The sequence below is a fragment of the Phaenicophaeus curvirostris genome, chromosome 4, assembly GCF_032191515.1.
Source record: "Phaenicophaeus curvirostris isolate KB17595 chromosome 4, BPBGC_Pcur_1.0, whole genome shotgun sequence".
NCBI lineage: Eukaryota > Metazoa > Chordata > Aves > Cuculiformes > Cuculidae > Phaenicophaeus > Phaenicophaeus curvirostris.
The window spans coordinates 61,926,197-61,998,285 of NC_091395.1; the positions used below are offsets into that span (position 1 = coordinate 61,926,197).

At 39.0% G+C, this 72,089-nt stretch overlaps 1 protein-coding gene across 1 annotated transcript; it reads left to right on the forward strand.

Moving 5' to 3' along the window:
* The first annotated feature begins 5,010 nt into the window (after positions 1–5,010).
* Positions 5,011–46,005, forward strand: TAPT1 (transmembrane anterior posterior transformation 1). The gene is made up of 14 exons (XM_069856288.1): positions 5,011–5,305; positions 9,913–10,043; positions 14,141–14,259; positions 25,310–25,472; positions 29,148–29,283; positions 30,136–30,233; positions 30,384–30,453; positions 31,781–31,861; positions 32,643–32,752; positions 34,331–34,390; positions 35,770–35,838; positions 37,308–37,384; positions 41,208–41,368; positions 43,900–46,005. The coding sequence occupies exons 1-14, from the start codon at positions 5,011–5,013 to the stop codon at positions 44,127–44,129; spliced, it is 1,800 nt and encodes a 599-aa protein (XP_069712389.1). The 3' UTR covers positions 44,130–46,005.
* Positions 46,006–72,089: the final 26,084 nt, after the last annotated feature.

A 72,089-nucleotide genomic window follows, 5' to 3' on the forward strand; every position in this document is an offset into this window, starting at 1 on the left:
TGCATTTTGAATTCATCAACAGTTTTGTTGACTTGCCTCCCCAAAGAAGGTATACTCAGTAATGACATTCTTAAAAATGAAGAATGATTGAAAATCACATTGAAGACTATAACTCAATATAATTCTTGCAGGAGATTCAAGAAATTAAACCAATAAACCATAACACTTTATTGTCTAGGCTTTTTTTAATAATACTGCAAAGTCTAAAGAAGTTTGAGCCTCACTGACAAAAAGCTTAGAATGGTAGATACCAGATGTTTTAATATAGCTGTGAGCATTGCAGTTACTCATAACTGTTTCATACAGCTATGAGTATTGCATTATTGCCATCATTTTAACCCTGCCTCTTCCTTATTGCCAGTTAATGCATTCTCCAGTTTCACTTATCTCTGCTTAGTTTCCACACTTCTCTCTATTCTTCTTTCATATTTCTTAAGTCATGTCCATAATGTACTCCTCATATAAGATACAATTTTTTTTGGACAGATTTTTTCCCACGTTTGTATCACTCTTTAAAAAGATCTTACTTGACTTCTTTTTAGCACACTCCGCAATAGACCATCTATGTTAAGAGGGGATACCTGAGTTGGTGGGTATAAATGACATAGATGCTGAGGTCTGTAAAGACAATAAAGTTCTGCCAGCAAAAAGCACTACAAAAAATGATTACCCATTTTCTGAATCGTCTTACTTGTGTTTTATTAGTTCTTGTGGGAGACAAAAAGTACATTATAAAAAAGAAGGAGTTTTAGACCATGTAAAAATGTTCTTTACAAAAAGACCATCCTCACTAGGAGACAGAATAGTAGCAGCAATAAGTACTCGGGGATTGAAGCACAACTTAACTGGATGCTATAAAAGTTTTAACACTTGACGGTGCCAGGATAAATTTTCCTGATATCAAATTGGCAAAAAAAACCCCTCTGTGATGATTATGTAGAAGATACATTATAGGCAGATAAACATTACTTTAGTATACATATGGAAAATTTAACACAAAAAAATGAAGTAGCTTGTGCAAAGCTCCAAATATCAGCAGTGATGACATTTCTAATAAAATTCAAGTAATTCTTAATTCCCAGTCTGTATTCACTGCACTACTATTCTAATGGTTTTTGCCATTGCATGAATGAAGCAGCTTTTTCTCCTCAGAGACAGTCATTACTTTGAAACAACCGTCCTTTTCTCCTGACCCCTCTCTTGGGGCAAAAAAGTGAAACTCCAGCTATAGGAACATAGACAAGGCTGTGTCTTGTTCTGAGAAAATCGCTTCAGGAAAAAGATTGGCAAACGGTTATGAAACTGCAAAGTGGCTTCTGACCCACTGCAGAGTCACTCTGTAGCATGTCTCATAGCAGATAAGCTATGGAAAGCAACAAAATACAGCTTCTCATGCCCAAACAGCAGATGGTCCCAGATAACTCCCAACAGCAGATATCGTAATGAACCACTAGTTACTACATCAATATTGCTAACATTTTTTTCTCTAAATAACTTTTCTCCTCTTACTTGACTAGTTCAAGGACTTAAATATTTTAAAACTGGATTTTGCCTAAGTTGGGTTGACCTTCTGGAAGTGGTCAGCATGACAAAAAACCCACATATAATAGCTGAAATACACCCATCTTCTCATGTGGAAAAGAACACATTAAAATTCTGGTCAATGATGACTTACAAACTGGATGCAAAGCACAGAAAAAACATACAGAAAGATCCATAGGTAAAAAAAATTGAGAGTAGCTGCTCAATATTTTTGAGCTTTTAAGGCACCAAAAATGTGACTGAATTCTTAAGTGAATCATATTGCAACCATACTATTATAGTGCCTTCAGCTGAACTAATTCAAGCAGAAAACTGGAAGATCTTATAAATGAAGCAAGGTTATCTTGAGTCTATCCTGGAATATAAAATGTATGTGCTGTCACAACTGGTGCTGGTAATTCATTAGGCAGCTTCTCAGTTGGCTTGAAGGAAGAAGAACATATCTGGCTGTTAAGACGATGCTTGATGCTGTAAATGGCTTTGTTTAGACTGGCAGCAAGGCTGTGGTGATTTTTTTGTCCTCAAAGATCATATAGTGCATCTTATGGATGGACATAGCTTTTATACAGAGCTGGAAGCAGAGAGGCAGAATATCTCTCAAGGTGTTGCATGAACTGCAACAGTAGTCCAGATGAGGGATTTTTTTCAGCTTTTTTGGGAGCTATTTGTTCTGCATCCTATTTTTCCAACTACTTTTTACACCCTTTGAGTAAAGACAGGAGAAGAAAGCCTAAACTGACAATGTGTAGTAGCTATCCCTGTTAGTATAAGAGTATCATAGTTTATGTACGATACTCTTATAACACAGTTTGAGTATCTGCAAAAGCACTCCACTGCCTGAAAATATCAATACTTGGATTAATCCTACTGGATTTTAGGCATTTAGAACCACTATTGGCAAGGGAAATGGGCATCTATAGTCTACCCAAAATTTGAAATGTTCTTTTGAGACAGCTGTGCAATTAACTTGAGAGTTATAGAGGAAGACTGCTATGACCTTCCAAAGAAAGAATAAAGCACTCTTTGTTTTCTCAGGACAAGTGGCTAAATATTAAGCTAACCGAACCTGGCATCTGAATGCATGATAAGAACATGAGAACTGAATGTAAAGGAGATCTTGTACTTTAAATTCAGGCCAGGTATTTTCTCCTTGTGCCCAGGTGAGTTCCCCCTGAAAACAAGTGCTTCACTGTTACCTTGAGCTCCCTGCTTCTTATGTTCATGCTTACTCTTGTATAAATTATAAGCACGTTCAGACAGGAACAATTATTTTTCATTAGTACAGTCTCTGACAAGCCTGATTACTTTCAGTATCACGCTGCCAGTAACTAACAGCATTTCCAGCCTCAGTACTTCATGAAGCATAAGATTTCAGATCCTGGCCTGGCTTGCTGACCTTGGCAGGCTCCTTGAGCATCAGAGCCTGTCCTTCCATTCCATGCAGATTTTGGAGCTCTATGCGAGCCAGGTGGCTACAACAGCACCCATTCCATCAGGTGCAGTGGAGGGCTACGAATATGAACAGAGGAATGAGACACCTGTGCTGTGAGGACAGTCTGAGAGAGTTGGGGCTGTTGAGCCTGGAGAAGACTCCAGGGAGACCTTACAGCACCCTTCAAGGACCTGAAGGGAGTGTACAAGAAAGCTGGGGAGGGACTTTTTACAAGGGCATGTAGTGATAGGACTAGGGGCAATGGGTATAAATTACACAGGGGAAGATTTAGATTAGACATTAGGAAGACATTTTTCACAATGAGCGTGGTGAGGCAGTGGAACAGGTTGCTCAGGGAAGCTGCGGCTGCCCCATCCCTGGAGGTGTTCAAGGCCAGGTTGGATGGGGCCCTGAGCAGCCTGCTCTGGTGGCTGGTGTCCCTGCCCATGGCAGGGGGGTTGGAACTGGATGATCTTTAAGGTCCCTTCCAACACAAACCATTCTATGATTCTATTAATCTATGATCTTATGATTCTATGTTCTGTTCTTGCTCACAGCAAGAACTTTAACCAACATTTTCCATCTTCTTGGTAAGTTTATGATTAAAGGTCCCTTCCTACCCAAATCATTCCATGATTCTATGATCCTATCCTTCGCGCAGGTGGGCTCAGCACCAGTGACTCCTTCCAGTGTCCTCTTGCAGGACGAGCTAGGTAAACCCAGGGAGCGCAGGTCTGTGCCCTGAGGTGCCTGGTCTGGTCCAACACGTGCCCTGCAGTTCACTGAAATGCTGTTGGCTTTAGAGTTAATAATTCACCTCTCGCTTTCCATTGCCCAACAAAGTCTTTATCTGCACAGCGCAGGGTAGATTAATCACCTCCTATGCCACTGTTTTGAGCTGGTGGCCCCCAGCCCGTGTGGCAGGTGAAACCATGACCATTATACATGCTTCCTATGACAAGAGTTGAGGACCCACTAGATCTCACTGTGCCAAGTAGTGTCTATAATGCCAGAGTAAGATCATAGAATCAAAGAATAGTTTTGGTTGGAAGGGACCTTAAAGATCATCTAGTTCCAACCCCCCTGCCATGGTCAGGGACAGGTCCCACTAGACCAGGCTGCTCAAGGCCCCATCCAACCTGGCCTTGAACATCCCAAGAGATGGGGCAGCCACAACTTCCCTGGGCAACCTGTGCCAGTGCCTCAGCACCCTCATCATGAAGAAATTCCTCTCATTATGTCTCCTCTAAATCTGCCCCTCTCTAGTTTATAGCCATTCCCCCTGATCCTATCACTACAGGCCTTTGTATATTACAAAGTCTCTCTCCAGCTTTCTTGTAGCCCCTTCAGGTACTGGAAGACACCTATAAGATCTCTGAGCCTTCTCTCCTCCAGGCTGAACAACCCCAACTCTCTCAGCCTGTCCTCATACAGGAGGTGCTCCAGCCCTCTGGTCATCTTTGTAGCCCTCCTCTGGACCTGTTCCACAGCAACATAGCGTTATGTTGGGGATTCCAGAACTGGACACAGTACTCCATCCAGATGAGGTCTCACAAGAGAGGAACAGAGGGGCAGAATCACTTCCCTCGACCTGCTGGCCACGCTTCTTTTGATGCAGCCCAGGACACACTTGGCCCTCTGGGCTGCGAGTTGCAGACTGCCGGCTCATGTTGAGCTTCTCATCGCCCAGCATCCCCAAGTCCTTCTCTGCAGGGCAGCTCTCCGTCTCTTCATCTCCCATCACGTACTGAAATCGGGGATCGCCTCGACCCAGGTGCAGGACCTCGCACTCGGCCTTGCTGAACCTCATGAGGCTCCCACAGCCCCGCTTCTCCAGCCTGCCCAGGTCCCTCTGGATGACACCCCGTCCCCGCGGTGCGCCCTGAGCCTCGCTGTCTCTATCATCGATGACGCTGTTGCACAGCACGGGCCGGCGCCGCAGGGGTTAACGCCGTGGGCCGGCCCCGCCCCGGCCCCGCCCCCCCCGGCGGGCGCTGCGGGCGCGGGCGCGCGGGCGGCCCCAGTGTCGCGCGGTGATGAGTCACCGGCAGGGGCGCGGCGCGGCGCGCGGCGCGGAGCGGGCGGCGAACATGGCGGAGGCCGCCGCCAGGGACGGGCAGCGCGGCGGCGGCGGCGGCGGCGGCGGCGGCGGCGGCGGCGGCGCGGAGCAGCAGGACGGCGGCGGCGGCGGCGGCCGCGCCGAGCCGAAAACTCTGTGGGGGAACAGCGAGCCCTGGCCGCCCGCTGCCGCCGCCTCGGGGCAGCCCTCAACGGAGACGCTGGGCTTCTACGAGAGCGACCGGAGCGGGAGGAAGGAGCGGAGCCTCTCGGGTGAGGGGCTGCGCCGGGGACTCTGAGCCGGGGCCGACGCTGCTCTCCCCTCCCGGACCGGGCCCCGCTTTGCGCTCAGGAAGGGGCTGTCGCGTCCCGGTGGCGCTCCGTGCCGCCTCGGGCCGGGGCCGGGGCCGGGGCTGCTGGGCTCGGTGCCTGCCCAGGAGAGACCGTGGGGCTGCGGCAGCGCCCGTCCCGGGGGGCCGGAGGGGGCCGCGGGGGTGATCGGGGCAGTGGAGCTGGGAGCACAGGCCGGGAGAGCTCACGCTGGAGAAGAGAAGGCTCCAGGGGACCCTGCAGCGGCCTCCCAGCACCTGAAGGGTCCTGCGGGAAAACTGGGGAGGGAAAGCTGTGGAGGGATCGCTTACAAGGGCGTGTAGCGATAGGACGTGGGGGAATGGCTTTAAATTGGAAGGGGGAAGTTCTACGTTAGACATTAGGAAGAAATTCTTTATGATGAGGGCGATGAGGCACTGGCGCAAGTTGCCTAGGGAAGCTGTGGGTGCCCCGTCCATGGAGGTGTTCAGGGCCAGGTTGGAGGGACTGACAGGAGTTGAGTGGTTTGGAGCCGCCCCGTGTCCCTGAGCCCCCCGGCCGGGAGGGCTGTGGGCTCGCCTTGCCTTCTTGCGAGAAAGGCTTCATCGTCTTAACGTGGCCTATTTTATATGTATACCTATGGGTTCAATAGTCTTTGCCTCTACCACTGAAAACAACGGTGCTGTTATGGCCTTGAAGTTGTATGCAGAGTATCAGAAATCTTTTAAACTAAATAAAAGTTATTGAGGATTTTTTAGGGAAAAGTAAGGAAAAATGTCATGGCCTTTGCTACCAACCTGCAGCTGTGTTTACAGTTAGAATTGAGCTGGTTATTTCGGGCATCTGCAGAGTAATCTTTGAAAACAGCAGTCCCTTCTTTTGTAAAATTTGCCTGCTTCGCATGTTAGGGTTGATTTAATGTTGGTAAGGTTATAAAGAACTTCACTAACACCATGTTCTTAGTTGAGCTTGTTGAAAATCTGGAAGGCACTCGAAGTGATGTTCACATTTCCAGGCTTTCTGCCTCAGAGTTGGCTGGAATGTGATACTGCAGGTCTTAATGAATCAAAAAAAAACCCAATAAAATAACCAGGAATTAGGATTTAACTTAAATAATCTGCCAGCCATTCTGTGCCTTTCTTCTGAATTTGACAGGTGCTGTGTCTCATAGGACATGTAGCATCACTGACTGCAGTTCTGTACTATTGATGAAACTGATGTAATTCACATAGTTGTAAAGAATCAGCTTGATTGTAGTATTGTGAATTGTTTTCTGGTGGAAAAAAAATATAGACCAAATACATACTGATGTCCCTGAAAGACAGCTGAACAAATAGCTTTATAAAAAATATGGAATTTTTTCTCAGGGGTGGGTGGGCCAGAATTCCTAACTCTTCCAGCAACTGATTTTAAATTTCAAAACAGTTAAAAATTGTCAGTGATCTCTGATCCTTCAGCACAAGGAAACATTAGGTTGTTGGTAGAGAAACTAAAAATTCTAACTCCTCTAGCAGTACTTGTATGTTGTGTAGTACATAGATGTGGGGTTTTTTTCAAGATGGTAAAGCAGGACCAATACCGTACAAAGATCTTTGGAAGAGAAGCAAATAATTTTAAAAAGTACTGTACTGTTTTAGTCTTGATAGATTTATTTGAGCGTTTATGCAAGAGGTGTTTATTTAGGATTGATGAGAGTCGAGTGAGTGCCTGGAATTGTGGCATTTAGGATTAAAGTTATGGTTATATAACAGTAGAAACTCATTGAGGCACAGCACGCTTCACTTTTGCATGAATGTTTCCTCTGTTTCTGGTTAATGGTTATCCTTTGTGTATCTATGTGTTGAAATATAACGTAGGCAATCATCTTTTTGTCTTCAAAGACTTAGAGACTTTTTATATTTTGAAGATGCTTGTGCTTTTCTGTCCTGAGGTGTGGAGAGAGATGAGAGTACTTGGAGCATTAAGACTATGCTGTCTGAACAGTTCAAACTTAGACCACTGTCTAAAATTTTCTGATTACAAAGGAGGGAAATTTGAAATAAGGAAAGTTTGAAGTAGGAATTAGGTGTCTACTTATTTTTAAAAGAAAATGGTTCTTTGATAGCAGGATTAAGTTGTTTTTCAGGTGATTTATTGCTTTGTCCTCCCTTGGTGTCTCATCCTGTTCTTTTGCTTACTGTGTTTTTCCTGCAGGGTGAGCCACTGATCTGTTTCACAACTGGCACAGAAATAAGGTGGCAGTAAGTGATCAGAAAGGAGGTGGCTGAGTGACTGCATGCTTCAACGCATCCCCTGTCACTGGAGAGATTGTTTTGCAGTCATGGTCTGGAGCTTGTGTATTGATCGGCTTTGGTCATGGGTACTGATTGTCTCTTAGTGTCTGGGGCGTAAAAGTGTAGCCAGGTGGAGGCAACTTAAAATAATTTATTTTTCAACAGTAGGCCCTGAAGCAGTTTGTGTGAGGTAAGGAGGAGTGGGAACAAATAGCTCTTTAGTTAGAATCATAGAATATCTTAAGTTAGAAGGGGCCTCTAAGGGGTCCCTATCTAACTCCGTGATGGTTGCCCATATGCATGTGTTTACTTAGCAGGAAACTCAATTTTTTTTAAGATACTTTAAGCTTGAAAGGTCTGTTGTCTGAGGCGGAAGAAAATACACCCAGGCAGTTAACAGAGTAGTTAATTTTTGTGTTTATATGTAAGTTTATCTCTTTTCACTTGTAACTTTTTAAGCCAGAAAGAATAGGGGAAAAAACATAAAAGTTATAAGCGGTAGAGTTACTCCAAAACACAGGTTCGTAAGAGATCTGAGCAATGATTTAGTGGCATGAACTTCTGCCTTAGTTCACTGGAATGAACTTTGATTGAAACTTTACATGTCAATATTGATTTTTTACAGCTCATTAAATTGCATGTTCTTTTTGTTTGTTTTGAAATAAATACCTTTAAGGCTTACAGTAACATTGGCCTACTTACTAGAAGTGGATCAAAAATGTATAAATCATCAAAATAGGTCTCCAAACAAGCTTGTACAGGGAAAAATTGTTCACTTCAAATAGATTAAAACACATCATGATTTAAATTACTTATTAACAATAACAATGACCATCAGTCAGTGGATTATAGCTGTGATTGGTATCAGCTACATAAATCACAATACTACACATACACAGAATGTTAATACACAACTACAAACTTCAAAATGCCTGTTTGTAATCCCCACGAGTTCTGTGCCCCTGCCCCCACACAAGGCAGTGTAGGTCATATGCACACCCTGCTTCTTCTATGCTTCTGTTTGAGCTGATTCCTTATTTGCTTTAAAACTCTTATGATTTTCTGGCTACACTTCCAGCTAATGGTTGTCATCATCTTCAATATGATAAATATTAATAAGCCACTATCTCAGCCAGTTTTTGGTGAAGGCCTCACACAGCATCTATACTTGCACTCCTCTCTTAACACCTGTTATCTAGGCTGTTTTACGAAGAGTGTTGTGCGGCCTCTTCCTCCCTTCAAAAATGTGAACATTGTACCGTGCAAGGTGCACACACCAACCACTGCCCCACCCCCCGCCGGCCCCAGCCCAGTAGCCACTAAGACTTTGTCTAAAATCTGAATTTATTGTTTGTGAGCGTGTTCTTGTGTCATGATAGGTGCACTGTAGCTTTTCAGCTATGTCTTGATAACTAATTTCTGGGGTTTGGGTGTTAGCTGAACGCTGAGATTTCCTGTTTTTAATTGCTGATAATAACCAGATGTGTTGAACTGTGTTCTGTCAGTTCTGAAGTGTTACCACGCAGTGGTAATGTCAAACCTTGTCAGTGAGTTTCAAAGCTTAAGCTCAACTTCCTCATGCTGACAGCCTGAATTTTCATAATTATAGTTTCACATTTTATTTCCTTTTGCAAGACTACCCTGTACAAAGTCTGGTTTTAGGAGCCATAAGTTCACTAAACGTAGGTCAGCCAGCCTTCGGCTTATTTACCTATATTCATTAAAATACAAGAGACTTGATGGCTTTTTGAGCCTGAAAGACCTCAGTCTGATCATCACATAAATGATCAGCATGCTTTTACTGTTTGTACATTGAATCACTTGGGATCATGTATCCATGAACATTTTGATATTACAGAAAGTTCTTTAAAATAAAGAACAAGTTGCCAGTGTTGCTGAGAGAAAACAGCCTTTAAGTCTAAAATAGAGCTTAGTAAACTTGTTTAGGATGACTGTCAGTACTTAAAGGGTTAGATCTGCTCAGCATATTGCATTCAGTGTAACTGCTTTGAGTAGTAATGTTTTTGGGAAGGGGGGTGTCTGATGAAAATGATTGACTGGGAAAAGTAGCTTGTTGAGTTCGTTGGGAGGCAGCAGCAGAAGGGGAGAGCATAGGACTTGCTTCTCAGGCAGCTCCTTCCATACCAAGTAATTTGACTTTCTGGTTACAATCAGCAGAAACTTTCTGGGTTAGATGTGATATAAAAGATATAGCAAGTAACGAAAGAATAGTAGCCTTCTACATCTTTAAAGGTCATGTCTGAAGTGTCTTCTGTTGTTCTGTGTTCCTTAATGTAGATCTTTCGTTGCTGAGGTTCATCAGTGCTGAGCTAACAAGAGGTTACTTCCTTGAACACAATGAAGCAAAATACACAGAGCGGAGAGAGAGAGTATACACGTGCATGCGGATACCAAAAGAACTGGAAAAGGTAAAGTGCTCTTTAGGATTTGTTTTAATTTAGAGATTAAATCTGTTGCACTAAAATGTTTAAAAGAATATTTATTTTTTCAAACATTTTTGCTACTAAAAAAGATTTAAACATCAATAGTAATTTTCTGTGTTAGGAACTTAAACATTTCTGTTTCAGGTTATTTTTGGTTCTGTTTGCTGGCAACTTGTGTCCGCTTGTTGATGTCAGTAACAGAGAGGGACATGGTTAACTTTCTAGTCCAGATGATGACAAATTAATTCAAATACAGAGATGTCTCTGCTCTTTAAAGGAATAGTCAAGCAAAAGAAAACTTTTTAGAGCAAAATGTGAATTTAAATTTTTTAAAAAATATCTTCCCACTCTAAACTGTTTTGAGCGTGGGAAGATTTCAGTCCTTTAAAAATACTGTCATGGATGAGTTTCTGTCTAAGGTTTTTGACTTAGTTTTCATGGTCTTTGGTTTTGCTTCTTGCTACTGATTACCACATCTTCCTTCTCTCTCCAAGTGCTATGGTCCCTCCAGAGGTGTTCCTGCCACCTTCTTTATGTCAGTGTAGATATAATTCTGGCCCTGCTGCCAGTGTAATAACATTAAAAGTAATATTACAAACATTCTTGAAACCTAGGGATGTAACTTCTTGAAATCTAGGGATGAAGTTACGTGATAGGGCTAAATCAGTTTAACTCTGACTTATAATTAAAGAAGGGTCTTCTGTCACTGCACCTCACACTTCAGTTCCTGCCTTATACATGCTGCCTGTTTTGCATGAGCTGTGGTGTTTTTTGGACCATTCTGAGAGTTAAATTGGTTCATAATTTGGCAGTGAACGCTTCACTTTTTTTGCTCTTTGTTATTTTTCTAGGATGGTGAGCTGAATTGCTCAGCCAGTGCTCATGAATCCAGAGCCTATGCAAAGGGCAGAAGGGCCTATGTGCTTGAAGTAAGGGTGGAAAGATGAAAGAGCAGTGGAGGAGAAAGGGGAAAGTAGGATTCCCTTTGTCAGGAACAGTCAGGTTGCCCCTCCAATATCATTAAATTCATCCTTGGACCATGATGAGATCTGGTTTAAAAAAAAAAATACGAATTCCTAATCAGTTTCTGCAGAAAATCAAAGAATGAATGAGATGGGGATGGGCCTCTGGGGATGATGTAGTCCAAGGCCTTGCTTAAAGCTGTATCGCTTGCGACAGGTTGCTGAGGACAACATCCACTTAGGCTTTGAATATCTCCTTTACATACTCACTGTTTACCTGTTCCAGTTTACGGTAGAATATTCCAGTTATGGTAGGGGCTTAGTTGAACAATATAGCAGTTCCATTATACACTATATTTGAACATTATAATTGTGTAGACTATTATGTGCCATCTCCAGGCCACAGAAATTGTTCTGAAGGACTATCAGCATAGATTTCCAATAAAACCTTCAGTATGTTAACAACAACTAAAGGCCAACAGTCTTTTATAAATAAGATTCATGCTGTGAAGTGGTGAAATTGATACTTTTTGCATGATAAATCAAACTTCAGTCTATATTTTGAATATGAAAGAATATGAAACTGAGTCATAAGCAAGTAGGTTTAAAAGTGATAGTTATCTTTTTGCAGAGAGATTATGAAATAAATGTGTTAGTTCTTTGCTTGGTCTTAGCCCAGACATGCTAGTTATATCAAATTGAATCATGCTTGTTGAAAAATGTGTAAAAGTGTGCTTATGAGCACCTAGACAGCAAGATAAATAGTTTACAGATCATCACCTATTCATCACCTATTGTGGGAATCACTTTACTGGGATTCAGAAGTCTGCCTAATTGAGATAAAGCATGAGAAACACCGGGAAAGGAAGAGAAGAATTTTCTTGATAGCTTGTATTGTTTACTGCACGAGAGTATAAATACTGACTAGAAATGAAAATCATAATCAGGTAGGCTGAGAAAAACTGGAGTAGATTTATCAAAGACTAGTCTCAGGAGATATTCTTTAACATGCAGTTATTATATACACATAACTTGAGAGTGGAGTGTGATGTTAAAGGATTAGTATTTCCTGTTGTTCTGAATACACTTTTTTTATGTAGAGAAGCTAGGTAATTTGTAATATAAACGCTCTTTCCAGTGCAGTTTCAGTGGAAGCCTTTCATTCTAGTAGATTATTTATACTAAATGAAAAGGTGATCCCTTTTCCTGCTGTCTTAAGGGAACACTTTTCAGTTGATCTCAAAATTAAACTTCATACTTTTTAGCTAAAATACAGTTGTGATGATAGAAAAGCTTTGTAAGTTTTTCTGTTAGCTCCTCAGTGTTTGGATTGTAGCAATAAAAGTAATGTTTACAGAAATGAACAGAAAGTTCAGTGCTTATTATATTTCAAGGGGTGCATATGAGTCTGCAAGTGCAGTGTGCCAGAAAATAGGAAATTGTAAAGTTTAACAATAATTTCAAAAATTAACATGAGCTTATAAAGTGTGAAAAACTGATTACACTCAAGAAGAGAAAAGAAAATGCAGAGTTGTTTTCTAGATTTGAGATGCACTCAAAGGGGCAAGGCAACAGGTTCTCTTTGTTTTGCTTGGGTAAGGAGTTACAACCAAAAAAAAAAAGGAAGATGCATGTTCAGTGCTTGGATATTCAGCACCTGGTTTGAAAGGTGCCAAAGAAATAGGTAACTTAATGACATATTAAAATGCAATGCATAAGTTCATCCATGATATGTAACCACTGCTCTTGATAACTTTGAGTGATAACTTAGTTGAAATTTTAGAAGTAGTACTAGAAGCGAATGAGTGAATATCAGGGAGGAGACCTTAATTTTATGTTGCTGTTGAAGTATAGACTGCAGAATTGGTAGAAGTAGTGTTATAAGGAAAAGCAACCGCTCAGATGATAGCAGGGCTTGTATTCCTGAATCAGTCATCTTACATGGCTTGCCAGTACGTGTACTGGAGCGTACTCGGTAGGATTGCTTTTGATATTGTAAGGATGGATGAGGAATAAGAGTGAGAAAAAGGTACCTATCGGTGACATTTGCTCATGAGGCATTGAACTGACTGTCATGCAAGATGACAAAGAAGCTATTTTGACAGGCAAAGAGATTGTGAGAGATAAGTAATTTACCTGTGCTTCGGTTTACTTTTCTCCACAGAACCACTGTATTCCTTTCCTGTCAGGAGTATGTACAACTTCCACTCGTAAATGCGTATCTGGCACAGGTGTCTAGGCCTGCTTAGGCCTGTTGCTAGTCTTAATTGTGTAGCCAGTTAAGCTTGCCTTTTTTTGTGTTTTTCATCGCAGGAAAAAAAAAGTAGCTTCTGGTCTTACAGAAGCATGAAAGCGCATGCCTAGAGTCCCATTCAGTTAAATATTAGGTACGTGCAAAGAGCAGATGAAGAAGGAATGTCATGTAGGGAGAGTCTGGTATAGAAGAACTTTCAGTTGCAGAGTTCAGGTCTGGTTTGATTATCAAAGGGTTGCTTGGCTTGTGGCTACAATGAAACGGCTTTAACTGTTTCTGTAGGTTAAGGATAAAGCATTTAAAATTAGGGCAATTGGAAGTTTACCTCTTCATATTTTATATTCTTCTTCGTGTGAAACAAGTGAATATTCTTGGAAGAACTACCACAGCTGTAAGCTGTGCAATAGAAAACTAACAAAGTAAAAACATTTTTCTGGGGGAAAATGTATGTTGAAAAGGAAGTAGAAAGAAAATGTCTGTGGACATCTACACACAGCTCTACATTTCTTTTGCTGAAGTTATTGTGTTTAAGTTTTGTAACCTTAGAGAAAAACACTATTGGAAAATGATCTACAGTTATATCCAAATGCAATTCATCTGTTCAATAAAGAACGAGTTTGGTTATCCATGGAAGTTTACAAAAAAAGCTTTTATTGCTTAGACCTTGTCGTGTGGAATTTTTTTCTGAATAATCTTCCAAGTGCACAGCGTGTTATTTTCCTTACGTTCTTGAACAAGTGAGAGTATAGTGCTTATTTGGTTAATTAGTCTTATGTAAACATATTTTTTGTGATATAATTCTCTATAAACTTTTGGCAACTCTTTATAAATTACTAACATACTTCTGTTTTATTTTTGTAATTTAGTTGATGTTTTTTGGAATCTTTTTGTGCCTGGATGCTTTTCTGTATGTATTCACCCTGCTTCCTTTGAGAGTTTTTCTGGCAATGTTCCGGTTCATCACTTTGCCTTGCTATGGCTTACGGTAAGTTGATTGAAGAGAAAGGTGTTGACACCTTTAAGTAATGTTTTTCTGTTTATGCGTGTGGTAATTTTTATGGCCTTTCAGTGCCCCTTGAGCTACTGATGACTTCTTCCACTGTAAAATAGAAGTTTTTGCTCTAAACTAGCCTAAGCAAAAGAGAGTGGGGGACATTTAGGTTTTGTCACCAGTCACTAACTGCTGTCATCGTTGTTTCCTTCAGACACAACAGTTTGATAACACCACCACTTAGGCATGTTCAGGTTAGTAAAGGACAGAGACCTAACCTTACCCTGTAGTTATGTTCTTTTAACTGACATCTATTTGAACAGCATTTTAACATTTCTTAGACTTAGTTAATGACTTTGCTGGTGTCTTTTGGTAGAGTCTTTGATATTGAAACAAAAGGGGTTTTTTTATTTTCTTTTACAACAGAAGTTTTCCATGGTGAACTTTCCCCAAAGGATCCTTGTGTAAAATATGTTTTCCTTCAAAGAATCTTAGAGAGTAATTGTATGGGACTAATTAATCAGAACAATATTAAGAAATTTTAGAGCTTGACTCCTTGCTTTTTATTTTGTTCATGTCAATGCTAAGAAGTTGCTAATACGGAGGAATTTTGGTTTGCCTTTCTGGTGTAGGCATAAAAAGTGGATGGAATTAATTTCCTTGATAAAAGTATCAACTTCATGGTAAAACTGATTATGCAAGCCTTTAGTGTTGCCTAAAAGAAAAGGAGCATTTCTATTGATAGAACTTTTCCTTGGATAAATAAGGACTTCAGAGTTTTCATTCTGAATTTCCCCAAACTTGAAGTTGATTTATGGTAGCTGATTTTTTTTTTTTTTAAATTGTGTTGCTTGCATTTGTGTTAGCAATAGTCTTTCACACGTGTAGTGGTTTTAGATGCATAGTTTAGAATGTATCCTCTGATTAGAGCAAATGGTGCTCCAGTTGCATAAGAAATAATATTTTAAAGTATAATTTTAGTTGAAATGTTTGTACTTAAGTGGCTCTTACCATAGGCACTAGGTGGCAGTCTCCAATAATTTATCACACTGTTAATTTTGAGCTGATTCTCAGACTTTCATTACATTAAAAGAGTTTTCCTAGCTGTGTAAAAAAAAGATACCTATTTAGTTTTTACCTTACAGCAAATCAATTTATGTGCCTATTTGTAATTACTGCTAAAATATTAAAATTCAGGTAGCTGTAATGGGTTTTAACCTTTGATTTGGATCTTACTACTTCTTTTTCTGTTTAAGAAGTATTCTTCCCTGTTTATAAACTCAGCTGTACTTTCGATCAAGAAGTTTTCTGCTCTTCTGAAATTATGATTAAAAAATTTGAAAGACTACTTGCTGGTTTTGGGTATTGTTCAGTATACTGAAGAAAGCAATAATGAAAATACCATGTATGCTCACAAGTGTGTATGTATGTGTATATATGCATACACACACCTGCACTGCTGAAACTTAGTCTGCTTGCTTGATGGTACTTTTAAGGTGTAAGGCAGGACAGAATCAAGTTTAAATTATTCAACTTGGCTGTGTTAACTTTAAAGTGTTATCAGGTAAGATGCATTGAAATTGAAATAATTTTGAGTGAAGGCATCCTTGGTTTTGTAAAAACTCCTGAAGCGATTTCTTTTGTCACGGTCTCCTGAAATGCTTATGGAATTTATTTCCCTAGAATCTCTTTCCTTGTTTACCACTTGAGACTTTGTCTAGTTCATTAATACTTTAAAGTTGGTGGCTTTTTATTGAAAGGTTCACAATTCATCTTTATAGTGTATAATAGAAATGTTTCAGAGGTAATAGTTCTCGCTTCCAAATATTTAGAGCCTGCACTTTGCTTTTTGGAGGTTTTTATTGTTTTTCGAGTTGTGGCAAAAAAGATTTGGGATTTTTTTTCTAGCTCAGGAAATATATTTTTATATGTTTGTAACAAGGTGAAAGTTCAGTAGGTAAAATACATCTGTAATTACAAAAGGTACTTAAAAAGCAGGTGGCTGTTTATCTTTTAGATTGCTCTTCCTCACAAATGTCAAGTGTTGAGAGACATGACTAGTTATTACTTGAACCTGCCACATCATATTCCATGCTGTGTAGTAAATAAAAGTGCTCCTCCCTTCATCTTGACTTTTTTATCAACACCTCAGTGAAGTGATTGAGCAGTGAGTGTTCTGTCTGCCTTCCAGTTTACTCTTTATTTCCTCATAACTTTCTGCTCTTTTCAGTGTAGAAAAGGGTTATATTACTCATTATTTCATTAAAAGAATAAAAACACATTCTATGTAAGATGAGCTTAATTCCCGTCTGTGTTACTGTGCGCAGTATTGAAATGTAGGGGGAGTACTCCATTGCCTCTTCTACATATTTTAATATTCTGTTTTAAAGAGCTCTGAATGGGAGCAAAGAGTAAAGTAACTTAAATAACTGTTTCCTTTTGATGCACAGTGTAAGTGCTTCTGTTTGACTGCTTAAGTCATCATTCCTCATTGCTTGACCTTTCCTTTTGAGTATATTTAATTCTGTGTGTTTTTCAGAGCTATATTGGTGTTAACATAGCTACTTTAGAGAGACTCTAAAATTTTGAAAGCTTGAGTCAGATGAATCCAAGATTCTGTCATTAAGACAGAATAAACAAACTACTGGTTAAATTGCTGTGGTCAAGCTGGCAGAGGCTGAATCATCAGACTGTGGTGGTTTTGGCAGGTGTAATTTCATTACTGCTCTGCACTGCAAGTAGTGGGGTGCTCTTAAAAAAATTAAACACTTCGTGAAATTAAATTGCATCTTCTGAAATTATATAAAGTACTGAGCTCTGCTGTATTTTCTTCCACATCATGGAAGGTTTCCCAAATTATTGTCTTTGAATCTTATAAACTACTCTAATTTAATAAAATATTCTTTGACAACATAAATTCGTATGCCCTGCTGGAACAACAAATCTAAGGTATAGACAAGTGGATCTGGTGGAGTGCTCTTCAGAATTACAGTCCTTGATGATACTAACTCTACCTGTGATTGAAAGGTACAGTTTCCTTTTATAATTCAGACACATTTTTTTAATTAATCTTAGGCACAGAGATCTCTGCTTGTTTTGAACCACTTTTATAGAGCTAACTTTTTGTTTTTCTTGAAAATATGTTGCACACCAATAAAAGCTCTTGTGGGAATGTGGAAAAGCTTCTCTGTATTATTTGAAAAACACCATGATATGAAAGCTTAAATTGTGTGTTAGTGAAATTCCAATGAGAGTCCCAATTTAATTATGCTTAAAGCATTTTACATCTTGTCCATGAAGCAAGTAAGGACTTCTTATGGAAAGTGAGACACCCACCCCACCGCCCCCGGCCAATTCTAGCTTTCTTAAGAAAATACAGTACTAGATTAAGAATTTTCTTATACATGACAAGATATTTACAATTCTTCCATGTGGAAATAGATGTAAATATTCTCTGTTTTTCTTTTACTCTTCTCTCCTCTCCCTGAATTAAGTAAAATAAGTGAATTCAGGTCCTGTCAACAATAGCATCATTACCTTCAGTTTTATTATATACACCTCCTAAAATTCCCATTGCCTTTCTGTGAAATCATGTATTTACACTTTTCAGTAGGAAATAAATAGAACAGTGTTATTTTGAGAAAGATACTGTAGAAAGAAAATATCTCAAGAAAAAAAAACCCAGCCAAACCAAAACAAACAAATACACAAACGTTATTACTGTAGAAGTAATTTCTTTGTTCATATTACCAAGTTATTAAATAAACTTGAACCTTTGCACACTTAGCTGTTGAATACATAAACTTCTTACTGTCTGTTTGAGTTCATTGAGAAAGTAATGCACTTGTCCACTAAAAGGTGTGGCTTTCCACCAACAAAACCAGACAGGTGCATTCAGTGTTTTCTGTAGTAAACACTCAGATCAAGTACTCCTTTCTCCTTTCCATAACAGTGCATAGTGTAGCAACATCACAACCTTCTCTTTCTTTCTTTCTTGTAAATCAGACCGAAGGGAAGAGCACTTTCACTTCCTTTATAGAATGGAATGTGGTGTCACAGGGATTCCTCCTTGGTGAGTAAATCCTGATTTTCTTTTTCCTTCTATGCTGTCAAGAAAAAAATCGCACATCTATATGTAATCAGTAAAAAGACTGATTACAAATGAATAGTATAACTAAATTAATAAACATATTTCAAAGGATAAACCAATACTTAGTTTTAATAACCAACAAATGAATTGATTCAGTGCTATTTATGGTAGGTTTATCTCCATATGTAACTTCACATCACTGTGGAAATAGGGTGTGATCTTAATAGATTTAAAATGTTTTTTATATAGAGTGCCTGCAAACCAGTTTGGCACAGTTTTAAATAGGATATCTTGGATAACTTATAGCCCCTGCTGTACTTAGTTAATAGTGCCTTAAGTTTTTTGAGTCTATTGTAAGTAATGCTTCCATCAAGTACATAGCTATATTTTTGTCTATACTTCAGGTTTTTTGTCTGTGCTACAGGTTTTTTGTAATGCTTAACATATATTTTGGGGAGTTCTGGAAGTTCATTGCCAGGTATTCTTAGTATTAGACTTGATGCTCTGCATAACAAAATACAGCACTTCAGCATATGTTAGTTTACTGACTTCGGTTGTATTTGATTCTGCTAGTGAAAAATAAAAGCTTAATGAAGCCTAATGCTAGTCGTCACTTATTTGAAACCTTTTTTTTTTTTTTTTAATTTGTTTATTTTGAGACAGCTCTCTTCGGGCCCTAACAGCAAGGTTGGTTTTGTTTCATTCTTAGCATGGTCTCGTGCTGTGTTGTGTGCATGTAGAGGCTTTTTATTGTTTGAGAAATTAAATGCCATGTAATCTTGGAAAACTCAGCTCTCTGTATCTTAGAATTCTTCATTTGGGACAAATTTTTATGGGCACTTGGTATATTTCACAATCTAACAACAGTAAAATCCTGCATACTGTAAACTATCTCTTTTTAAAATCTCAAACTGGATATTAGATCAAAATAGCTTTTCTTTCTGAAGCCAAGCTTAGTTCCAGACTTCAGCATAATTGTAAGAAAATGTTTCCAGTAGACTATTTTTCACATTTAAAAAGTTCTTAGTGTGTAGCTGCATTCGAAACCAAACTACTCTATAAGGTGACTGGAAAACCATATGTAATCAGACCACTGAATAGTTAAGGAACACTAGAAAGCCTGAGAGAAGTCATATGGTAGCATATCACATCATAGTGTGCAGTTAAGTTTAAAGTAATGTTTGTAGAGTGCTTATGCATTGGATGCTAAAGTAGTTATGTACGTGGACAAATATACTTTTCTACAGATTACTTTGTGTACAATATAATGAAAATATTGTTCATTTTACAATGACAGTTACTGAGAAGCATACCATACGTGACTGTAGTGACTTTTTATACAGCAAGAACAAGTTCCTGTTTGTCCTGGGGTATATTTTATGTTCCAAATGGTTTAACCACTTTTAAGTTCAATATGCAAGATTTAGTGAAACAATTAACATCTGATCTTGGTTTTCTTGGAAGTCAGTCACTTAAGCAAACTTGTGCATTAGCTACGTACTAAAGCCAAATATCATTAAAATGTGATTTATTTTTAATAATGCTGTACTTAATACTAAGTAACTCTAACTGTACAGCTGTTGTTACAAAAAAAGGATTGGTGGCTTAGTAGGTCCTAATAAACGGAAAGCTTTGAGCTGTTTTACTTCCTTAATAACTTAAAGGAAAATTGTGAAAATCAGAATGCTATTCAGTTGAAGCAGTCACAAGCATTATATTGGTAATATGACCATTTGCATGATCATATCCTTTATAAATGATTGAACCTAATTTTTCAGCCAGTAGATGGAGACAGCACTCATTACTTTAAGAAATGTGGATCATGACCATTAAAGTATGGGATGAAGTAGACATACCTTGAAAATGACTGCCACGTAACTAGTTCCTTAAACTTTCACTTGTCTAAGGAGATTGCTTATGACAAACACTGTTTTTCACATCAAATTTTTCTTCACTAGGTCATTATTTTGTGTCTCTTGAAATATGTTTGACTCTTAATTTTTACAAATGTCTCAAGTAATTGTGAAAATATTTTAGGGTGGGGGTGGTTTTGTTCCAAAAATATATAGAACAAATTTGGGGGTAGCCAGGGTATTTCATCATATTCTGGTTTGGTAGTATATTAATGTAGCTCTGTAGAATAGCAAAGTGACTCTTCCTAGTTCTTTATAAGAAAAGTTGCTTGGTTTTAGCTTGGTAAAGGGAAAACTTGTACAGTGGTTTTCCAGACAGAGGACAGACTTGACTTTACGCTTTCTAAATGTGTTTCAAGGTAGAAAAGAACATAAACTGGAAAGTTTGAAGGATGAGCATTAAATCTTGAGCTTATGAATAGTGTTGAAAAAAGTAATTTTTTCTGTAACAGACCAGTTTTCTTGAGCATACATTTGTATAAATGTTATTTGGAGCTATAAGGATTTGTTTCAGTGGAGATTTTCTGTCAATTAGTAGATGTAATGGTTAATGTACCCAAAGGCTGACGAGTTTGAATATCTTGTAGCCCATCGAACTCACTGTGTATGTTTTTCTGTGTTGTCTTAAATTCTTATTTAGCATTAGAGTGTGAGTGGGTTTGTCTGTAGAGGAATGCCTGGATTTTCACTTTGAATAATTCGTGCAGATTGAAGGATCATCTCATGGTTAAACAGCTCAGTGTGTTCAACAGTAGTAATAGTAAAGCCATGCAAGATTTTATGTAGCAGATAATAGAAAGAATGGAGCCTTACTTTTTACTATTAAGGTATTTTGATGTTTGTAGAAGTTTAGTTCAAATATCTGATTCCTTGGTTTTCTCTCCAGCTGAACATGGGAGCTCAAGTCCTAGCATAAAGAAACCACTTGTGAAATGCTGTAAAGAGCATGTTGGACAGCATGATTTAGAGAAAAAATGTTAGAAGTAATAATCGTAGGATCATAGAGTTGGAAGGACCTTAATGATTATCTAGTTACATAGTTCCAACTCCCTTGCCATTGGCATGGACACCTTTCACTAGGTCACATTGCTCAAAACCTCATCCAGCGTGGGCTTGAACACCTCCAAGGATGGGGCATCCACTGCTTCTCTGGGCAGCCTGTTCCAGTGCCTCACCACCCTCACCCCAATATCTAAATCTCCCCTCTTCCATCTTAAAACCATTACCCATTGCCCTGCCCTTGCACTCCTTGATAAAGAGCCCCAGAGCCTCCAGTTCTCTAGGCTGAACAAGCCCAGCTCTTTTAGCCTGTCCTCTTATGGGCAGTTTTTTAGCCCAATAATCATCTTTGTGGCCCTCCTCTGGACTCACTCCAACAGATCTGTGTTTATTTGGTGATGAGGACTCCAGTACTGAATGCAATACTCTAGATGAGGTCTAACCAGAACAGAGTAGAGGAGCAGAATTACCTGCCTCCACCTGTTAGTTACACTTCTGATGCAGCCCAGGATACGGTTGGCTTTCTGGGCTGCAAGCACACATTTGAGCTCATGTTGAGCTTCTCATCAACCAACCAGTACCCCTTAGTCCTTCTCAGGGCTACTACTCTCAATCTATTCTCCACGCAACCTGTAATTGTGCTTGGGATTGCCCCAACCCAGGTGCAGGACCTTGCACTTGGTCTTGTTGAACTTCAAGAGATTGGTGCAGGCCCAACTGTCAAGTCTCTCAAGGTCCTTCTGGATGGCATGCCTTCTCTTCAGCATGTCAACTGCACCATATGGTTTGATGTTGTCGACAAACTCACTGAGGGTGCGCTCAAATCCCTCCGTTGATGTCTGCAACAAAGATGTTAAGCAACACCAGTCCCAGTACTGACCGCTGAGGAATGCAGCTCATCACTGATCTCCACTTGGACATTGAGCTGTTGACCACAGCATTTTGAGTGCGACCATCCAGCCAATTCCTTATCCACCAAGTGGTCCTTCCATCAAATCCATCTCTCTCCAGCTTACTGACCAGAATGTTGTGTGGGACGGTGTCAAATGTTTTGCTCATAATGGAATAATGGTAGAAAATAAAAAGACAGAAATCACGTGTCTTAAGATGCATTTAAAGGGCAGTCCAAATGCCTTGAATCCATGTATTTACTGATTTGTGAGATAAGAAATTTGTAATTTAAATTGTATTCATCTGTGTAATCAGCCAAATAGTGAAACAATTCACATAGCAGTATTTCTGAAATCCAGTAGGATACTAGAGGAACTGCATCTTGGACAAAGGTGCTCGTGATACTGTCTCTTAAGAGTGGAGTTCACTAAAGCTGGCAAAGTGTTAATGTTTAACTCACTTCTGCAGCATCACCGCATGCCTGGGATAACTTCGAAGGAAAAGACCAACTGATCTATGTAGAAAGATTCTACCACTTGGTGGTTTGTAACCAGAATGGTTAAATATAAAATAAGATAGCTATTAGGCTCTTTTATTTATTCTTCTCCTTTTCTCACTCATGGAAAAATACCCACAATGCATTTTCATTCTTTTTCTCTATATTCTGTCACACTTCCTGCACAATGGTAAAAATATGAAGTGTTTTGAAACGAGCTGTGCTTTTTCAGCTTCTCCTGTCTGTTCAGTGGTTTCTAGAGTTGCACAGTAGCTCAGTATTGTTTAATTCTTGCCTCTTGGCTCCCTATTTTCAAATTAAATATTCAAATTAGTATATAGGTGATCTATGTATTACTTGTTTCTTTCTTGACTTGTGTATAGTTGTCATAGTTGCTTGATGCCAGCATTTTGCTTTGGTTTTTTTGAGATTCTGTTGTACTCATGGTGCAGATGAGATATATATATATATAGATATATAGATATATATAGATATATATAGATATATATATAGAAAAAAAGAATGCAGAAAAGGTAATGTGTGGGCTAAGATTTTTTTTATGGCAGGGATAAAACCAGGTCAGCCTGTATGTGTTAGGTATTGAAGAGTTTAATGTGAAGGACAGGAATGATTAGTGACAAATGCAAATTGAACCAATATAAATAAGCCTGATCATATACTAAAACTGCAGCATTCAGTTCTTACTGACCACTGACTTAATTTCATAACTGCAGACTTTACACTTAGTTCTGTATATTTGCCAAAAGGTGACAGATCATTAGACTTAACCCATTTATGTGATTTTCTTGCCTTTATAGGGAACAACTATCCATATGCCAATTTATGTTGAGAGCCACACCTCAGAATCCTTTTGTAAATGTTATTAGCCAGAGCAGAGAAGGAATCGGCTTCAATAAAAATGCTTTTGTGTATTGATGCAGTAGTCATGGTTAATCTCTTTCAATCAGAAACATGTTAGTTGTACAACATAGATCACTTCCCTTGTCGATATGAAGGGCTGTTTCTTAGTGTACAATGAAAGAACACTGGAATGTATTTTAAGTGCCAGGATCATCTTACTTTTTTTTCACTTTCCGGAAAGCAGTTTTCTGTAGTCAGCCTTTGCAATAATCCTTTGTACTGACTAGGGATTAGAAATACTGAAAGCTCTTCTGTCATCAAACTGAGTAAATTGAAACTGGGAGGATGTTTTTTGACTTTTTAAATTTGTATTTTGAAGAAGTTGTCACAGCACTACTGTTGGTTCCGCTTCTTGTGTGCGTGAGAAGCACAAGGATCTATTGTGCAGTATTGAATGGAACATTTATAAAGTGTTTCTAGTTAAAACTTCAGAAAAAAGTTGAGTGCTTACTGTACTTTTTTCAAGATATACAGACTGTTGAAAAACTAAACCCAAGTCACTTTGAGGGATAAAATTCTCCAAGAGCGTTATTTGGATCTACCCTATTCTACAAATGCCTGATTCCTGTACTGCACAGCAATCTATTGTAGTTTATCTGACCCTTTGGGGCAGCCTTAAATTAAATTGTAATGATAGTCCGTTTGTTCTGTACACAGCACATTCTTAAAATACTTAAATCTTTCCAGTGAATAGGATGCTGTGTGCATCTTTTTGCTTTTTTTTTTTTTGCTGTGTGCAACTTTTGTCAAGTTGCTCTAATTTTTTCAAAATATCCATTTATGGGACCATTGCCTAATTTCTGGATGATTTAAGAAAACTGGAATTGAAAATTCATAACTTCCATTCTGCTGATTGGTTCTGGCTTTTATAAAAAGTTAAATTCTGTAAAAGCCATTCAGTGTATATTAAAAATACATACAAATAATAGAAATTATTTCTCTTTTTTAATATTCTCAAATAACATTTTGATTTAATTTGAAGGCTTTTTAAATGCTTTGCATCCTATTAATACTAAACTAAATAAATAGACTGCCTTGCAATTTCGCTATGCTTATGGCTGCTGTTGTGGCAATTGAGGTACAGCTGTTTTCTTCCTGTGGTTTTAGTTTATAGGAGGAAATTGTGTAATGATTCATTTAATCTTCTGAGTTACTTTTGGGACTATAGATAGAAAACTTCTGCATTGGTTTAAGTTCAGCCTCAAGCTCTGATGTGAAAATGTTCGCATTTACTGCTGCAGACTGTGGAGCTAAAAGAGGATAGAGATTTGCATTTAGAACCAGGTGCTTAGCATCTGGTTCATTATACTGAAATTGGAGATGACTCGTTTATTTCTTTCTCTTTTGGTTATAGCAAATACAATTTCTGTAGCTGAGGAAGTCAAAATGATAAGTAGAATTGGCTGGAAGAGGGGAGGTAAATTAAAAGCCATGGGGCATTCATGCGCAAGTTTCCTAACAAGTTAGGAGCCCTTACCCAACAAATGGAATATATTAACTAAATGGATGTGGCAGATAAGAGCATATTATCCTGTTCAGGAGTACGATCTATAAATGTGTATCATGGTCAAGGTGTTGCTTATGAGTTGTAGTGAGGGGCAGGAGAAGGGATAGTAATAAACCCCATTAAAAGCATAACCTTGTTTAACAGCTTCTGTAAATTCCTATTGACTTGGCAACATTTGTATTTTGTGGCTATATGAATTATTGGAAACTTTTCCCTTTGTATTTCAGTGATAGACGTTTGCTACAACCTGCTCAGGTATGTGACATTCTCAAAGGAGTTATATTGGTCATCTGCTACTTCATGATGCACTATGTTGACTACTCTATGATGTATCATCTGATAAGGGGACAGTCTGTCATAAAGCTCTACATCATCTATAACATGCTTGAGGTAAGAATGTTGGCATCAGAATATCAAGCATGCTTTTTTCAGACTCTTGAGATGTTGTATTTGTATTTAGATTATGGCACATCTCATATTCTCACAAATGTTTGCATGCCCATGATAATAAGCCTAGATGTAGCAAACCAGGCAATTTTGTTAAAAATAAATTTTGAAGATACTGTTTCATATTGCCTAGTTCCTGCAGCATATGAACCAACTTAGTTGAATGAAAATATAGAACTGGAAATGGAGGAAGAAATGTTTTAAACTGGAATGCAAGAAGTGAAATAAACGAGGCTTTGAACATATTGAAAAAAGTAGAAAGTACTAATTTGAAATAGTGATAAGATCCTGAGAGAGAGCGGAGAAGGAAATTGGTATAATAGAAAACATGGAATTTAATGTTTAATTCTTCATTATGGAAGTGTAGTTTTCACTGTATGGAAGGACACATTACTCCTTAACCTGTCTCAGACCTGACTAGTGGATAAAAGCCTGAGTACACAAACAGTAAATTCAGTGAGTATAGTGAAACAAGAAATGCAAATTCTATTTTGGGGGGTAACAAAAGAGAAATTCTGAGAAAAAAATTGTTCCTATTTTGTTAGTAATGTAAAACATGACATTTTCAATTGCATTTCTGTGATCAATGATTCACAAAGTAAATAATGACTTCATAGCTACAGTGTTTTCTCTCTCCTGCAAATATAGGATAGATAAAGCAGTACGACCTCTTAAAGGGATTTAATCAGAGCTTTGTACACATGAGTTACTGTACTAGGATTCCAAGATCTCTGAATAACATATTAAACCATGTTTGAACATGTGTTGTACCATTGTTTGAAGAATGCTAAAATGGTACTTAGAGCAAGATCTGAATATTTTGTTTAAAAACATTTGTTCTTTCCTCATAAAATATGAAAATATTGCATAAGGAGCACACTTCATTATCCTAAGTGAAATAAATACCCTACAGGCCACCTCAGTTGTCCATGGACTTTTGTTTTCTTTGATTTTAATTTGCTAAAAAACGTACAAATATTGAATTGGCCTGGAGTTACTATGCAGGTTTTAGTTGTGTTGGGAAATATTCATCCATACATAGTTTCATAGTCTGTGAGAGATTACACTTACTAAATAAAAACGTGCTCAAAATAGTAATTTCTGTTATTTCAAGATTACTTGTTCCTCAGCATTAAGAGAAGTGACTTGTGCAACACTATGTGCTTACCACGTAATTTGAAAAGGACTGCAGTGTTTACTGTGAATTGGTAGTCACATGCCATTCTGTTCTGAATGAAGAGCAGAAAAGAGGAGGTTTTGAGTATGTTTGGCAGAACCAAAAGTGCGTGTCTCAACTAAGAATAGCTGTCTGAGGGTGTGGCATTTTTAGGAGCAGGAGAAAGTCTGTTACCAGTCATAGTCATCAGAAAAATTACATTAGATTTGGAAGTAGGAGATGGTATTTAATTTCCATGGTGTCTTATGAAACTCAACACGCCAAGCAGTGGGCATGTTTTTTAAAGGGCTTTTTTACCACGGTAGGCTGCAACCACAGTATTGGCAGATAATGTCATGGGATCCCACTCAAAGTCCTGGTTGATTTCCATGATTTGAATATGGCTTGCTTAGCCTACTTAGAAGAATTTTGTTATAAGCCATTGCTACTAGTGCAAGCAATGTATTTTTTTTTTTAAGAAACTGTTAAATATGCTTTTTTAAAAAAAGTAATAAACTTTACATTTTCACGGGTTTTCAAAATAGGAATTTATTTTAAATTTAGTTAAATCGCTGAGTGACAGAGATGTTTACAATGTCCTAATGTTTTCGGCTGCTGACAAACCCAGGGAATATTGTCCTGGACAGATATGAGAAATGCAAAAATCTTCAAATTATGTGCTGGATGCTCCAGATAGACAGCCTAAGAGGAGCATTCAGCACATTTGGCTTAAATGGCACTTTTCTTTTTTAGACCCACCGGCTCCTGCTCCTTGTGAAGCCCAGTGTGCGTTACGCTGGTGACAGCACTCACCATGGAATTCTGCTGGAGCCTGGAGCCGGCATGTAGGGTTTAGGTAAGTCATATTTGGAGGAGCAAGCAACAATATTGTGTGGTGGGTTTTAATATTTTCTATCCTGTCAGCTAACACAGAATGCCTAAATAAAAAGGAAAGCAGAGACACCATTTTATTTATTAAAACCCTCACAATATTGTGGTCAAATACTTACTGAACTCTAAGAATTCTGTAGTTGGTGTTCCTACACCAGGTGTAATTACTCAGTGGGTCATCACAATGAGCAGGAACCAAATACTGCAGACCAGCTTAATATACAAAATTTAAATGCCGAAAACAATACCACTGTAAATATCTCTCAAACTGTTGGGGTTTTGAACTTCAGATTTATGGTAATTCAACAGCTCGTGATTTTTTCATTTTATTTCATTGGTAATGCCTAAAGAGTGGCATGTAATACAGTCTGAGATATCCAGCCTTCATATTTTAGGGAACTTCAATAAATGTTGGCTTGAATAAGTTAAAGTATACAACTTCTCTCCCTTCAGTATCTTGGCTAATTACAGGTTCTAAAGGTAAAGGAAATAACCCCAAATCTAGGCTTATTTATGGTGTCCTTAGAACTTACTGTCTAGTTAACAGGTATGGTTCAATATTTGCAGGTAGATCACATAACAGTTCTGTGTTACTACGTGTAGTTTCAACACATTCAAAATTGTTGTTTTACAGAAAGACAGACAGATGCCTTGTGGTACCAAATTTGGGTGCTATCTTGTATGTTGTCCTGTGCAGTTTAGTTTACTTAACTGTAGTGCATAAGGAGAAAAAAAAAATGTGTTTCCTTTATAAACATCTTCTGGTTTATATGCTTGCTAATGATGAAGTCTCGAGAACTCCATATGACCTTTGAGACCTCCATATGACCTTTCTTGCTATGGTATTGAATTGCTAGTTCAGATGCTGTCCAATTTTTAACTCATCTTTAGAGTTACTGCTAGGTTTTTCTTTTTCCTACTTGTGCGTGTGTTCTTCGGGTTACACTTCAAATGTTTATAGTTTTTTCAAATTATTTTCCCTTTTTGGCAGAATTTCTAGTCCCTCTTGGTCACTTGCTGTTGTAGTGCAGTACCTGTAGTTTTGTAATCTGGTTTCTGCAGAGATTTGTATTGAGTTTATACTTTATTCCAAGATGTAAGGAAACAGTAGAGCTGAATCTAATTTCAGTGCTTTTTGTTCCTGTAAGCTTATAGTGTACCCTGTGACACATTTGAAATTCACTTATTACTTTTTTTCCCTGTTAAACCTAGAGGAATGGGGAAAAAAGCATTTAGGATAGTTTGTCGCAACATTTATATTGCATTGTCAAAGGCTGAAGGGTGAAATGTAGTTGGATGTCTTCCAAGGAAGCATCTACGATAAAACTACGTGGTTATGTGTTGTAAGTACTGTTGAAAAGGGGATATTAAATTTGCGAGGGAAAGTAAATTGCTGAGTATACAAAAGGAATATTCTCTCTGTGAAATCCAGAATGGGAAGGGAATGAAAAAGAGATGGAAGGTGATAAATATGTGAAACTTCTTTAGGTTGAGCTGTGCTTACAGTAGCATATTCAACTGTCAGAGAGAAAAATATTGCCTTAAGGCAGTAAAAAGTTGTTCTTGTTTAGGTGGCTGATCGTCTGTTTTCTTCATTTGGACAAGATATTTTGGATGCTCTTTATTGGACAGCTACAGAACCTAAGGAAAGAAAAAGAGCTCACATAGGCGTGATTCCTCACTTCTTCATGGCAGTGCTATATGTCTGTATCCTTTTTCGTCAATAAATTGCAACATTTTGTAAATTAAATTGTACAGTAATTGCTCTGTGTTATTTTATTTTAATGTATTTGAAAAATAAATAGTATTTGTAATGCAATGTTCATTTACTTTCAAAGTAAGATTGCCAGTACTACAGGTTTTTTAAATTAATTGGAAAAAACCCACCTCTTTTAAACTGCTTTAATAAGACCTTCATAATGGTATTTCCCTGCAGTAGCAGACAACTTCTTTAATACCTAATGTGTCATAAAAATAACCAGTAATTAGATAGTTCATGGAAACTTTGATTTCTGATTTCTATTTGAGTATTTTTGGTCACAAAGAGGCAGTGGAATTTTAGTGAAATATTGCAGGCACCACCTTGAAAACATTTTCATGAAATCAAGGGATGAACTCATGCGTATCGTTCGTGCAGAAGAGTTTGATGTGAGGCCACCTTACTGTAAACTGATGAAAATGACCTATAGAGGTTTATGTACTTAATAGACGGGATGAATTTACAATTCTTCTACTTCCCCTTTTTTCTCTAAAATCTTGAGGCTACTTCTAATCTTTCTTTGTACTAGGTGCTGTTTTCCTCCATGCTATATTGCTTTTTCTCCTGTCATTGGGCTGTTTTAAAACAACAAAAATTAACATAATTAGTACATGCTAGGAAGCACTGTGGTTGTATTACAGAGTTTAAGTACTGTCCTACTGTGAGTCTAGTAGACAGGGAGCTAGAAATGTTTTTGTTGTCAAACTTTGGAAACAAAATGGGAAACTTGAGTTTTGGTGCTGTTCAATAATGTACTGAAAAACTTTCCAAACCTGCTTCCTTAACCCCGATATCTATAGTCCTGCATGCTATTCTTATAATGGTTCAAGCAACAACCCTTAATGTGGCCTTCAACTCCTACAATAAATCACTGCTTACCATCATGATGTCCAATAATGTAAGTGTGTAGCTTTATTTATAGCTACCCTAAATTTTATTCAGTATACTTTGTGTACTATATGTCTATTTGCATGGGTTTTGATTGTCTGATTTGTTTGTATCGGCTTTCTATCAATAAAAACTGACAAACTGTTTTTAAAAATTGCAGTTCGTTGAAATAAAAGGAAGTGTTTTCAAGAAATTTGAGAAGAACAATCTTTTCCAAATGTCAAATAGCGGTATGTATAATGGTGCTAATCAGGAGAAAATGTGGAGCAAGAAGCTGATTTTTAAATGTGTTGTTTTATTTAATATTGATTATGATACAGCTTTACCTTGATGATTGAGTGTTCTGACTTGAATTCCTCATCTTCCTTATTACTGTTTTGTTCAGTAGGACAAAACTGGGATTCTGCCTCCAGGAATACTGTTTTTCCTTCAATGGCTTGTTTTTATCAGAGGTGCTAAAGCAACCTGTTGGCTGTGTGCTAAAGTTATTGTTAAATACTAAATTCAGATTTAAATTATGATATTCATGACGTTCAAAATATCCATGCTTCAAAATTTCTGAAGTTTTCTGCATTTTCAAAAAGCTGGCTTTGTAGCGTGCTGTTTTGACAAGGATCTTCAAATGCACATTGTTTAGCAGTTGAGGATGGATCTTGAGATACTCCTCGCCCCAGCCTCCAAAAAAAAGTAACAGTGAAGCAGCTGGTTTATGAAGGAACTGTCAGAGGTGACTAACTTTTGGCATTCTAGCAAGAGAATAGTAGAGGGTACTTAGGAAACGGATTATCCTTCTGGCGCATCTTGTTTCACTGCATTGTGTGAAATTCAGGAATCATAGAATTCATAGAATCATAGAATAACCAGGTTGGAAGAGACCCACCGGATCATCAAGTCCAATCATTCCTATCAAACACTAAACGATGCCCCTTAGCACCTCGTCCACCCATGCCTTAAACACCTCCAGGGAAGGTGACTCAACCACCTCCCTGGGCAGCCTCTGCCAGTGCCCAATGACCCTTTCTGTAAAGAATTTTTTCCTAATGTCCAGCCTAAACCTCCCCTGGCGGAGCTTGAGGCCATTCCCTCTTGTCCTGTCCCCTGTCACTTGGGAGAAGAGGCCAGCACCCTCCTCTCTACAACCTCCTTTCAGGTAGTTGTAGAGAGCAATGAGGTCTCCCCTCAGCCTCCTCTTCTCCAGGCTAAACAACCCCAGCTCTCTCAGCCGCTCCTCATAAGCCGCTCCTCAATTCAGTGTGTCTCATGAGGAAAAGCTGTTACAGGTCTACTTTCATGGAGGTCCTTTATAATCCTGGTGTCAACCGTCTGAAATACTTTTCAAACTCTTGGTTTCAAAACTAGTAGGAGACTGCACCTTAAGGTTGTGCTAGAGCTTCTTTGCTTGTAATATTTTCTGATCTTTGAACACATTTCTCTCTGCTTATGTGACTTTTTTAGTCAAAGCTATACAGATAAGCAAACAAAACTCAGAATAAGTATTTATCTATGTATGCAAATAAATGTTTCTTAAGAGTTGACAAGTTATTTCTTTTTAAACAGATATAAAGGAGAGGTTCACCAATTATGTACTGCTACTAATTGTATGTCTAAGAAATATGGAACAGTTCTCATGGAATCTAGGTGAGTAAGCTAGCAGAAAAATTAAATACAAAATCACGGATTCCTTTGCCATCAACAACTGTATCTCTTGATGCTTTCCACAATTGGAAAGATAAGTGTAACCAGGACATTTAATTGAGGAATCTTAATTTGTTACCTACCTTAGATTCTCATTTTTCTATTACTAGCTTTTTTTGTAAGAGTGACTATCCTTTTTGCTAGAAATATATGCTATTATGCTACAAATATGAATAGTTATGTTTCAAGTAGTGTCTGAAAAGGTTTCTTCCCAGCCCTTCCGGTTCCTAGGAAACATCGAGGATGAAGGGTCCCCTAGAAAATTTTATTGTGTGGGACTAGTGAGATTTAAATTTAATAGGAGAGTATGTAAAAACTTTCATTCATAATTTAATATTGATTATACTTAGGATTTTAATACTCTATTGAATAAGTACTGAGTAAAATTTGGATTTTATTACACATCTAAAACTGCAGGTGGTAGTCTGTTCCTCATACATACAGAACACCTATCTAGCGAAGGTTGTCTCCCTAGTAGAATAAAGCTTTATGAAGTAAAGGCTTTATGCCTTGATCATAATGGTGGTGTGATTGTACAGTACTGATAACTTTCTAGAACAGCAATGAAATAAGCGAGAAATTGCACACTACGTGCTCAGTGGTGATGCAGTTATAGACTTCAGATGCCTGAGGATTTTTCACTGTTGAGCAAAATTGTCGTTATCTTTGTTTTGTATAGTGGCATCACGTTAATTGGCCTAACATGTTTCTTCCCACCCTTCAGATCATCTTTGGGTGTTATTTCCGGATGTTTTCATGGTGGTTGCTTCAGAAATTGCGGTGGATATTGTGAAACATGCCTTTATAACAAAATTCAATGACATCACAGCAGATGTACGTATCTTCTTTGGAATGCTAAGTGTTGGTTTAAGTTGTAATTTATTGTGCTGATTTTTTAAACTATTAAAACATATTCTGGTGTAGAAAATGTAAAAATAGTTATTTTCATGTTTGGGATATCATTTGGGAAAGCTCAGTAATTTCCTGATACAATATACTTCTGAAGATATTTATAATGTGGAACAAACACCTCTGCTTCTAAGTTAGTAGTTCCAGATCCATAAATTATTGAAAATGTTGTGTAACAGTTCTCATGATACCTGCCAGTTATGTGAATTGTGGTTATTTTTGTGAAGTGTTCATTAGTTAAATTGACAGAAGGTTACTTGTTCTGCAGTCTAGACAGAGCTTGTACCATTTCCTAACAGAATAAATTGCAGGTTAGGATTCAGGCTTTAGGAAAGATAGATGCTGTGAGGCTGCTTAATCTCTCTTTATGCATGTGTGTTAAAAGTGCAATCTGAAATCGGAGAGATTTTTCCACTGTCCCTAGAGCACTAATATGAAATACCTTATGTTAGTTTTCCACTCTTGAAAGTTCTTAGGCCATATATATATTGAAATCCTTCTTTTTAAGTAGTAGATGTTGTAACTTTTCCTGTATTGTGGCAAGATACGTTGGCTGCTTGTCTTGCACATTGTGTAAATTCAAATGCACTTAAATGTGTGAAGAGATCAGTGTTTTTCTCTGGTAAATCCACTTTTCAGGAAGCGAGATCAGAACTTGGAAATGCTATCTTTTTCAGCATCTCTAAAAGTAACTATATTGTGTGGTGTAGAAAGAGGTTTAATGAATGTACTTGATAAGCTCCCTTATGCCAGAGGCACTTATGCATGCCCTACTTTCATATGGAGAGTGTGGAAAAGAACAATAATGAAGTCATGATAGCTGAAAATATAGCATGCTTCAGTGTGCTGAAACAGCTGGAGGATGGGGTTAGTGAGTGACAGTTTTGCAAGGTTTATTTAACAAAACTTCTATTTTTTGTATGAAGTTCTTGAGATTTATGGTTGCTAGGTCAGACTTTTTCAGAAGTTTTAAACACCTGCAGTGCAAATTACTCTGCCACTTAACATTGAAACAGATGTTTCTCTGTTTTAATATGCAGAACTGTTTTTAAGAGAAAGAAAAGCTTTATTCATCTTCTGATACAATTTTTTTTTCATGGGATCACTTCCTTAGTACATAACTAAGCTCTCATTTGTTTAGTTTGAACTTAGTGCAGCCTTTCATGTAGTTTAAAACATATTGTGAGCTGTGAGGGAAAACATTTCTTTTACTTTTTGTTTCTGATGATCCTCAGATTCAGTAAATACTTCATAAAAGTCTCATTCAGTTCTTCAAACATTGCGTGGTGTTGTTTATTGTGTATATATATGCAAGTTACTTTATTGTCAAAATATAGGCTCATCTATTGAAGGGTGCAGTTCCACCTCAAAAACTACTTTGACTCCTTTAGCCTGTGCATAAGTGTATATAATATTTTTACAGGAATATTTTATTAATATTTCTGTTGCTTCTGTGAAGTGTGATGAATTAATCACGCATCCAATATGCTGGATATTTTCCAGGTCTACAGTGAATACAGAGCCAGTCTTGCATTTGACCTTGTTAGCAGTCGACAGAAAAATGTAAGCTTGAAAATAAAGTAATTTTCTTGTATTAACTAGCAAAATTGCTATGGGGGGTTATTGGAATAAATACCTGAAGAAGTACATACTGACATGTTACACTCCTACAGAACTGAAACTCTGCTCTACCTTTGTTAATAAGAGAATAGGAATATTTCCTTGTCATTTACATTCTTGGTTTTATCCAGTTGTTCAGGGCTTTATCTAATATATTGTTGAGAAGTCTCATCCAAATGCACTCAGAGCCAGGGGATGGTTGCAACAACTTTGATATTTTTGATATATAAGGGAAAGTAAGTGAGCTTAACAAGGTGTTCTTGAGATAACATTAAATTACTGTTATTTTTGCTTTATTTTAACTGTGTTGCATCAAAATACATTATTCATTACGAATTTATTTTATTTCTTTACAGACAGCATGCACAGACATATAGGGACATTTGTACCATGCGCGTTACTCTTGTGGCATGGTTGTTTACAAAATACGCAGACTGCTTTTGTTTTTCATTAGTACTGCTCTTTGGAAAACTATTGACTGCACACCTTTCCTGCATAAGTCTTTTGACTATGAGCAAGTGCTCTAATTATTAATTTAACTTTATTATAGTATAAATTTATGTAGTTTTCTTGGGCACATTTAATACCTATTGCTAGGAATGCAGTTGTTATGCCTCATAGCGAAGTTAGACACCTTCGATTACAAATAATTATTAAGAATTTGTTAATTAAAAAACCAGTTTATTAGTTCTAAAAACTACATTACTTTTCCTAAAGATCCTCTGTGGAAAGTGAGGTAGCATCATGTAGGTACTAACTTTGGCACAAAGTACGGCATTGAAAAGCTGTCATGCGAAGTAGTTGTTACGTTTTGAGTTCTAAGGTAAATGTATTTTCAAAATTATTTTAGCACAATTATCTTGAGGCCAATTATAAATCTTTGTAGAATGATCTTAAAGTGTTAGTGTGATGAATAATTGTTCTTTTACCCTTGTTATGGGTTTTTCTGTACAATATTTGAGGATCAAAGTAAAATTATTAAAAAAGGTCTCTAAGCTAGTATTAATGTACATAGTACATTTGGATTCAGTGTCCTAATTGCTCTCAATTTAGAGATTTATATTATTTTCCAGTTGCTCCTGATTTATAGCACTGAAGGTAATCTCAGACAAAAATGTAATACTACCATGACAAGTAAGATTACAGCTATCTGCATTTGAATTTCAAAATGTGAATAGGTACACCTTATACCAGTATTGTATTGGTTAAGAGACTGGCTCTTACCTAAAGGGTGTGCCAAGCTAACATGAGCTCATTCCTTTATTCCTTGGCATAAGTAGTTAGCTGTTTTTCATCTTTTTATTTATTTTTCTTTTTCCTAGGCATATACAGATTATAGTGACTCAGTTTCCAGAAGAATGGGTTTCATTCCTCTTCCACTGGCTGTTTTAGTAAGTTGTATTTTTCCTATCAGTTTTCAGTCAATAAGATCTCTTTGAGAGTGTATGCCTGTGGGATAGCTACTTCATTTTGATGTTTTGAGGATGAAACAATGACCTTAAAAGTAACTGAAATGATGCTGCAAGGTTGAGTTAGCATTTCAGTATAGCCTGACTTCACGGATATCTTACCGTTCATCTGATTTTCATAGAAAATCGAATATATATATTTTATAGAATTTATAAGCACTTGAGTTATAACAGTGGAATGAAACTATGTCTGTGCTTATTAAACAATTATTCCTTCTGGCAATTATGCTGTTCATTCATTTGGAATAGTCAAAGCAGCTGGTTGCCAGAAGGTTAGCAGCAGCGTACTAGTTTTTTTAGCTTTTTCATGGGAGTCCTTGTGATTGTCCCTCTAATGGTATGCTTAATTACCAAGTATTCTTTTATACAAGGCTCTGAACTGATGTAGAATACATGATTCTGAAATATTTGACCCTGTTACACGGACATGCTGTTATGAAATGAATCACTTCATTATTGTGTACACTTGCTGTCTGTTCTGAATTAACTGTTGCAGAATGATTTTGTAAATAGCTGTTCTGACTTTCCCCATACGCACATGTAGACAAACAGTAGTTATTGTAGCACTGGCAGTCTGTCCTTGCTTTGCCAGCAAAAATCCTCCTAATTGATTATTTTCCTTGAAGAATATGAATGTGAATTTACTTTCAGACGTAACATTATCCCATAGAGATGGGGGAAAAAATATTATAAAAAGGTTGTGCCTGTTTTTCATCCAAGATTTAAAACAAAACAAAAAAAAATCCTGAACGACTATGATCATAAACATGATTTGTTTTATAGCCAAGTAAAGTACATCTAGTGAGAATTCAATTGAAATGTTTTGGGTTTTTTTTCAAGTTAATTGTATTCTGATATATCTGGATACTAATAGGCATAAAACAAAATGAAATCCTTTGCTAACTTGGAGCCCTAACTCTGAAACTATGAAATCCTGAGATTTCAGGATCATTTATTACTGAAATAGGGGATGCATGTGCCTAGTCCACAAAGCAATTTTATATTCAAAATGTTAGCATACTGTGAAACACTGATCCTGTTTTACTGCATCGGCATCTCTTGGCATTTTGCTCAAACTGTTAACTTGGCTTCTAGCCCTTGACTTTTGGGGAACATTTTTTCAGTTGTGTTCTACTTAGAATTCAGTGATGAAGGAAACATTATCAGACTGTAGTTTTGGCAAAGTTGCAACTGGGTGCTAGTATAATACTTATTCAAACCAAAATCCTGAACAGTTAGTACTACCAAGGGGAACATTAGAATAAAATAAACTTCTATTAAATAACTGTTTCTGACATTGTCTTGTATTTACCAAACAAGAAATGTCTGGTAAAATAGTCAGTAATTGTGTGCCACATGTTTTAACTGTTTAACTTTTGTCCTTAAAACAGCTCATCAGAGTCGTAACAAGCTCAATAAAAGTACAAGGAGTCTTAGGTTATGTTTGTGTTGTGCTATTCTACTGTGGGTAAGTAAATGCATGCAATTGAAAAGTATTTACTATTATTTGATCAGATATGTGAAAAAAAGCTTCTGTTACTACTTCTGAGTATAGGTGTAAATACAATTCTTGTTCAGTAGAACAAATGTAAACACTTGCGCTCGTAAACTGAAATTGAGAATGCAGATTGGTCCCTAGGTGCTCTAACTGCATTGAGGAATAAAGCACTCCATAAGTAACCTTAATGAAAATAATGAATGGAAAAATGATTGAAAGAATTTGACAGACAAGCACCATGCCACTGCATAAAAGGGGAAATTGAATTCTAAGGAATGAAACTTTCTGTGAAAGAAACTGAAAAATTCAATATGCCAACAAAAATAAACAGTTTAAGTGCTCTGAGCAGACTATGAATTCTCTCTGGCAGTTAAATGCAGGGTTTCTTCTTGTTAGGAAACTGCTATATGAATAAAAAAGTAAATGGAAGACTCCCCTTTCTGGGAAGGGTGGCTAAATCAGTATCTTAGTTAAGGATTATAATGTTCTATGGCAATTTGTTTTCCAAAAGCATCTATTTGCAATCACTCTTTTACTGACAAGTCAGCTTGTGTTATCTCTAACTTCTCACCAGTTGATACATACTTCTGGGATGCGTTTAGTTGTATCTTAAATCCAATCTAGTTTGCCTTTCTTGGGGCAGTTGCTGTAGACTGTGTAGGGATGACCACGTTCTAGGAAGGCTGCATACTGAACTGTGTCAGCATTTGTTGTTTCTCAGTACAGATTGATACTGGGGTTCTCCTGAAATTAGTCATGAAGAATTAAGTGATTCAAATTGCTGCAGCACAGCGGACCTGCCTACAGTATTGTGGGATTATCTCTTCCAATTCCCTACTAAGCTGCGTGGTCACTGAAGAGCAGAAAGACTCGAGAAGCAAAAGACATAGGTTTGGGACAGTGGTTCAGCAGATACTCTGGAAGAGAGGAGACTGCCATTTTGCAGTGCATTATGAAAAAAAATGGGATTGCTACACATTTTTTACAAATGGGTAGACTTTTATCTCTAGTCTGACCTTGATCTTCAGAAAAGTAAAATTTGGTCTGATGTATCTAGTCCACATCAATGGACTCATCTCTTTAGTGTCAGATGACTAGGACTTTGAAATACTGCGCATAGGCCAAATATTAAAATGTTAGTGATATTCCTCTGTGCCTTACTTTGGTTTCTTCCCAGCGTAATTTATGCTCTGCCCGTGTTCTCCCTAAAGTCAGCTCTACATAATTGAAAGCACCAGCCCCCAGTCATCACATTCGGGCTGTGGTACACCAAGCCCAGCACCTTCATTCTGCTCAGTGGCTTTTCTTTTTCCTAGTACGTGTAACATCTGCTGTTCCATTGTTGCAGCCCACTCCTGGATTTTTCCCTGTCTCTGTGGCTTGGAGGATGGGGGGCAGGAAGAAGTAATGTGAATAACATGAAGGATTAAATGCTGCTTTTGGAAGGCATGGGTTACGAGCAAATACATTTTGGTTTATTTTCTGCTTATTGAAAAGCTAGAAGAGATTTTTTTTTTACTTCTGTCATGATCTCAGATTTAGAGCTAATTCACCTCTTGCATCTTTCAAGTATTTTGTGTTCAGAATATAAATTTCAGCTTTCCATCAGATTAATATGGCATAGATATGTGAGAAAGGATGTGATAAAATTTGAAACAATTAACTGGGCAATGAGACTGTAATGTGGATGACATTGGTTTGTGTTGATATTTAACAACTGTAGTGCTCTTTAAGTTGTACTGTTAAAGAGTCTTGGCCAGCATGTGAAACCTGAATTTTCTTTTTCTCAGATTTTGAACAGCTTGAAACTTACATTATTGTTAGAAATTTAAGTCTGGGATAGACTTGAAGAAAAGAGTAAAGGAGAAGCACTAGGAACTCTATATAAAATTTTCCATTTGAAGCTGGAACTGATACAGTAAACTGTTGAACTGTGGCCTTTGCAACTGCTGATCTCATTGCATCAGTCAAATTATGCTGTAAATACTACTCTCTTGGAACAGAAGCGTGATGAAGGCATTGAGTGCACCCTTACTAATTTTGCAGACACACTAAACTGGGAAGTAGTGTCAATCTGCTGGAGGGCAGGGAGGCTCTGCAAAGAGATCTAAACAAGCCTGAGACCAGTGGCCTGAGACCAGTGGCCTGAGACCAGTGGCCTGAGGGTTCAACAAGGCCAAATGCCAGATTTTGCACTTGGGGCACAACAACCCTATGCAGTGCTACAGACTAGAAGAAGACTGGCTAGAAAGCTGCCCGGAAGAAAAGGACCTGGGAGTATTGGTTGACGGCCGACTGAACATGAGTTAGTAATTACACTAGTAATGGAACTTAGATTTTATGTAGATTTTACAAAGCTCATTTGAGTTGCAAATCTAAAAGCACTAGATGAAACCATGTTTTTCTTCAAACGAGAAGACAGGTATAGAAGGGGCTTCAATAATTTGCTGAAGTTTGTGCTGCATATAAGTGATAATAGAAAAGGAATCTGCCATCAACTGGATTGTGCTATCATGGTAATACAGCACTGCCTCTTTGGTTTTATTGAATTCTATAGACTGTTTTTTGTGACATGAAAAAGGACTTTTTGGGATAAGCATGAGGTTTAACAAGGCCAAATGCTGGGTCCTGTACTTGGGGCACAACAACCCTATGCAGTGCTACAGACTAGGAGAAGTCTGTCTAGAAAGCTGCCTGGAGGAGAGGGACCTGGGGTTGTTGGTTGACAGCCGACTGAATATGAGCCAGCAGTGTGCCCAGGTGGCCAAGAAGGCCAATGGCATCTTGGCTTGTATCAGAAACGGCGTGACCAGCAGGTCCAGGGAGGTTATCCTCCCTCTGTACTCGGCACTGGTGAGACTGCTCCTCGAATACTGTGTTCAGTTCTGGGCCCCTCACCACAAGAAGGATGTTGAGGCTCTGGAGTGAGTCCAGAGAAGAGCAACAAAGCTGGTGAAGGGGCTGGAGAACAGGCCTTATGAGGAGCAGCTGAGAGAGCTGGGGTTGTTTATCCTGGAGAAGAGGAGGCTGAGGGGTGACCTCATTGCTCTCTACAACTACCTGAAAGGACGTTGTAGAGAGGAGGGTGCTGGCCTCTTCTCCCAAGTGACAGGGGACAGGACAAGAGGGAATGGCCTCAAGTTCCTCCGCCAGGGGAGGTTTAGGCTAGACGTTAGGAAAAAATTCTTTACAGAAAGGGTCATTGGGCACTGGCAGAGGCTGCCCAGGGAGGTGGTTGAGTCACCTTCCCTGGAGGTGTTTAAGGCACGGGTGGATGAGGTGCTGAGGGGCATGGTTTAGTGTTTGATGGGAACGATTGGACTCGATGATCCGGTGGGTCTCTTCCAACCTGGTTATTCTGTGATTCTGTGATTTGGTTTCTTGTGTTTCAAAGTCCACTAGTGATCCTTGACTGGGCACACTTTAACACTTTAGCAACAGTGCAGTTAATTTGGACTTGCACTGTTGAAGTTCTGGTTTTAAATATTTGATGTATTAAATGGCTGCTTAACTGTCCTTGTAGTCCTTTTTAACTATGATAAAACTTGATGTTTTTCTTTGGATGTCTTCTGAAAAAAAAACCTTAAGCATTGAATCCAAAAGAAATTGTTAGGAGAAGGAAATTACCTTTTGATCTTGCTATTAAAGGGATTTAATTTGTTAGCTAATCCTTCCAAGACAGCAGTAAACGTACGCAATTATTTTAATGAGTAATTGCTGTATGAATAATATGCAATTATTTTAATATGCTAATGTAAATATGCAAACAATTCCTTTTAATTTTTTTTTTCAGGTTAATATCTCTAAAAGTCCTTAACAGTATTGTATTGCTGGGGAAATCATGTCAATATGTAAAGGAGGCAAAAATGGAGGAGAAATTATTCAATCCTATCCCGACTGCCACCCCAGGGAAGCCAGCTGGCAAACAGCAAAGCATGTTTAAATCTAACCAAGGTAAGGGATAACTGCTTTGTTTTGTTTTCAGCTATAATGGAAATTGCTTTCAGACTAAATTTAGTATAAACCAGATGTATGACATTGTTTGCTGCACAGTAACCCTGTTGCTGGATCTTTATTATTACTTTTAGTTCATGCTTCTTCTTTTGGTTATTAATACTGATCTCTCTGATGATATCCCACCCTGATATGTTGGAGGTGATAGAAACGTCAGAACAGTAGTACACTTTTGTTTAAATATCAATCATAGAATGGCTTGGGTTGGAAGAGACCTTTAACGATCATCTAATCAAGCCCTCTCTGCCGTGTCACTGCACAAATAAGTAAATATTTACACATCATCCTTGACAGTACTGAAATTTAATAAAGAAGAAATCTATGCATATCTTATGGAAACTAATGTAAAAATGACACACAATAGGTATAATTACTTGTAGTCATCATGAATACATTACTGAAAAGCTTTATGAAATCCAGGTAGGGATTTCAGCAGGTCTTCTACTTGTTTCATATCAAGCCTGTGCAGCGTGGTTTTCCTCTATAGGTCCTCAGCATTAGCAGTTAATATATAATTGGAATAGGGCGTTACTATATTCCTGTGACATGAAAGCTTCATTATTCCAGTCAACTGAATTGGATTATACATCTTCTGCTGTGAAGAGCTCAATGAGAGCCCTAGAGAACTTAACAGTGAGGCTTTTGAACAGCTTGAAATGTAGGGTGTTTATTAGTCGTCATAGTGTCTTACCAGCAATAGTAAAGAATCTGTCAGTGTTCAATTGTAAATCTCTATCTGTGTCAAATCACAACAGGTAGAAACTTGGTACAGGAGTTTGTTTTGAAATAGATCAAATTCATAGAGTTGCTTTAGTTGTAAGAGTGTAATATGAATTGGTCTGAATGTCTCTTGCATTTAATTAGATGACTGCTGTCATAATGATAATTTTTCAGTTAAGCATTCTAGTACTACACTTGGATATGAGACTTAATTCATACTTGCTTAGACTGACTCTTAAACTCACAGTACATAAATCCTGAAGACTATTTTTAGCTGAAGCAGCAGCAGTTTTACCAGGTCAGTCAACAGACCTACTTATGGAAAGATTTTCATTGAGAAGAAGCAATCAAAAAGCTTTTGCTGATTTTATTTAGAATATTCTTAACTTCTGTGGGTGGTGATAAAGCTCAAATCTTAACTTTTTTTTTGAGGTTTTATGTCTTGTAACATCTCTGTATTTACTAGATGCCTCAATAATGTGAAAGAATGATTTTACCTTCCCCCAGCTTCTGTGTGTTTGCATTGTTACTGCTGGGCTCTGCAACATTGCTTAGTCCCTGTGCCCCAATTATCAGTTTTTTTTCAACACAGTCTCTCAGCCCATCTCTTACTAGAGTGAAGGTGAGAGAATTAAGCAGATCTACTTTCTATCAGCTTATAATGTAAATCAATTTATTTTCTGAGGAGTTCCCGCCTTTTCAAAAGAAACAGTTTAGAATTTTGAAGGATATAATTATATTTGCTTTTGAAGATTGGAAGTTCTAGTTAGTGGTAACCATTTATAGGTTGAGCAGCTTTCTCTGGTAAAATACTTACATTTGTAACCAAGTTCTACAATTAGCATTATTTGTCTCCTTCCTCGATGCAAATTTAGTGCCTTTGACTTGCATAAGACTGTAGAGAGTAATCCATGTACCTTCTAAGCAGTAGACGGTGTATTGTGAAGAGATGCTGTACAGAAAAGTTTCACAGTAATTTGGATAGTGCTGTCGTTCTGACAAATAACATACCCTTGGGCAGGACTGCGGTACTCACAGTATTAGTTGGTTTTTTTCAGATTCCTTTAGAACAATAACTCGGCCTTTAGGAGCAGATAGTACATAAGAAAAAATTATTTCCTTGTCATTTGCTTGTGCATTTTAATTCTTTAAATGTTTTAACAAAACATGCAAACAATAAATGGCTATTACTTATAATTATCTTGGGTTAATGGAGCCAGTATTCGATTCCACTAGAGTAAGAGGCTGTAATAAAAATAGACATCTTTAATAGAACTGCTTTAGGAGCCAGCGCTATTAAATGTGTAGCAGTGCATGAGTTATTTATTAGCTAACACTAGAAAAGCTAGGTTTGTTGTACTTATATAGAGGATTAGGTGCATATAGCTTCTGCTGAAGGAATTCCTTTTCTTCATTTCAGTAGAAAATATTTGTGTGATTCACATGATGACTGTCAAAAATCAGTTTGTCTAAGCTAACAAAAATGAGTAGGTAAACCAAAAACATGGAGTGTATGTCCTAACAACTGCTGCGTATGCTCTTGCTCATTACCTGAACTTTATCCTTTTACCAAATGAGAACACTGTGTCCATTATGGTAAAACTAAGAAGACGTAGTGGCTTCCACAAAGGAAGGATTTGATGCAGCACACTTTTTCAGGACACCTTTGGATTAATCTGGATATTGCAGATGCATCAGTATGTTTGTGTTAAATTCATTGTTATCTTTGTGATTGTCTTCTGTTCCAACAGGAATTTCCACAGATGAAAATGGATCTACATCAGTTACCAATCAGCCTGTGCATCAGAAGGAGAATGCGCCATCTTTACTTGTAACAAGCAATTCTGATCAATTTCTGACAACTCCTGATGGAGAAGAAAAAGATATAAGCCAAGACAGTTCAGAATTAAAACACAGGTCTTCAAAGAAAGACTTGTTGGAGATAGACAGGTTTACTATTTGTGGAAACAGAATTGACTAAGATATTTTTTTAATCTATGTGCTAAGGATACTGAGCTGTTGGGACAGCAGATGCTACCAGAATGGACAGTTGCCAAAAAAGGCACGTAAATATTTATTTAAAAACTTAAATTATTAATGGCAGAAATAATGATTTCTTTCTGCAAGTAACTTGGCTTGGTACCTGGTCAGGTCAAGTAAGTGATCTTTAACTTGCCTCTTGGAAAAGGTAGTGGATCATGAGTCTCTAGCCTGGTGGCAGAGCTGCAGTATGACACTGCTGGAAAATAGACTGGAAAAAAAGAATAATCCTGTTCTGCACAATGAAACCATGCTTCCAGAACATAGTCCTTTTCGTGAAGGTTCCTCCAGTGTAAGGATATTCCTGGAAGTGTATGACAACTTGGCCCGAAGCTTGCCTTTCCAGTTACTACATTGTTTTGTTAAACATCTGCAAGCAGAATACAGAACTTGTGCTTATATCAACAAACGCATAAAGCCTTGGTACATAAAACAGTAAGTCAAGATAGTTATTCTTGTCAACAAGAATCTTTTCAAGATGTATCTCGAAAATCTTATAATCAGAATAAAATTTTGCTTTTAAATGAAAGACTTACTGCATACTATTTTATCTAAATACTAAACATCAAGGAAAGATCACAGTACTGAAGGTTCTGCTTAACTGAGCAGTTATGAAGCATATTCATTTCTTGTGTTGTGTGTCCTGCAAGGCAAATTATTTATAAAATTGTTTTTAAAAGTTGAGGATATTTTTGTTGCTGTAGGAAAAAAAAATAGAGGCACTTATATGTGTTGAGGAAAGGCAGTGTTAATTGCAGCAAGCAAGTGTTGTGTTGGAACTTTATGTATGGCATTAACACAGCAGAAAAGAATGTTACGCTGCATTTTGGGTTTAACTATGAGAAAAGTGACATCTGTGTATTAGCTTGCCTGACAACATGCCTATAAAAGCTCATATTGACAATCAAATCACAACTGTACTTTTTAACTGATTATTTGTAGCCAAACTTAAGTAGATGGACTAGATCAGTAAAAGAGCATTTTAAGCATTTCAATGCATCTTGATTTCTGGTGTGAAATGTTATTGTGGGAGAATTGATGAAAGGTGGGTTTGAATCTTCAGACCAAGAACAGAATAAATTTGACTGCGAAACTTAGACTGGAGACTTCTGTCAGAAGAGACCTTTCAGTTCATGATATATACTTCATATATTGTTATTAAAAAACAGCATTAACTTGAAATGCATTTCAGATATACAAGTAAGCACCAGTTTGACTTCCAAAGGGAAGGTGTCAAAGAAATACTGCAGTGCTGAAAAAATGAAGACAAAATTTGCTTTTTGCTGATTTCATAGTTTGTGTGGGAAAGCCAAAGTTCATTTGCTTTATGCACATGTGAAAGTTTAATGTATATGCTAATCCCTGAAACTTGCAGAACTACAATAATATAACAAATGGAGACAGTGGAACAGGTTAGTATCTGAGAAGACCTGGTAATGAGATAGCTTTGCCATACAGGTTAGCGTGGTCTGTTCCGATGGGAACTTCTTGCTGCAATCTTTCAGCCTCTCCTCTCCATCAAGAGTACCTGGAGTAATGGCCAAAATCTGTGATTGCTGTTCAGGGATGAGAGTAAAAAGAAGGCAGCTTGTGCTGGAGAAAAATCTGAAATTCTTTAATTTTTGATGCATTTTATACTAATTGGAGATGTTCACACATTGAAATTCAGAATATCTGTCAATTTGGTGTATCTTATTTTTGAATTATTTAGCAGTTGCTAAAGAAAGCTTGGAATTGCTTTCATTTTTTTTCTGTTGAATGACATTCTGTATCAATTTTATAAGTGCATCTTGTGTGAAACTCAATAAAATTCAATTTTGTAATATTTGTTTAAAAAACGAAAAGTATAGTGTTGACATTTCTTTCTTAGTATTCAGTTGTTTCCTGTATTAAATTCCCATTTCCATGAAGTAAGGTTCTTGCAAATGTGGAACACAAATGTGTTTAAGAGCTGGGTTATCGGTGGCTTTGCTTATGATTCATTTCTGTAGCAGTTGGTTATTGCTACTTGTATAAAGAAGGTATTAATGCCAACCCACTCATAATTTGTTTTTTTGAAGTCCAGAGCCATGTAAATGAAAAAATACTATGTTATACTCGAATACTGTGTTCAGTTCTGGGCCCCTCACCACAAGAAGGATGTTGAGGCTCTGGAACAAGTCCAGAGAAGAGCAACAAAGCTGGTGAGGGGGCTGGAGAACAGGTCTTACGAGGAAGGGCTGAGAGAGCTGGGGTTGTTTAGCCTGGAGAAGAGGAGGCTGAGGGGAGACCTCATTGCTCTCTACAACTACCTGAAAGGACGTTGTAGAGAGGAGGGTGCTGGCCTCTTCTCCCAAGTGACAGGGGACAGGACAAGAGGGAATGGCCTCAAGCTCCGCCAGGGGAGGTTTAGGCTGGACATTAGGAAAAAATTCTTCACAGAAAGGGTCATTGGGCACTGGCAGAGGCTGCCCAGGGAGGTGGTTGATTCACCTTCCCTGGAGGTGTTTAAGGCACGGGTGGACGAGGTGCTAAGGGGCATGGTTTAGTGTTTGATAGGAATGGTTGGACTCGATGATCCGGTGGGTCTCTTCCAACCTGGTTATTCTATGTTTCTATGTACTCAATTGGTACAATTGGACTAGTTGCACATACACAGCAAAGCCAAATGTAACTGCAGTATAAGCTTAGGTGAGCACTTTCTGGAGCACATGGCAGTAGCAGTTAAAGGGCGATAGCTAACTCTTGAGTTTTCCTTGCCCCAGGTCCTCATCGTCAGACAGGGGGAGCCTTTGTTGCATTGTTTTTACACTTTAATTGTGATGACTGGACCTAAAGCGGTATAGCTGGGCTTTGGGATACGGCTGTTACACTTCCATTGGCTGTGTAGGCATAAGTTTGGCTTATGGGCCACAGTTATTTAAAGATGTACTTGATGCACTAGTCAGAGGGCATTGCAAATGCAACATTTCCCCTTAAACTCTGAAAGTCTGGTAGGGGCCCAGCTGGGCATGGAATTTCATTGTTTCTTCTTGCTCCAGGTTCTCTAATTGTTCTCATGGTTTTGTTCATGATTAATGGGCATATGTTGAATTAGCACTGCATCTTTAATGAAAGGGTCATAGCTTCATCTCTGACCCTGGGTAGTCCTCTTGTAACTCTAGAGGTGGCTGAGAGGGAGCAAATCACAAAACAAGAAAAGACAGCAACACCAAATTTCTGCCAATAGATACAGTTATTTAGGTTTTCTTGGAAAAGCTCCTTTCTTAACAGTGAAATAAATAGGAGCAGTAAATAAATAGAGATCTTCAATTAATAAATCCCTCCAAAAATAGAATTTAAGCAGGTCTGATGCAAGCACTGATATTTCAACTAAAGTCGCAGTTGCCACATTAATTTCAAAAGCACACACTGAGTATAGTATATATTCATAATTAGTCTTATTCATTATGGGAGCATTAAGGAACAACTGTATTTTCTGTAGGATTATTTAATTACTCTTTTGAAGCCTTTCAGATGTTCAGCAGCCAAGCAGAATTTCCCCTTAAGCAAAGTAGTTTTACAATCACAAGTACTCTTACTTACTCGCCTCTTAATTTAGAGTGTGTTTATTGAAACTTCTCAAATTTGCTTTGTTTTTTTGTTGAGCAAAATTTTCTGTATTCTAAGCATTCATTTAGAAGGCTTTTTGTAAGCCAGCATAGTTCTTGAGGTCACCATTGTTAAAGCCAGTATCTGCCCAGCTGTGGCTGCCACACCAGCCTAGCTGCTGGGCTACAATTCTAAATCTGCAGGGATGAATGCAACCTAACTATAGCATAAACGTAATAAAACTCTGAACTCCTGAAACATTACATTTCATCTAGCAAGCTGGGCTACTCCATTGTGAATAAAGCAAGAGTTGTACCAGTTATATTAGCCTTCGGTAATCATGTCTTCAGAAATGCTTTTCACAATTACTAAACAAAGTTAGCTCTTAAAACTTCCTTGGAGTAATTGCTTTTTCTTAGAAATTTGGACTACATTAATTTTGCTGACTGCAAGGAAGCAAATATTTTTGTGTAAGTACTAAGCAGCTGCAAAGGGAGCTGTAACAACTGTGGAAGTGGTGCAGTGAGACTATATCTCAAGGAAATTTTTCTGTATGTAGCAGTTTGACATGCCTAGACTATGAATGCTGTTTAAAACACTTAATGTGTTATATCTGAATGTATTTTTCTCTAGGAGAATAGTATCTTTTATTAGCCAAGTCAGCTAAGCCTGAGCCAAGCTTACCTTTTTTAGGACGTCCGTATCTGTTACGCTTTGATTTAGAAGAAATGCTGCCAACAGAGAAGTTTTAAGATGGATCATTGATACTAAAGTACATTCCATTAGCTCACAGCTCTAATTACAGAAAAATACCAAATTATAATGTTTTTAAAATACTTCTGTTTTGCCTAAAACACTGTTATTGTGTTTACAATGAAATAATCTCAGATTATAAAATCTGCCCTTATTGTAAATAAGGTGCCCACCTGAACCTCTCAGCTAGGCTGTGTACGCTGTGATTTCTTCCATTCATTTACTAGTTTGTACTAGAGTAATGCTGTCAAGCAGAGCCAAAGTTTCACTTTTAATTAGAGGCAGTTCTATCTTTCAGCCGATCTATAGAAAATGTTGAGCATCCAGGAAAGGGACAGAGCGGTTTTGATCCTGTACAAAGATGTGGATTGCAGCAGCATTACCTTGAGTTCTGATTTTTTTAGGGCCACTTTGATGTAGTTCTACTGTAAATTAGCTAAATAAATCCTGTACTGAATAGGCAAACACCTTGTATGTATTATACATTGTAGTTGTTCTACTACAATTGCGTTTTATATCAGAAATTCCTTCTTAATTCTAGAATGGTGTTATGGGAGTGATGTTGCGAGATAAGTATACTTTTAATACAGCAATTTTTGGTGTTCAAGGAAAGCTTAGGTTTTATATTGGTTGTTTCTTCCCATCTGTGTTTGGTTTGTTGGACAAAAGCAGTGATAAGTTTCTTTATATGTTGACTACTTTGAATATGGGAAATGTATGTTCCTGTTAAGTGCAGTCCTGACAGGAGCTTATATCTGCTGTTCCTGTTGAAAATAAATGAAGTATCAAGGTAGCTCAGGAATCACTTGTTTAATGCTGGCAGTTTAAAATAGGTAATTCCAAGAAGTTGAATTGTGGGTCCTGGGAGGTGGTGCCTCTAACTTACTGAGAATTGTGGCAATGAAACTTAAAATCCAGCATTGGGCAGCTGATTCTTAGGCTCATTACACCAAGTCAAACTAGGAAGGTATTTGAGTTGATGCTAGAAAGTACAATCTTGGTGGCAGAACTGACCGTTAGTCGAAAATTTTTCTGCAGGTTTGATTTGAATTTGACGTCTTCTTGTTAAAGACAGCAATATAGGCATCAGCCACCTTCTATCTGTAGCCAAGACAGCAGGAATTGTGCTAAACTCATCTCCTCCAGAAACAGTTCTTGAAGCGTTGTGTGTATATATACCTAACCTTGAAGCTATGGGACCTTGTTTTCAGGTCAGTTAACACTCTGTGCTCTTTAGACTCCCGCAGGGTGTAGCTGTAATGAAAATTAATCTTGCATTGAGGATTGGCACTAGCTACTTATTTGAGACAATGTCCTTAATACCCTGGCAGAGACCCACCTATTAAGCTGATCTAAAAATTAGAGTTCTCTATAAAACAACTGTGGCATTGCAGAGTGAAAGGGAATTCTGCTCCATCTGAGGTAATGGTTAATAGTGCTTGTTTGGCTGTTTAGTGACCGTGTGGTATTTTACCTCCATGCAGGGCAGGAGTAAATTCTCTAGCTAGTTTTTGTGCTAGACCTTCATATTCTTAAAAGCAAAGACTAAAGCCCCTGTGTATATTTAATAGGTGTTTCTTCACAGTAGATGTCCTACTAATGTCACTGGAGCAATGTTGTAGAATTGATTTATCCGCTTTGTAGATCTTATGTTCAAAATGGCAAATTGTATGAGGTAAGATTCAGCTTTTGATCTGGATGTGTGTAATTTCTTTTATTGCTATTTATTTAATGATTTGAAAGGTTTAGTTTCCAAAACATTAAAATCCCAGTAGTCCAGTTTTCAGTAATGGGGATTTTTGTCCCAAGGGTCCTTGGGGCAGTGGGTGTGCTGAGCTCTTCATATTTTTACCAAAACACAAACCCTAAGAAATTAAATTACAAGCTCCATAGTTTCACAATACCACTGAAAAGAGGAAGAGAATCTCTGGTTTCTTTCTGGTGTGAGCAGTCTGTGAGAGCAGAAAGACCACTATGAGTCAGAGACAATACACAGTATGCTTAGTTTGCAGGTCTTGCATTTTTCCTGTAAATTCTCCTTACTATTTAAATACCAAGGAAATTAACTGGATCTTAAATCTGTTCTTCATGCTGTCATTTTGGATATGTCTGATTTTTTAGGTTATTCTAGTGTTCATCCAGGCCATAATTTTTTTGTAAGGTAAAAGACTGAATAAATCTTGTGTGTAGAGGAGAATATTCTGGATAATCTGAATTTAAGTGGAGAAGGGAAGGGCTCATGGAGTATTAAAAAAATGTTGGTTGTCTTATTTTTACAGTAATTACCTTTTCTTCTCCTAAAGACAGTTGCTGGCTTTGGATTTTCCATAACAGTCCAAGTAGCTGTCAGCAGCCTGTAGTGAATAGTGAAATGGGTATCAAATTATCAGCCTTACAATTTCACTACTGGATAATACAAGTACAAGGACACCTGGTAACCTTCAAACACAATCCTCATCATCTATAAGCCAGAGCTCCCCAACTAACGAGAACCTGTGGCCTAAAAGCTGCATGAAACTTATTTATTGTGTTTTGTGTATTATGGAGCATTTGAAAGTCTTTCCTAGTGTCTTGAAAAGAAATAATTGTTCAGAATTATGTTTGTCACAAAAAAATAGGGGTTTTTTTCTCGCCCACTGTGGGGTAGCACTCAGCAGACTGGGGCTTATGAAGCCTATGTCATTTATCTGGTTGCTAATGATCTACAAAGAATATATATATAATTTTATTTATTTAAAAATAAAGAAGAATGGGACTGATAAATAACTTCAACCTGTGGGGAAAAAAGTATCTGCAGATGCAGAACTTTCCTATAGGAAGTGTAACAGTAGGAATAACATCCATTTGGATGCACATTTCCAGAGATCTATTTGTATGTGTTTGTGTGGTAGTGATCATCATAGAATCACCAGGTTGGAAAAGACCCATCAGATCATCAAGTCCAACCATTCCTATCAAATACTAAACCAAATAATGTAGGGTAAAGTCTTATTCATTGTCATTCCATACTCCTAAGCCACCCCTCTGCAAAGGTGCGTGCTCAGGTCTCAGGGAAGGTCTTCCTTTGAGTAGCATTTTCTCTAATACCAGATGAGAAGACCTCTCAGACCAAGATCAGAGTATGCACATGAGAATAAGTCCTCTGGTCATGGCTTGGTGTAATCCTCGACTCAGAGCTGTGGGGCAGGGGTGGGCTGGCTTTGGCCACTTTATCAGAGCAGATATTCCCTCTTTTTTGCTACACTGCCCAGGAATTTGGCCAGGTATGGTTTCCTTCTGCTGAGGGGTGCCAAGGTGAGGCTATGGCCTGATGTGAACTCTGACAGGCTTTCCTGGATGTCGATTGCACGTAGAGAACAGAGCAGAAAATGGGGGCCTTTGTCAAAGCTGCCTTTGTGACCATAAATAATGCACCTTTGTAACATGGGACAGAGTTTTCCTACTTGACCTCGTGCTGTAATAAGTAAATGGTATGCTTACATCCAGAGAGAATCACTGAGAGACTTGCATTTTAAAGCCAACAGCTGAGGGGAAAAAAGCTGTGGTGCTGCTGCTGCTGGTATGATTTGAGTGACACAGGAATAAGGCAGATGGGCTTTGTTCCACTTGTCCCGTGTAAAATGGAGTGGGTTTGTGTGGGGAGAAGTAGCAGCCTGGCAGACACTATGGGAGATGTAAGGAGGTTGAAGGAAAATGCAGTGGTTTGAAATGGTCTGACATATTTATATCAGCTTTCATTCATCATCATGCTACTCTTGAAGCACTAAAAAGAACAAACCCCAAATATAATTACCTGCCCCCAAAAATTCTGGAAGACTGAAGTTGGTTTAAAGTATAATTCCCTTTTGCTCTTCTAAATCACAAGAAAACTGCTAAGGTCTCAGCCACTGTGTAAAGGGTTTTTGTTTGGTTCCCAGAACAGGACCTAAACTGAGTGAAAATATCTCATGTACCGAAGTCCTGATGTTCCAAGATCCCTGTGGGTCCCCATGAAACTGCCGGTGGTATGTTTGATAGGGAGAACGGTGGGTTTGTGTTGCTGCGTGTTGTCTGCGTGTGGTGTTTCCACATAGAAGCTTGTTATGAATTAAGTAAAAAAGCTCTCACGATGTGTTACGCAAAGTCTTACTAACATGCTTTCAAGTACAGGCATAAAAGGCATAAATCATGAACCCATCACCAGAATCCATGTTTATTGAAGGACCTTAAGGAGGAATAGGGAAGAAAAGAGATAAGACTCCGAAGAGTCTTGTGATGCGTGTAGTAGCATAGCCAACTGCACCAAGTCTGGCTAGAGTTTAAAAGGATTTAGGTGCTAATGAATTTTATTTAGGCACTTTAATACTTTTAGAATACTGGTCCCTTGTATATTCAGCAGAGATTATCACATCTCTTTATTAAGGTGTAATAGCCAGAAATATGGTGTAATGGTTTTGCTTTGGCTCCCCAATACTTTTATTATAGGTAATCAAGTCACTTGTTTTTTAAAGACCTGAAGCAGGCAATTAAGATGCAGTACTGGTTCCATTTACAATGTCACTATCTTGACATGAAATCTGAGATGTAGCTCTGTGAAGGAAAAATGAAAGATGCAAGCTTTGCCTGATTTCCTTTGCACTTCAATAATCCTCACATTTATACTTCCAGTGGGGTGTCAAAGATGTGGATGTTATATTTTTGGACGAGAATTGAAATAAAATACTTGAGGCAAGAAGTTAAGTCTTTGAGCCTGTCCTCTCAGCAGAATACCAGTAGACCACAAAGAATCAGACAGACGTGCTTCACCCTGACAGGTTTCCTCTTTGATGACCATATAACATTTTATACAGTGCTAATTTAAAGTGAAGACCCCACTTTTGTCTGTAACATCTAATGAAAAAAAAACCCTAGAGTCAAATAGTTACTTAAAACCAAAAAACTACAAACACAAACAAAACCCCTTAACAATCCCTAAGCCCACAAAATCCAGCCCACACTGTCTTTTTAAGGCAAATGATAGCAATTTCCAGGACACTGCAATTTACATGGATCTTCAAAATGATGCGAGGCAGCTCCTTGGTTCTAGCTCACTCTTCCTAATTAAAGCAAATTCAATTAGCAATTCCTAGGTTGTAAGTTGGAAGTAGCAATATACTTTGCCCTGCAATGCAGTAGCATTTAAATATATCTTTAATCTGAAGTAATTAGGAAATACACTATAGTTCCCTCTAGGCAACTCCCCTAGCAAATAACTGGTACTACATAAAAGCTTGTGTCTGCTTGAAAGTGATACACATATTAAAATGTATACCCCAAATTCTCTAACAGCTTTCACTTAAAATACAATCCTTCCTTCTTTAAATGTGTGATAAATCTCTGTGCAAATATAATACCACACTTTCACATTTCAGCCAATAATCTCAAAACCAATAAATCTCAATTAAGCTTCACAGAAGCACTTTCTCCCACAGTGGGACATAAAAGACTATTTTTGCTTAAGAAATTCATTAAATGAAGAATAGGGAATCTAGCTCGCTGACCCAGGATCTGTCTCACAGCAAGGAACGGGGCCGGAAAACCCGTAGCGCTTGTCCATCCTACAGAACAACACGTCCCTGAAGAGAAGGAAACTATTTGTTTTGCTGTCACTGTGCTGGGCTTTATGAAGGGAATGTGCAGGGGTATTTTAAGCCTAGGCTTCAGTTTCATCCATTGTGCAGCCCCCCTCCAGCACCCAGAATCTCTCAGCCTGTTCACCCCTCTCTGAAGCGTCACAATCAATACACACCATGAGATTTAAAAAAAAACCAAAAAGATTTGGATGCTGCTTTCTTTTTTTGAACTTCCAAGACATTTTGTTTTATTATTACTACTATTTTGAAAGCTTTTATCTGTAGCCCTAAGAGCTGGAGGCTTTTTCTCTAAAATAAATACATAAATTGCAGATTGTCATACAATCAGAAGAACCCAGGAGTTCCAGCCTTAGGAAATACAGCAAGTGTGAGTATTGTGAGACTGGCAAGACTGCAGTGAAAAATGAGGCTTGCTACTTTAAGTAAACGTTTTCTCCAGGGTGAAACACTCCTCTATTGCAGGGAGCCCACAGAATAAGTTTTACATCATATTACCATATAATTATATGGGCTTATTAAGAGCAATCATAGTGAGAACTGAACAACTCCTAATTCTCATCTCTGTCATGAGCACACTAGTGAGTGTTGCCTCACCTGTGCATGCAGCTTAATTTCAAGGCAGCAATTAGAACAGTCCTATTTATGAACAGCTTTAGCTGATATTTAGCTTGCAGAACAATTTACTTTGAAAAGTTGTCACATGCTGTTAAGTTTACTGTCATATACTGCTTTCTATAGCTAACAATAATCTGATACTGCAGCGAACACTTTTTCTTTCTTCAATTTATATCCAGGAATTCTTAGTCTAAGTCTTTTTCAATAAAGAATAGGTCTTCCTCTTTCCTGAACCTCATGATTTCTACAGTGTTCTCAAATGGTACATTCAGAGTCCAGAAGGCTGGTCTGCTCCAAGTCTGATGTACCATTGGACCAAATTTATTATGGCAACCTAATAAACTTTGTACGCCTACAGTGAGGTAAAGTACATGTTTTGCCATCTAACAGTTAAGTTATGGTTGTGGCAGCAGTACTCTACTGGAGCTCCTCAGTTCCTCCAGCAGAAGCGTCATTGGTCGTAGTAGAAAGCTAACAGTAGAATTCAGATTCGTTAACCACTGAAAAAGACTTTTTTTTCTCTATTTTAATTCCATTCAAGCAACATCCTCCAAAACACATCAATCTGTATGTCTGTTGCCCAATCCTATCTAAGAAATTGTTCATAAAAATATAATTAAATTCAACATTGGTCACATGTGGAATATGTGCTCTCAATGCGTTTTCCTCACTAGCAGAAGTATTTGGTATTTGATGACTGTAACTGTACTGAGTCAAAGCCAACCACTGTGTGACAGTTCAGATCACATTGTGTTAAGGGAGCTATAAACACATGTTGGTAATGGCCATCACTGTGTAGGCAGCTGAAGATAATACCTGATGATCTGAAAACCTGAGCACCATTTGCATCCACCTGCAGAAGCTGACTGGGAGCATGAAAATAAAACAGCATAGAGATGTCTGTTGCAGAGCTGGGGAGGGAGTGCAGTGATAGGATGAGGGATAATGGTTTTAAGCTGAAAGAGGGGAGACATATATTAGATATTAGGAAGAAATTTTTTACTGTGATGACGGTGAGGCTCTGGAACAGGTTGCCCAGAGAAGCTGTAGATGCCCCACCCCTGGAGGTGTTCAAAGCCGGGTTGGATGAGACTTTGAGCAATCTGACCTAGTGGAAGGTGTCCATGCCCATGGCAGGGGGTGTCGGAACTGAATAGTCTTTAATGTATCTTCCAACCCAAACCGTTCTATGACTCTAAGCCTCTTAAGCTAAACTAGGCAGCATTCATCTGTTCATTACTCTAATGAAAAATAAGTTTTTCATTGTTCACGATAATGACAAGCCCTACAGTGGCAAAGGACATTGTGTAAATTTCATAGTGGAATTACTTAACATCTTCACAGGTTTTACTCTGGATTGCTGCACAACTGAACCAAGGCAGTGAAAGATCAGAGAAGTCTTTCAAACTGTTTTAACTGCAGGCAGAAGCTGAATGTGGATGCATCTTTAATCTGATCCTGCTAGTTAACAAAGACTCTAGGTATTGTTTAGCAGAGCCTGAGGAAGACCAAACAGGACAGCATTTCCTTTCTAATATCTCATCAGCCTTACAGCCAGCACCCTGGCCCAGAGCCCTGTCTTTGCAGACTTTCTTTTAGGGTCCTGGTACATGGGCTTTTGTAGCTGAACCTACAGCCATCTCTACTGGCTTTCTCTGAGTTGTTTTTCCTTCTCTTGTGGTCAAAGCTACACCTACTTAAGCCCAAGTGAGCTTTGTGGCTTAGCCTTGCCCTTAACAAAGTTCTCTTTAGACAGATAACACTTCTGAAAACACACCTGCTATGTTGCAGCTGTCCTCTCCCCTTGTTGGGTGTGGTTTAAAGGGGGTAAATCCTGGCAACCAGTGGAAAGAAATGAGTTTGTATTAGACTGCTGAGGCTTGCTGTGAGGCTTCACACACCATTTCTCAGCACACAATTTCCCTTCCTAAACCATGACCTTCAACCAGCCCCTCATCTCACTGTGTTTGTTTACTATTACAACACCTGAATAATCTCATCTAACCTAATGGTGTCTTATTTGAACCAATGTTTACCGTTGTGGGTTAACATGAGAACCAGCCATAGCAGAAAGCAGTGACCAGCAGAGAAAAGGGTAATGGTGCCTGAGCATGCCAACAGCAGCTATCCTTCCAAAAAAGACCCTGTTTCACTGGCAGTGGTGAAGAGACAGAGATAAATGCATCCATGAATTAGAGCACAAATGGGATCACCAAGAATTTCTCATTTCCAGTCACTTAGGACCATTTTTTTCCCCCAGAACATCTGGTGTTGATACTAATAATCTCTTCCTCTTTGATCTTCCCATTTTTTTATTGCTTATTTCTCTCTCACACAATTAGTACAAGTTGTTTGCACCTTTTTATGGCCACCATATGTTGGAAACCCAAACTCTGCAGGGAGACTCAGTCAGCGCTGTACAAGCTGTTGCAGTGTTTGAACAGAGCTTCTGGAGTTCTGCCAGAGGAGGTTGCTCTGAACCCATCCTGCTGGATTTGTCTCTGTCTGTTTTCCAGATCCTGTAATATTCCTGATAGCTCTAATGATCAGGGAAGACACTTGCACACATGCAAGCAAAAAGTAGCTCATATGATTTCCAAAGGTTTTCATTTGAGAGATTGAGCTGGAATTTGATACCTGTGAAGGACTCCAGGGATAAATTTTCCAGGTTTATATGCTGCTCTGTCCAGTTTTTGTTTGATGTCCAACTCAGAAATATAAAACCCTTTTGTCACCAGAAATACTTTTGATGATTATCTGAGAGTCATTTCTAGTAGAATCATTATTTCCTCTGAGGTTTATATTTACATAAAAAAAAAAAGACAGTTACTCAGAAACAAAGTAAACTTCTTGCATGTTATTTTGACAAGAAGCCCAGTCAATTCCAAATGTTTTCTGTATGCTGTGTCGAAAAAAATCTCCCTGCATCTGAGATGTGTAATTTTCTGCCAGGTAACTTGTCTGTTTACAAGCTACAGTTGCCTTACAGGTGATTTCAGTGCAACTCTGCACAGCCACAACTGCCTAAATTTCTTCAAGCAACAGGGACTGTAGCACTGCACAAGAAAATGCTCCACAGGCAGTGTCTGTCTCTGAGGTGCTTGACAAAGGTACAGACATAGCACAAGTCTAACGATTTTTGGATATAAGACATCTCTTCATGTGGATCTTCTTTATGAGAAGTGTTGACAAATAAGGGAAGTCCAATGTGAGAGTCTAGCAGTGGTGTTGAGGCTGCTTTATTCAGTGATCTTGCTTAGAAGTGTCTTTACTTCTGTTTTGGCCATTAGCATGAATGGGCTTGGAAGGTCTGGTCCTGTTGTATGAAAATATGTTCTGTAGAACACGATTATGTAAAAAGAAAGGCTTTCTTTGATTTTAAGGGCATGAAGAAGCTCTCCCTGACCAATGAATGCCATAAGGAAGAAAATATTCACCCATTATGGGTAATGGAGGGATGTTGAGTGATGAGGGCACAGTACAATATAGACTGTCACATTGAGCTGAAGTATCACGAGTGCGAATTAAACACAAATTTCTCCAGTCAACCAAATTACAGGGAGAAAGGAATGGACATAGAGAATCGGGCAAAGGGATCTGAACAGGCTGGACCGCTGGGCTGAGTCCAATGGCATGAGGTTTAACAAGGCCAAATGCCGGGTCCTGCACTTGGGGCACAACAACCCTATGCAGTGCTACAGACTAGGAGAAGTCTGTCTAGAAAGCTGCCTGGAGGAGAGGGACCTGGGGGTGTTGGTTGACAGCCGACTGAATATGAGCCAGCAGTGTGCCCAGGTGGCCAAGAAGGCCAATGGCATCTTGGCTTGTATCAGAAACGGCGTGACCAGCAGGTCCAGGGAGGTTATTCTCCCTCTGTACTCGGCACTGGTGAGACCGCTCCTCGAATACTGTGTTCAGTTCTGGGCCCCTCACCACAAGAAGGATGTTGAGGCTCTGGAGCGAGTCCAGAGAAGAGCAACAAAGCTGGTGAGGGGGCTGGAGAGCAGGTCTTATGAGGAGCGGCTGAGAGAGCTGGGGTTGTTTAGCCTGGAGAAGAGGAGGCTGAGGGGAGACCTCATTGCTCTCTACAACTACCTGAAAGGAGGTTGTAGAGAGGAGGGTGCTGGCCTCTTCTCCCAAGTGACAGGGGACAGGACAAGAGGGAATGGCCTCAAGCTCCGCCAGGGGAGGTTTAGAATCATAGAATCATAGAATCATAGAATAACCAGGTTGGAAGAGACCCACCGGATCATTGAGTCCAACCATTCCTATCAAACACTAAACCATGCCCCCCAGCACCTCGTCCACCCGTGCCTTAAACACCTCCAGGGAAGGTGACTCAACCACCTCCCTGGGCAGCCTGTTCCAGTGCCCAGTGACCCTTTCTGTGAAAAATTTTTTCCTGATGTCCAGCCTAAACCTCCCCTGGCGGAGCTTGAGGCCATTCCCTCTTGTCCTGTCCCCTGTCACTTGGGAGAAGAGGCCAGCACCCTCCTCTCTACAACCTCCTTTCAGGTAGTTGTAGAGAGCAATGAGAATGAGGTCTCCCCTCAGCCTCCTCTTCTCCAGGCTAAACAACCCCAGCTCTCTCAGCCCTTCCTCGTAAGACCTGTTCTCCAGCCCCCTCACCAGCTTTGTTGCTCTTCTCTGGACTCACTCCAGAGCCTCAACATCCTTCTTGTGGTGAGGGGCCCAGAACTGAACACAGTATTCGAGGAGCAGTCTCACCAGTGCCGAGTACAGAGGGAGAATAACCTCCCTGGACCTGCTGGGACATTAGGAAAAAGTTTTTCACAGAAAGGGTCATTGGGCACTGGAACAGGCTGCCCAGGGAGGTGGTTGATTCACCTTCCCTGGAGGTTTTTAAGGCACGGGTGGATGAGGTGCTGAGGGATATGGTTTAGTGTTTGATAGGAACGGTTGGACTCGATGATCCGGTGGGTCTCTTCCAACCTGGTTGTTCTGTGATTCTGTGATTCTGTGATTCTGTGATTCTGTGATTCTGTGATTCTGTGATAGTTCAAACTTTTTTTTTTTTTCATGGCATAAGTATAAGAGGGTGCATCCAGAAAATACTGAAAGAATGCTCCAGGTTAAACAAAAATATTGCTGTTTTTCTGCAACTGGAAATTTTTTAAAAAATGGATTTTTTGTATGCCTTCAGGGTGCATGTTGCTCCAAACCCCAGGAGGGAGAGTGTAATCTTCCCTCTTGAAGCTGGCTACACATTGGACTGTGTACACTGTCAATATTGAAAATAAGACTCTTGCAGCATGATCCAGCTGCCAGCTTGAGGATGGACATTTTCATTTTTTCATGTTTTTCCAAATGGTTAATGGGAGAGGTTTCAGCATTGTGCTTTTCTCGTGGAAGAAGCTATTCTTCCTTCTCAAGAGGAATCCTCGGGGAATTGCATGAACAGCACTTATTCCTTCCCCCCCCCCCTTTTTTTTTCCTTTTAAACATTGTTATTTCTGTGCCTTTAAGCGGCTTTTCACTGTGAATCACATCTATTTCGAAACCTGGAGACTAAATTTTGTATGAACACTGGTTACAGAACCTGAATCCTTATCAGCAAGCCTCAAATCCCATTAGTCCTGGATTTTGCATAAAATATTCAAAATTAATTATATATATTTGTAGGGCAAAGGAGGAGTAAATTAGTAAAAGAAAAACTATGTAGAAAATCATGGCCTGAAGTGTCTATCTGAGACTTGGGGAGTTATGCATAATGAATAGGTAAGGGCGCTGCTGAATTTGGATGTTTCCTGTAGGTGGAAGATGGAAATTGCACAGCACTGATGTGTAAATGATGCACATGCACTTAGTAACTCTGACCCGTTGCTTTTGAAACAGAGGAGAATGCACCAGGAAGAGCCTGAGAGTAATGCTCAAAATAAGTCTCTAAGCCACATGAACACGCACAGCTCCCAGCAGCCACTACAAAGGCAGGCTGACTATTTGGGAATTGTATTTTGATGATTCCTTCTTCCCCTCCTGCCCTCATTCATCACAAGGGTCTTTTTGTAGCTATGTGGATGGGGCTTCCAATGCATGGCTTGTTCAAACACTGAACTTTTCAGCTGGTAGATGGTAAATTCATGTAAAATGTGTGTCCTCTTTGTGTGCTACTGAAAACAAGTAAATACATGGTCTAATTTGTTTATTAAATCTCAGAGATAGCCATATGCTGTAGATTAATCTAAAATAACAGCTGGCTTAAGCTAGATACTGTGGATTGCAAATACTAATTAATGTTTTTCTAAAGGCTGTATCTCAATTCACTGCAATTCACCTCAGGACTAGGGGAAAAAAAAAGATATTCACAGCAAGAGATCAAGCATTGCAAGGGTTGTGTGGTACTAAAACCTTCACACAAAAGCAGCACAAATTTACCTTGAGATCTTCCTTTCGATTCCACATCCCTAAACAGCTCTTTGCAATAGATCACAGTGCTTGTATTTGGGGAAAAATGATCATAAATACTGAAGTCAGTAGGCAACTAGCTTTTCTATATCCCGATATCTTAGCTGCTGCTTTTCTGCTCTGGTAATTGCAGTGGTCTTGGTGGTGGAGAAAGCCCCAGGTAATCCTGCCTGGCAGGAGCATGAACTGTTTCTTCTCAAAGCACAGCAACATGTTGGGGAGTCTTTCTTCATACCCTATCATGATATTTTGGTAAGTAAAAATAACCAAGTCTTGTGAAATCAGGAGAAAATAACTCCTCTGTTTATTTTTCCCCATTGCAGAGGACAAGAAAACCCCATTTCCTTTCTCTTTGATCCCCACAGATTAACTGGAGGGACTTAGAGGCCTGAGCCTTCTAATTGACAGAAGTGTTCTAGTATTTATTTCAGCCTCCAGCCTACAACGCACCAGGACTCCTGTAGCCCTGGCAAACCTCTCCCAAATAAAATAATGCTGTGGTTCTGGTAGCCTCCCATTAGGCTTTTTATTACCTCACTGGCAAAGTGTCCTCTCCCTGCTGATTGCTGAGTGAGCTTCAGCAGCCTTTCTCTTACTGCATCTTCGCAAGACCAATGGAAGTTCTTTCCACAGCAGAGAACACAGAGCTCTGTCCCCATCTGAAATGCTGTCTAACAAAATTGATGAAGGAATTAAATCTTCCAGCAAGCATCTCAAATAGATGTGATAGTCAGTTTGGAGGTGATGTATGGTCTGCTCTGAATACAGAATACTAACTCCCATCCAATGCATTCAGAATGGATAAACAAGTTGTCATGTGTAATTTTAATGATGAAAATAACCTTACATGGGTGACAGAATGAGGATAAATGCATTTAATATGAAATACTGTTTTATATATGGATGCATAGGCTGCATTTCCCATACATGATAGCATAATCATGTATGAGAATGGTGTGAGGGGGGACAGGGGATAACACCAAGTGCTGGGAGGACGGTGTTGGGGTCAGGTGTCAGGGAGGATACTTCTCTAAAACACCTTATAGGTAATAAAGTATCCACTAGGAAGGTGATGCGACCGGCAGTACAGCTGAAGTGCCTTTACACAAACGCATGAAGCTTGGGTAACAAGCAGGAGGAGCTGGAATTTACTGTGCCACTAGAAAGTTATGATCTAGTTGCCATCACAGAATTGTGGTGGGACGAATCCCATGACTGGAGTGTGGAGGGTAGGAGGTATGGAGGCATTGCCCTCTATCTCAGGAAAGGGGTAGAATGTGAACCGCTCTCATTGAAGAGGAGCCACGAACAGGTTGAAAGCTTGTGGGTCACAATTAAAGACAGAAGAACCAACAGGAACCTTGTGGTTGGTGTATACTACAGGCCACCCAATTAAGGAGAGCCAACCAATGAACTCCTCTTCCTCCAGCTACAGGAGGCTTCATGCTCCCAAGCTCTCATCCTAGTCAGGGACTTCAACCACCCCGACATATGCTGGAGAAGTAGCACGGCAAGCTGTAGGCAACCCAGGAGACTCCTGGAGTGCATTGAAGATAATTTCTTAGTCCAGCTGATAGAGACCCCCACCCGAGGAGATGCAATACTGGACCTGATAGTCAATAATACAAGTGAACTCGTCAGTGATATTAGGATTGGAGGCAGCCTGGGCTGCAGTGATCATGCACTGGTGGAGTTCAAGGTCCAGAGGAATATGGGACAGGCAAGGAGCATAGTCAGGACCCTAAATTTCAGGAAAGCAGACTTCCAGCTCTTCAAGGAATCACTTGGTAGGACCCTCTGGGACATGGTCCTCGGAGACAGAGCTGGAAAATATTTAAGGATACTTTCTGTAAAGTGCAAGAGTGCTCAGTCCCCGTATATAGAAAATCAGACAGGGAAGGGAAGAGACCGGTGTGGCTGAGTCAAGACCTGCTGGTTATACTAAAGAAGAAGAGGGAACTGCACAGGCAGTGCAAGCAGGGACAGGTAACCTGGGATGCCCATAGGGATGCTGCCTGGTTGTGTACGGATGGTGTCAGGAACGCCAAGGCACAGCCAGAGCTAATGTTGGCAAGGCAAGTAAAGACTATCAAGAAGGGCTTCTACAGGTATGTCAATCGAAAGAAGAAGGTCAAAGAGAACATAACCCCACTGATGGCTGGGAACGGTGACCTTGCATCAACAGATGAGGAGAAGGCTGAGGGAATGGGTATAAACTGCAGAGAGGCAGATTTAGACTAGACACAAGGAAGAATTTCTTTACCAGGAGAGTGGTGAGATGGTGGAACAGTTTGCTGAGGGAAGTTGTGCCTGTCCCATCCCTGGAGGTGTTCAAGGCCAGGTTGGATGGAGCTTTGGGCAGCCTGGTCCAGTGGGATGTCCTTGCCCACAACAGGGGGATTGGAACTAGATGATCTTTAAGGTCCCTTCCAACCCTAACTATTCTATGATTCTATGATTCTATAACTTCTAATGCATTTTTTAACATTTTATCAGCTCCAGTTCTGCTCAAAAAAGAATTCATCGGACCACGTGGAGACTATCCCCCTCATTTAAGTGGCTTAATTCACAGGCAAAAGAAGACAGAAGCCTGACAGAGACAGCCAAAAACCCTGTAAGAGGCAGGGATTGCCTCATTTTGCCTGCAAAAGGGGGAATTTCTGCTTTCAATGAGGGTTTTGGCTGTGTCAGGCAGGGCTACTCTGGTAGTGAGGCAGAGGCAGCTCTGCCCCCATTCTTCAGTGGGAGCTGTACTGGGGAGGCATTCACAGCTAAACAACAGAAATCCAGCTTTATCTACTCTGTTAAGAAGATTTGCATTTTCCTTACACCATCCTGACTCATGCGAAGCTGAACCTCTGTGCAAGATGAGAACCTGCATTTGCAACACAACACTCTTATCTCAACTGTGATTCTCCAGTGTTGCAGGGAAAGCAAATAAAGGTATGAAATGGTGGCTAATACACACTTGGAGTCTTCTGCCCTGATGTCAACAGCTGTGATAGCTGCACGATGCCATGCTGTAAGCAGACTTTCTCTCAAAATATGACAAAAGGAAAAAGCTCTCAATGATGCAGATGCTGTAATTTCATTTTTAATGGGTATTCTATTATCTGAAACAAAAGCTCAGCACTGCCAGAGGGCTCTTGCATGGTTATGACTAATGTAAACAAGTATTCAAAAGTGATTTTTGCTTTGCAAGCTGATTGCACGGTGTATTTACCTAAACCATTCTCTTCTGGGGGTAGCTTGGTGACACACTTCAAGCATAAGAATCACTAAACTAGATTTAGTCATGCATACTTGAGTCTCAGTCTGATGTTACTTAATTTAGTACAGGCCATTAAATATTTTTACCTCTGTATTAGGGTCAGGACAGGAGAACTAATCAAGTGAGATTCACTGAGGCTTTAGATGTCAAACAAAGTACTCAAGTTAATCTTCCATACCCAAACTTATTCCTCAACACGTGTGACAAATAGAAATACACAGAGATCACATATTTCATGTATATACACATGTATTCACTTGTGAGTTTGGTGAGACTAGTGTGCACATATGCAAGGGCAATACTAAACATTAAAACCATTTTCATGCAAAAGTAAAGCCTCTCAAGGTGTGAATAAAGATGCTCAAGGTGACAGCCAGAGCAGAGGTGCAGAATCCCCGGCCTGGTCTGACCTGAACGTGTTTTGTTGGTACAGATACACCATGGATGTGTTGCACTGGCACAAAATACTGCTTACTTCAGCACGGCTACCTTGTTCACTCAGGTTCCAAAGCACAAGATTTATTAATGTATTAAGAGATAGTTATACTGGTGGAAACATCATAGCTACACAGAGGCCTGAAGTTAAAAGACACATTTGGCACATTCATTTTAGAAATCTTAATCTATTTAGCCTCTTTAGTGTTCATCTTGTTAAACATGTAAAGCACTAAATAAATTGGTGCTGCTTAAATATTTATCAGACGTTTCCCTGCATGTTTAAATAGCAAGCAGGCAGCCAGTCATACACATCAACAATTTTTTTTATCATCTCTCCAGGATCATCTGCATTTCTTCTTTCCCTTTCAAAGGCCACCTCATTGTGGCCACCCTGCTACCACCAGCACAGTCACCCAGTGCTGTTCACAGCACTGAGCCGGCATTTCAGCACATTTTTATTTGGAATATTTTGTTTACCCCCATGATTCCAAATCTTGTTGTGGCTTCAAACTGCTACAGTATTATAGTCTTTTGCTGCAAATAAGCTTTAAAAACATGGTTTACATCATTGCCAAGAAGCTTAAAAGCACAAAGGAAGTAAGTCAACTATTTTAACGTGAATTATCCAAAAGCATAGGAAAACCCATTTACACAGATTTGTCCCACATCCCATTTCCACTTGTGACTTTGGTGCATTTTAACAGTGCAAAAGTTTGTAGCAGGTACACACAGGGACTTGTAAGTAAAATTTTTTTCCATCTGCATTCCACACAGCACGGATGCCAGCCAAACGAAATGCGCATCTTGCTGCTGAATGCTGGAAGAGGAAATCAAAGCAAAAGGTCCTGACAAAATCACAGCAGGGTACAGACCTGGGCTCTGATACCAAGAGTATAAGTCCTACAGATTCACTGAGTTCAGCAACATTGGTTACAGCTAGCAAGAATGACAGGGCCAGACACACAACTGTGTATATTCTGCACTTCAATAGCACCTTCCCCCTGAGGAGCCGTGTGCTTTGCAAGCATCTCGGTTTCCATTTTACAGACAAGGAAATCAATGAAAAGAGAGGAAATAACAACATTCTACCTTATGTATTAAAAGTTGAGGTCAAAGTGAACAAAAAAGTCAGAACTCTGACTCCTAGTTTTGTGGTTATACCCCAAAACCATGCTTAACCCTGCTCTACATGCACTGGAGAAAACTGATTGCATGTCAATCTTTTCATTATTTACAACAGGGGAGTTAGATATCAATGGTTCAGTGACAATCTCTGAAGGCATTTCAAATAGGGTCTTTTTAAGTTCTGTGCCTTTCAATAGTTTCCTCGACGATACAAATACAGGAGTGGAGGGTGTCCTTATTTTGGATACAGGATTATTCAAAATAATTTTTACAAATTGGGAAAGTCCAAAATCAAATATATGAAATTAAAGAAAGCAAAGTGAAAAGGATAAAAAAAAATCAAACCCACAACTTTCCCTCCCTGTTCTCCCTGACCCTGGGCATCAGTACTGCATAAGAGATTCTGGATATTGCAAGGACTAACACACATACACTAAGCACGTGCCGAGGATGGGATGCTCTTTCCAAAAAGGCAGATTCAGCGGTGCATGAAGAAGGGACTATGATAAATTGCACGGGATGTCATTAGATTGCTTTTCTCAGGAAAGGAACACTCAGCTGGAGTTGCATTTTTACAGAGGGGAACTGTTTTAAAAGACATGCAAATTGGAGAAAGGTCACAGGACAGAAATGAAAACTTGACTTTTAAGATAGCTTTGAAGAACTGGGCTTTGATCCAGAAAACAGAAGACCAGGGGGAGGACATGGTAACATGTTCCAGTGCAAGTTCCAGTATTTCAAATACTGTTATAAAAACGACTACAGTCAATTACTCACCATGTCCACTGAGGGAAGGATGAGCAGAAACAAACCTGATTAGCAGCAAAGAATATTGAGGTTAGATATTAGAAAGCTTTCTAATTACGAGCGTAATTAAGTGTTGGACCAGGCTTCCTGAGGGACACAGTCAATCTGCCTTCACGAGAGGTGCTGGAGTGCAGGCTGGCCAAGTGCTCAAGATGCTCTGGGCAGACTTTGCATCTGGGAGAGGGAACTGCAGACCCTTTCCACTCTATTCCTACGTGGTGTTTCTGAAGTTATGAGAGCCAGTGTCCACATGAAATGTAATATTCCTGACATTACTATCTGTCTCAACATTCATCTCTTCTACCTAGCAGCTTCTGGAGCAAAAGAGAGAGGCTAAAAGTTTGCTCCAACTGATTAAGCAACTCAATTGATAAGGTTGAACAAAAGTGCTCCAGTGAATTTTTTTTGGTCACAATTAAGTTTAAAATGACTTCATACTACGATCAAAGCATTGCTAAATCTGTGCTAAACCTCTTCCTGCCCACTGAGAAGAACTGACATTCTGCAGATTTGAAATACAGCAACTGAGGCAGCCTGGATACAAAGGTTAACCTAGACAGATTAATATGAGCTTGTATAAAGCTCTTAATGCTATTCCAAATGCTAATAGTGACTGACATTATAGGGTTTCCTGGAACTGATTTAGAAAGACGAGAACTGTTTGCAATAAAAAGTCTGTTTACCTAATAAGAAGAGAAAAAATTCCTTAATTACCCAGCAATTTAACCAATTATGATCTCATTTAACAGACAAATCATTTCTAAACATGGCATGCATCTGCCTGATCTCCCAAGACATTGTACTGTACCGTAAAGTGCTCTTCAAACAGGGCTCCAGAGGCACTTCCAAATTGTATGCCAACTGAAAGCTATGAAAAAAAAGGCAAATTTTATTATAAGTACTTTGCCAACCAGTAAAGTGAACAGCAGCAAGTATATTGTTTTTCTCAAGGTGAGAGAAAGGGACAGAAATATTCATAGAGAAGAGGTTTTAGCTTCACAATGTCTGTTCTCTAGTATTTTGTACCAAGCCTGGGGATACAGAGCTCCCAGTCAAGCAGTAAATGATCCTCAGTGCTCTTCAGCACATAGGTTCTCTACAGAGATGCTTTTGAAGCTTTTCAGCCTTGCATATGCCTTTCTTTCTTATTTCAGTCATGCAAATGCTTTTGCTTTTTTTTTTTTTTTGTTCTGTTTGGAGAAATAAAAAAATGCAAGACTATTGTGAATCTGGCAAAGGCATAATGGGAATTTTGAGAATCTAGGGAAGCTGAGACATTTCACTGAGAGTAATCTTAGATTACAAATAGAACAGTAGTCCCTGCAAGTATTACAAATCCTGTTTCAGCTGCAAAACCATCTTGGAAGATTTTTTCCCCCCTTCTATAATCGTGAGAAAATGTGTACTTAAAGTCTTTAAGTGCTTTTGCCAAGAAAGGCAAAGATGATCCTTGGGGTTCCTTCCAACCTGGTGTTCTATGATTCTATGATTTAAGCACCCAATTATAAAAATATTATTCCATCTCCTCCATGACAGAACAAATAATATTAAAGAAGAAATCTGGCTTTTTGGTCACAGTTAAAAGCTAAGATGCTTCATTTACTGTCTCTCAGATGTTGCCAAGTGTCTGCAGGACACAAATAAATATCATAATGGCTAGAATATACAAGCTTAGACTGGAAATTCAATTGGAAGGATTTTTCAAGTGTTTGTGTTACACTGTGTCACTAAGTACAAACTAATAACTTCTGATGTATACCAGAATTTAGACTTGGCTGACAGCTACACACACATATCACCTTTTGTTGGATTTAATGTAAATTATATTCCCATTCCAGGGCAGACTTTGTTTCCTAGTCTTTCTTGGAATTTTCGCAGATTTCACACAGGTAAGCAATATTTTTCATGTAACGTCTCTGCTCTTGCTTTGGCAACTCTTGAGTGGAACTGCTATGCACATTTTTTTATAGTGCTTTGAGGGGTTTTGCTCTGTGTATTGAAGATACTCTACAAGCTACTTAAATCCAATTACAAAACCACTGCAATGTGTATGTTTGGTAATATGAAACAGCTGCTAAAGACAGCTCAAAATATGGATGATGTGCACTTTTTAATTGCATGCTTTTAGTGTACCAACTCTCAGATAGCTCATGTAGAATATATAAACTAATATGTTTTACCGCAGTGAGTCATCTTTATAGGATGATTGCTTCTACAACTACAGCATGATTTGGGAATTTATTTTTCCTTACTACAAATAGCATAGGGTAAAAACTGCAAATCTACAAAAGCAAATACTCAAGCCTCTACAGAGGCAGATCCTAAGTTGAGCAAGGTGCACATGAAACTGAGAAATGGTTGCCTTGGGAAAGCTTTAGCAAAATGTGGTGCAAATTGCTATTGTTTCGACTTGTAAAGTTAAATACAACCAAACAACACAAAGTTCCTAAGCACAATTCGCCTAGCAGGTAGCTGCCCTTGATTGTCCTGTAAGGTCTTTTGGTGACTGCCTGTTCAGATAGGCATGATGAAGGAGGTTGTGGAGAGGAGGGTGCTGGCCTCTTCTCCCAAGTGACAGGGGACAGGACAAGAGGAAATGGCCTCAAGCTCTGCCAGAGGAGGTTCAGGCTGGACATCAGGAAAAAATTTTTCACAGAAAGGGTCATTGGGCGCTGGAACAGGCTGCCCAGGGAGGTTGTTGAGTCACCTTCCCTGGAGGTGTTTAAGGCACGGGTGGATGAGGTGCTGAGGGGCATGGTTTAGTGTTTGATAGGAATGGTTGGACTCGATGATCCAGTGGGTCTCTTCCAACCTGGTTATTCTATGATTCTACAATTCTATGAAATGCAGAGGAGTTAAATGAAGTGTCCGTTTACCAAGAGGAGTAGGAACAGGAGTTTGTGATCTAAGCTCAGTCTATTAGACCTCCAGTTCTTCAAATATCTGTAATTCAATGTCCAGGGTATTAAAGAGCAGAATGACTGGCACAATGTGAGTCAAGCTCAGATTTACAGATAAAGCAGATAAAGAAATGTTTTTCAGATTTGTCAAATTACCTTTTCTACTGTGGCAGCTGTGTAGGACTTGCAGGCTTTATACGATTAAGAAAATACTGCTGTTTTCTAGTAGGAATTTGCACCAAAATCCCAATCTTTTGTCATGTCCACTTTGGACCACTGCCTCTTCCAAGCATGGACACTCTTCTTCTACATTGTGCAGCCTGCACCATGCTTGATGGCAGGGAAAGCCAATAACGTTCAGACACAGGTAGTATTTTAATCAATGATCAGGCAATGCCAGTGCTGGTGGATTTTAAAACACATTATTTACAATGGTTCTTTCTAATATTTGGTTCAGAAAAGGAGAGGAAAGCATCAAAGTTCTACTTAGCAATATTCTCTTCAAGAATGGTGCTACACTACCATAATAGCTTTATTTTTTCAAAGGAAAAAACTAGAAGAATCTCATAAGGGTCAAATGGCACCAAACATTATCGGGCCAAGATGTAGAGGTTAGACTTGAAGACTCCAATGAGAACTACATGGTACCTCACCTAATTCTTTGGTATTGCTTGGTACTGTGAAGCCACTGCATTCATCATCACTATTATGAGGATGTTCAGAAGAGTAGAAAAGAAATTGGAAACTGAAACTAGACAGCTCAGATGAAGACCAAATTTTAATCCTTAATAATGAGAGAAGATGACCATTGAGACAGCTCTCAGTAGACCCAAGGTCTACTGCCACCTGAAACCTAGGTACCTATCTCCAGAGGTCTGTCATAACTGATGAGCTCGATGTTGAAACTAGTATTTGAGTTTTCATGCCTTCATGTATGTTGTGCATATGAATCACATGCAAGGTAATCAGAGAAGTCCTCTTTGACTCTAAAGAAAACACCCATGATTCAAGGAGTTTATGAAACAACATTTGATCGTTCATTTCTTCACCAAACGCAGTATACCGAAGAGTGCATGACTTGCTGCAGTCCCTTGTCCCTTTTATGCCTTTCGTGAATTCTTTTTTGAGCAGAACTGGAGCTAATAAAACATTAAAAAATGCATTAGAAGTTATAGAATCAGAATAGTTAGGGTTGGAAGGGACCTTAATCATCATCTAGTTCCACCCCCCCTGCCATGGGCAGGGACACCTCCCACCAGACCAGGCTGCTCAAGGCCCCACCCAATCTGGCCTTGAACATCTCCAGGGATGGGGCAGCCACAGCTTCCGCGGGCAGCCTGTTCCACTGTCTCACCATTCTCATGGTGAAGAAATTCTTCCTTATGTCTAGTCTAAATCTGCCCTTCTCCAGTTCATACCCGTTCCCCCTCATCCTGTCACGACAAGCCTTTATGAATAGTCCCTCTCCAGCTTTCCTGTAGGCCCCTTTCAGGTACTGGAAGGTCGTTATAAGGTCTCCTCGGAGCCTTCTCTTCTCAAGGCTTCTAGGAGGATCTGTGCTATGATCTTCCCAGGCACAGGGATGAGGCTGACAGGTTGATAGTTCCCAAGGTTGTCCTTTCTACCCTTTTTAAAAATGGGCACAACATTACCCTTCTTCCAGTCACCAGGGACTTCTCCTGACTGCCGGGACTTTCCAAATATCATGGAGAGTGGCTTGGCAACCACATTGGCCAATTCCCTCAGGACTCTGGGATGCATCACATCAGGTCCCATAGACTTATAAATGTTCAGGTTCCTCAGGTGGTCATGAACCTGATCCTCCTCTACTGTGGGAGGAAGTTTTACCCCTCTGGTCACCATCTTGCTGTCCCATGACCCAGGAGGGGTCAGGAGAGCGGTTATCAGTGAAGACTGATAGTATATATTAAATTTATAGTATTTAATATATGATAGTATTTATTAAATACTTAAAATAGGGAAAATCATTTGACATTCTGACATGAAAAAAGGTAAAGGAGTAGAGTCAAAGGTCACCTCTTTTTTATGTCTTGTATGCTTCAAAAGCAGAAATATTTTTCTTTTTCTTGGTCTCTCATAGTTTAATCAGAAGGAAGGTAGAATACAGGAAATAATAAATTAATGAGAACATTAGGGGAAGAAAAAGCCAAACTCCTCCATAAAATTCTGAAAACACTTTCCTTTACAAACACACAAAAATCCATTTTGTTATGGAAGAGAAAATGGCATTTTGCTGGGAGCATGTTATCATCAGGCTGCAGTCTTTTGCTCAGTCACAATGAACATTTTTGTACTGATCTTGAGAAGACCAAAGAGGGAGTTGAAGCTGTGAAGTGGCAAGGGTGGAGAAACTGCAGTTCTGT

What these genes read in the sequence shown, in the direction of transcription:
- TAPT1 (XM_069856288.1), top strand. Translation starts at nt 5,011, where the DNA reads ATGAGTCACCGGCAGGGGCGCGGCGCGGCGCGCGGCGCGGAGCGGGCG. An exon ending in GAAGGAGCGGAGCCTCTCGG is followed by an intron (nt 5,306 to 9,912) that starts GTGAGGGGCTGC and finishes TCCTTAATGTAG; the next exon opens with ATCTTTCGTTGCTGAGGTTC. An exon ending in TCAATGACATCACAGCAGAT is followed by an intron (nt 32,753 to 34,330) that starts GTACGTATCTTC and finishes GATATTTTCCAG; the next exon opens with GTCTACAGTGAATACAGAGC.